This window comes from Capricornis sumatraensis, chromosome 2, assembly GCF_032405125.1.
Source record: "Capricornis sumatraensis isolate serow.1 chromosome 2, serow.2, whole genome shotgun sequence".
NCBI classification, from domain to species: Eukaryota; Metazoa; Chordata; class Mammalia; order Artiodactyla; family Bovidae; genus Capricornis; species Capricornis sumatraensis.
In genome coordinates, this window is record NC_091070.1 from 195,931,431 (window position 1) to 195,983,881 (window position 52,451).

Consider the following 52,451-nt stretch of genomic DNA (forward strand, 5'->3'; position numbering starts at 1 on the left):
AAAATTCTCCAAGCCAGGCTTCAGCAATACATGAACTGTGAACTTCCGGATGTTCAAGCTGGTTTTAGAAAAGGCAGAGGAACCAGAGATCAAATTGCCAACATCCACTGGATCATCGAAAAAGCAAGAGAGTTCCAGAAAAAACAACTATTTCTGCTTTATTGACTATGCCAAAGCCTTTGATTCTGTGGATCAAGACAAACTGTGGAAAATTCTGAAAGAGATGGGAATACCAGACCACCTCACCTGCCTCTTGAGAAACCTATATGCAGGTCAGGAAGCAACAGTTAGAACTGGACGTGGGACAACAGACTTGTTCCAAATAGGAAAAGGAGCACATCAAGGCTGTATATTGTCACCCTGCTTATTTAACTTATATGCAGAATACATCATGAGAAACACTAGGCTGGAAGAAGCACAAGCTGGAATCAAGATTGCCGGGAGAAATATCAATAATCTCACATATGCAGGTGACACCACCCTTATGGCAGAAAGTGAAGAGGAACTAAAAGCCTCTTGATGAAAGTGAAAGTGGAGAGTGAAAAAGTTGGCTTAAAGCTCAACATTCAGAAAACTAAGATCATGGCATCTGGTCTTATCACTTCATGGGAAATAGATGGGGAAACAGTAGAAACAGTGTCAGACTTTATTTTGGGGGGCTCCAAAATCACTGCAGATGGTGATTGCAGCCATGAAATTAAAAGATGCTTACTCCTTGGAAGGAAAGTTATGATCAACCTAGAGAGCACATTAAAAAGTAGAGACATTAGTTTGCCAACAAAGATCCATCTAGTCAAGGCTATGGTTTTTCCAGTAGTCATGTATGGATGTGAGAGTTGGACTGTGAAGACAACTGAGCACCGAAGAATGGATGCTCTTGAACTGTGGTGTTGGAGAAGACTCTTGAGAGTCCCTTGGACTGCAAGGAGATCCAACCAGTCCATCCTAAAGGAGATCAGTCCTGGGTGTTCATTGGAAGGGCTGAAACTTCAATACTTTGGCCACCTCACGCGACGAGTTGACTCATTGGAAAAGACTCTGATGCTGGGAGGGACTGGGGGCAGGAGAAGGGGACGACAGAGGATGAGATGGCTGGATGGCATCACCGACTAGATGGACATGAGTTTGGGTGAACTCTGGGAGTTGGTGATGGACAGGGAGGCCTGGCGTGCTGCGATTCATGGAGTCGCAAAGAGTTGGACACGACTGAGTGACTGAACTGAATTGAACTGAATATGTGTGTAATGGTATGATTTAGGGAGTTTTTGGAGGAAGATTACAAATATGAAGTTCCATTTTATAATATCATATCAAAGTTACATACTACCACCATTACTTAACACTGTTAATGTTGACTTTGACCACCTGACTGAAGTAATGTCAATCAGGCTTCTCCACTGTAAGGATATTCTTTCTTACCTCCTTTCCTTGTTATACTGTTTGGAAGAAATTCTCTATGTGCAGCCCACACTCAAATAGTGGGAACATATTCTTCCCTTCCTTTAGGTTTAAGCATCTACATAATTTATTTGAAATTCTTCTGCATGGGCGATTTATCTGTTCTCCTTCATTTACTAATGTGTCAGTCATTTATTTATATCAATATGGGTTTGTGAATATTTATTTTATACTTTTGGTTATAATCCAATCCTACTTATATGTGAACAGTGCTTAGATTGTTCCGACTCTGACCACTGGAAATTCTTTCAGTTGGCTCCTATGCCCCATTGACATGTCCCACTAATATGTGTATATGTGTTGAACAGTTCCTTACATTCTGATGACAGAAGATGATCCATGCTATATTTGCTCATCTGTATCTATATTAATCAAACATGCTTTCTTACTGCTGTGGCCAACTTGAATCCATTATCACATTTATCACTCTAGTCTCTTTCTCAGACTTTTCTATAACCTCCCAGTCATTAGAGGAAAAGTATGTATGTGTATATAAATATAAACAGAAATATATTTGTTGTTGTTTTATCACTAAGTTATGCCTGATTCTTTTGCAACCCCATGGTCTGTAACTTGCCAGCCTTCTCTGTCCAGGGGATCTTCCCAACTCAGGGATTGAACCTGCATCTCCTGGGTTGTCAGGTGGTTCTTTACCATTGAGCCACCAGGGAAGCCCACATGCATATATACATGTATATATAATCTTATTTATTCCTATGAGATAGCAATTATTATCTCATTTCATAGTTGATAACTGAGTTCAAAGAGGAGATCTTTTTTCCAAAGACACAGTGATTAAGAGATGGAACTATGACTTCTTCTGGGAAAAAAGAGCATTTAAGAGGTAGAAATGAGAAGGTACATGGTTTTCCCAGTAGGCCATCTTGTGAATTGGTAAAACTGATGAAGGCTGTTTTGGCATGACCCTGAAGAAAACATGGATAAATTTGAAATTATACCTCTTCAAGGAGCTAACTTTTCTATGGAAAATGTGTTATTAATCATGTTCAAGTGGGAGGGAATATGAGTAAACCTATGGCTGATTTATGCTGATGTTCGGTAGAGACCAGTACAATACTGTAAAGCAATTATCCTCCAACTAAAAATAAATAAATTAAAAAAGACAAAAAGTTATACATCACTCCATGAATTACCAGAAAAAAATGTTAAATTTTATATCTTCTAAAAGAGATATATCATGTCTCACATCAAAAAAAAATCATTTTATGTTATACATTTTGAGTCAGTTAAAGGAAAATGGGGCTCTGGTGGGGAAATAAATAAGAGTGGATTAGATAGGGAAATTAAATCTCTAACTTTTTAGACTCACTTAAAAATCTAAAACAACAACCATGCCCCAACCCTGCAGCCAAATTATGACCTACTTTAAAATCTTTATCTTTGACTGCTCATTGAAAAGGGAGCTGTGATAGAAGAGCTAAAGACACAGTGAATATATATCAAGATCCTCTTGCAAAAATCATGATTGCTTATTAAAGTAACTGATAAAGCCTGCAACAAAAAATTTTATACAAATTTTAAGCAACTGTTTCCTAAATTTATTTGCCCATAAAATGCTCTTGTCATGTAAAAGCTATTAATACCCATAGATCGATATTTGGAATGTAAATTTTTTATTCATTTTATAAAAGAAGGAATTTGCTTTATTTTTTCTGTTTCCAGAAATTGAAATAGGGCCTGTCACACAAAGGGTCTTCAATTAATGTTTATTTGTTAAATAAGTAGAAAAGAAAATATGTATTAATAACCTGCTATATGTTAGAAACAAGCAATACAGTGTGGCAAAAATAAACATGGTTTTTGCTCTAGGCTTACAGTCTACTGGAGAAGACTGCAAGTAAGCAAGTAAAACATTTAAATATTAGGGAACTCCCTGGTGGTGCTAAAGAAGCAGACAATATTAAGAAGAGGTGGCAAACACAGAAGAACTATACAAAAAAGATCCTAATGACCCAGATAACCACGATGGTGTGATCATGCACCTAGAACCTGACATCCTGGAGTGAGAAGTCAAGTGGGCCTTAGAAAGCATCACTAAGAACAGAGCTAGTGGAGGTGATAGAATTCCAGTTGAGCTATTTCAGATCTTAAAAGATGATGCTGTGAAAGTGCTGCACTCAATATGCCAGCAAATTTGGAAAACTCAGCAGTGGCCACAGAACTGGAAAAGGTCAGTTTTCACTCCAATCCCAAAGAAAGGCAATGCCAAAGTATTTTCAAACTACCACACAATTGCAATTCTCTCACATGCTAGCAAAGGAATGCTCAAAATTCTCCAAGCTAGACTTCAACAGTATGTGAACTGAGAACTTCCAGATGTTCCAGCTGGATTTAGAAAAGGAAAAGGAACCAGAGATCAAATTGCCAACATCTGCTGAATCAGAAAAAAGCAAGAGAGTTCCAGAAAAACATCTACTTCGACTATGCCAAAGCCTTTGATTGTGTGGATCAAGACAAACTGTGGAAAATTCTTAAAGAGATGGGAATACCAGACCACCTTACCTGTCCCCTGAGAAATCTGTTTGCAGGTCAAGAAGCAACAGTTAGATCCAGACATGGAACAACAGACTGCTTCCAAATCAGGAAAGGAGGACAGCAAGGCAGTATATTGTCACCCTGCTTATTTAACTTATATGCCGAGTACATCATGAGAAATGCTGGGTTGAATAAAGCACAAGCTGGAATCAGGATTGCTGGGAGAACTATCAGTAACTTCAGATATGCAAATGACACCATGCTTATGGCAGAAAGTGAAGAGGAACTGAAGACCCTCTTGATGAAAATCAAAGAGGAGAGTGAAAAAGCTGTCTTAAAACTCAACATTCAAAAAACGAAGATCATGGCATCTGGTCCCATCACTTCATGGCAAATAGATGGGGAAACAGTGGAAACAGTGGCTGACTTTATTTTTTTGGCTCCAAAATCACTGCAGATGGTGACTGCAGCCCTAAAATTAAAAGAAGCTTGCTCCTTGGAAGAAAAGCTATGGCCAACCTAGACAGCATATTAAAAAGCAAAGACATCACTTTGCCAACAAAGGCCCATATAGTTAAAGCTAGGGTTTTCTCAGTAGTTATGTACAGACGTGAGAGTTGGACTATAAAGAAAGCTGAGTGCTGAAGAAATGATGCTTTTGATCTCTGGAGAAGATTCTTGAGAGTCCCTTGGAATGCAAGGAGATCCAACCAGTCCATCCTAAAGGAAATCAGTTCTGAATATTCATTTGAAGGATTGATGCTGAAACTGAAACTCCAATATTTTGGCCACCTGATGAGAACTGACTCATTTGAAAAGACCCTAATGCTGGGAAAGACTGAAGATAGGAGGAGAAGGGAATGACAGAGGATGAGATGGTTGGGTGGCATCACCAGCTTGATGGATATGACTTTGAGCAAGCTCTCTGAGTTGGTGAGGAACAAGGAAGCCTGGCTTGCTGCAGTCCATGGGGACGCAAAGAGTCGGATACGACTGAGCGACTTTCACTTTCACTTTCTAATCAGAATCTGAATATTTCTAACATCACCCTTCATTCAGAGTGCATGTTGAAATCATTTATAGCCCTTGCACTAAACGGATGGCATGCTCAGAAGTACATAAATTAAGACAGCATTATAAAGGATATTTATAGGTATGGAACAAAGTTAAGTGAAGAAGAGGATCTCAAGAACCAAAGAGAGTCAGATGTCATTTCAGTTCAGTTCAGTCACTCCGTCGTGTCCGACTCTTTGTGACCCCATGGACTGCAGCAGGCCAGGTCTCCCTGTCCATCATCAACCCCCAGAGTTTGCTCAAACTCATGTCCATTGAGTCACTGATGCCATCTAACCATGTCATCCTCTGTCGTTTCCTTCTCCTCCTACCTTCAATCTTTCCCAGGATCAGGGTCTTTTCCAGTGAGTCAGTTCTTCACATCAGGTGGCCAAAGTGTTGGAGCTTCAGCTTCAGTCCTTCCAATGAATAGTCAGGACTGATTTCCTTCAGGATGGACTGGTTGGATCTCTTTGCAGTCCAAGGGACTCTCAAGAGTCTTCTCCAGCACCACAGTTCCAAAGCATCAATTCTTCAGCACTCAGTTTTCTTTATAGTCCAACTCTCACATCCATACATGACAAATGGAAAAACCATAGTTTTGAATAGATGGGCCTTTGTTGGCAAGGTCATGTCTCTGCTTTTTAGTATGCTATCTAAGTTGGTCATAACTTTTCTTCTAAAGAGCAAGCGTCTTTTAATTTCATGGCTGCAGTCACCATCTGCAGTGATTTTGGAGTCAAAAAAAAAAATATTCTGTCACTGTTTCCATTGTTTCCCCATCTATTTGCCATGAAGTGATGAGATCGGATGCCATGATATTAGTTTTTTGAGAGTTAAGTTTTAAGCCAACTCTTTCACTCTCTTTCACTTTCATCAAGAGGCTCTTTAGTTTTTCTTCCCTTTTATCTGCATATCTGAGGTTATTGATATTTCTCCCGGCAATGTTGATTTCAGCTTGTGCTTCATCCAGCCCAGCATTTCTCATGATGTATTCTGCATAGAAGTTAAATAAGCAGGATGACAATATACAGCCTTGACGTACTCCTTTCCCGATTTGGAACCAATCTGTTGTTTCATGTCCAGTTTTGTGTCAGTTTCTTCCTGACCTGCATACAGATTTCTCAGGAGGCAGGTAAATTGGTCTGGTACTCTCATCTCTTTAAGAATTTTTCAGTTTGTTTTGACCCACACAGTCAAAGGCTTTGGCATAGTCAATAAAGCAGAAGTAGATGTTTTTCTGGAACACTGTTGCTTTTTTGATGATCCATCAGATGTTGACAATTTGATCTCTGGTTCTTCTGCCTTTTCTAAATCCAGCTAGAACATCTGAAAGTTCACGGTTCACGTACTGTTGAAGTCTAGCTTGGAGAATTTTGAGCATTACTTTGCTAGCATATGAGAGGACTGCAATTCTGTGGTAGTTTGAACATTCTTTGTCCTTGCCTTTCTTTGGGATTGTAATCAAAACTGACCTTTTCCAGTCCTATGGCCACTGCTGAGTTTTCCAAATTTGCTGGCATATGGAGTATGGTACTCTCAAGCATCATCTTTTAGGATCTGAAATAGCTCAACTGGAATTTCATCACCTCCACTAGCTCTGTTCTTTGTGATGCTTCCTAAGGCCCATTGGACTTTGCTTCCCAGGATATCTGGCTCTAGGTGAGTGATCACACCATTGTGGCTACCTGGGTCATGAAGATCTCTTTTGTATGGTTCTTCTGTGTATTCTTGCCACCTCTTCTTAATATCTTCTGCTTCTCTTAGGTCCATACCATTTCTGTCCTTTATTGTGTGTATCTTTGCATGAAATGTTCCTTTGGTATCTTTAATTTCCTTGAAGAGCTCTCTGGTCTTTCCCATTCTATCATTTTCCTCTATTTCTTTGCATTGTTCACTTAGGAAGGTTTTCTTATCTTTCCTTGCTATTTTTTGGAACTCTGCATTCAGATGGATATATCTTTCCTTTTCACCTTTGTGTTTTGCATCTCTCTTTTCTCAGCTATTTCTAAGTCCTCCTCAGACAACCATTTTGCCTTTTTGTATTTCTTCTTCTTGGGGATGGTTTTGATCACTGCCTCCTGTATAATGTCATGAACCTCTGTCCACAGTTCTTCAGGGACTCTATCAGATCAAATCCCTTGAATCTATTTGTCACTTCCACTGTATAATCATAAGGGATTTGATTTAGGTCATATTTGAATGGTCTAGTGGTTTTCCCTACTTTCTTCAACTTAAGTCTGAATTTTCCAATAAGGAGTTCATGCCACAGTTAGCTCCTGGTCTTGTTTTGCTGAATGTATAATGCATTATATAGTGATCAATCCACCAAGAACCACAGCAATACTAAATATATATGCACCAAACAGCAGATCTGCAAAACATGAGAAGTAAAAATTGATAGAACTGAAAGAACAATTGACAAATCCATAATTATAGCCAGAGACTTAAAAGCCATGTGTCAACCACTGATAGACTGGATGACAAATTTAAATATAAGAGCTAAATCTATTAGAAGAAGAAAAAAGAAAACATCTTCATGATCATGAATTAAGCAAAGTTTTTGCAGAGAGGATCCTGAAAATCATGACAGAAGAACAATTATAAAAGGGCTTCATCAAAACAAAAATTTCACTTATTGTATGGCTATATCATATTTTGTTTATTCATTCATCAGTTAATGGACATTTGAGTTGTATCCTCTATTTTGGCTACTTTCAGTAATGCTACTATGGCCATTTGTGTACATAATTTTTTGAACATATGTTTCATTTTTTTCTGATATATCTATACACTGAAAACAGAATTTCTGCATCATATGGTACCTGCATGTTTAACAATATGAGAAAGTGTCAAACTGTTTTCTAAAGTGATTCTACTAACTAACATCCTTACCAGCAGTGAATGAGGATTTCAATTTCTCCACATCCTTGTCAACACTTATAGTCTTTTTAGATTGTCCCTGGTGGCTCAGAGGTTAAAGCGTCTGCCTGCAATGCGGGAGACCCGGGCTCGATCCCTGGGTCAGGAAGATCCCCTGGAGAAGGAAATGGCAACCCACTCCAGTACTCTTGCCTGGAGAATCCCATGGAGGGAGGAGCCTTGTAGCTACAGTCCATGGGGTCGCAAAGAGTCAGACACGACTGAGCAACAAACTAACTAACTAACTGTATGTGAAGTGGTATCTCCCTGTGTGTGTTTTTTTCCTTGTTTATCTGCTAATGATTTTGAGCATATTTTCATGGGTTTATTAACCATTAGCATATCTTCTTTAGAGAAATATCTATTAAGATACTTATGCCCATTTTAAAATTAGGTCATTTGTCTTTCTATTATTGAGTTGTAAAAATTCTTTATATATTCTGATACAAGTCCATTATCACATATATGATTGGCATATATTTCCCTAAACTTTATTTTTATAATAAGTTAACTTATGTATAGTGTAAGAGTCAAGATTCATTTATTCCAAATAAATATCATTTGTTAAAAATACTAAACTTACTCCCTTGAATTATCTTGATATGTTGAAAACCCGCTGGACTTCCCTGGTGGTCCAGAGGTAAAGAATCTGCCCTGCAATGCAGGGGACACAGGTTTGATCCCTGGTTGGGGAACTAAGATCCCACATGCCATGGAGCAACCAAGTCTGTGCATGTTCTACAACTAGACAATCAGAGTGTCAACTATGGATCCCAAGTGCCACAGTGGAAGATCCCACTTGCCACAACTAAGACCTGATGCAACCAAATAAAAAATACATAAAATATAAAAAATAAAAATTAATTGAGCATAATTACATGGGAGTATTTCTGCAGATTGTATTATTTCATTGTTTTCTGTATCTGCCCTTACACCAAGATCACAATTTTTTATTAATAAATGTTTACCTTGTTTTCTTATTGTAAAACATATACAACAAAAATTGCCATTTAAACTGTTTGTATACATACAATTTAGTGGAATTAAATTACCTTCACAATGTTGTATAACTATCACCACTATCCATTTCCAGATAGAAACTCTGTACCTATTAAACAATCATTCCTCATCCCCTGCTTCCTCAGCCCCTAGTAACCACTATTCCACATTCTGTCTCTATGAATTTGCCTGTTCTAAGGACCTCATATAATTGGAATAACACAATATTTATCTTTTGGTGTCTGGCTGACTTCACTTAGTATATTGTTTTTGAGGTTCATTCATGTTGCAGCATGTATTAGAATTTCTTTCCTTTTTAAGGCTGAGTAATGTTTCATTATTTAACTTATATGGAGAGTGCATCATGAGAAATGCTGGACTGGAAGAAGCACAAGCTGGAATCAAGATTGCTGGGAGAAATATCAATAACCTCAGATATGCAGATGACACCACCCTTATGGCAGAAAGTGAAGAGGAACTAAAAAGCCTCTTGATGAAAGTGAAAGAGGAGAGTGAAAAAGTTGGCTTAAAGCTCAATATTCAGAAAACGAAGATCATGACATCCAGTCCCATCACTTCATGGGAAATAGATGGGGAAACAGTAGAAACAGTGTCAGACTTTATTTTGGGGGGCTCCAAAATCACTGCAGATGGTGACTGCAGCCATGAAATTAAAAGATGCTTACTCCTTGGAAGAAAAGTTATGATCAACCTAGATAGTACATTAAAAAGCAGAGACATTACTTTGCCGACTAAGGTCCGTCTAGTCAAGGCTGTGGTTTTTCCAGTAGTCATGTATGGATGTGAGAGTTGGACTGTGAAGAAGGCTGAGCGCCGAAGAATTGATGCTTTTAAACTGTGGTGTTGGAGAAGACTCTTGAGAGTCCCTTGGACTGCAAGGAGATCCTACCAGTCCATTCTGAAGGAGATCAGCCCTGGGTGTTCTTTGGAAGAAATGATGCTAAAGCTGAAACTCCAGTACTTTGGCCACCTCATGCGAAGAGTTGACTCATTGGAAAAGACTCTGATGCTGGAAGGGATTGGGGGCAGGAGGAGAAGGGGACGACAGAGGATGAGATGGCTGGATGGCATCAAGGACTCCATGGACGTGAGTCTGAGTGAACTCCGGGAGTTGGTGATGGACAGGGAGGCCTGGCGTGCTGCGATTCATGGGGTCGCAAAGAGTCGGCCATGACTGAGCGACTGAACTGAACTGAATGTTTCATTGTATGTATATGCCACATTTTGTTTATTCATTTATGTGGTGGATTTATATGTCCCATTTATAGATGGGAATTGTTTGTACCTTCAGGCTATTGTGAAGAATGCTACTGTGAGGACTTCCCTGGTGGTCCACTGATTAAGATTCTGTGTTCCCTATTCAGGGGCCCAGGTTCAATCTCTGGTCAGAGAACTAGATCCCATGCACCACAGCTAAAGATCTCAAGTGCTGCAACTAAGATATGGCACAGCCAAAAAAAAAAAAAGCATACTACTCTGATCATGGTACAAATATCTGATTCTTTGCTTTTAATTCTTTTGGGTATATATCTAGCAATAGACTACTAGGTCATCTGGTAATTCTATAATGTTTTGAGGAACAGTGGAAACTGTTTTCCACAGCAACTGTGTCATTTTACATTCCCAACAAAAATGCTCTATGAAATGAAAGCTCTACTTTACTGATGTCATCTTGTCATTTTCATTTAAAAGTAGTAATAATCATCCTGACAAATGTGAAGTGACATCTTGTCATGGTTTTGATTTTAATTTCCCTAACAATCAGTGGTGTTGAGCACCATTTCATTTGCTTATTGACCATTTGTATTTCTTCTTTGGGAAAATGACTACTTAAATCTTGTGCCTATTTTAAAGCTGGATTTTTTTGTTGTTGTTGTTGAGTTGTAAGAGTTCTTTTTATATTCTGGATATTAATCCCTTATCAGTTATATGATTTGGAAATATTTGTCTCCTCTGTAAGTTGTGGTTTCATTCTCCTTACACTGTCCTTTGGTGCACAGAAGTTTTTAATTTTGGTGAAGGTCAATTTATTTTTTCTTTTGTTGCATGTGTTTTTTTATGTTTTATCAAATAAACACTGACAAAATTAATGTCATGAAGCTTTCCCTCTATGTTTTATTTTAGGGGTTTTATGGTTAAATCTCTTATATTTGGGTCTTTGAGTCATTTTGAGTTAATTTTTTATGTGGTGTAAAGTAATATTCTAATTTAATTCTTTTGCATGTGGATGTACAGTTTTCCTAGTAAGTTTTGTTAAAAAACAAAAACCTCTTCTTTCCTTCATTGAATGATCTTGGCAGCAGTATTGAATTCATTCTGACCATTATGTGAGAATATAGTTCTAGGTTCTTTTTCCGGGGGAGAGGGCTTTATTCTAGTCCATTGTGTGGTGTTTGTTGGTGTTGTTCCATTTGTTTTGTTTTTGGCTGCACTGGGTCTTCACTGTTTTGGAGCATGGGGTCAAGGGAAAATGGGCTAAGTAGTTGCAGCTTGCAGGCTCTAGAGGGCGGGCTCAGTAATTGTGGTGCACAGTAGTATTCCATGGCATGTGGAATCTTCCCAGACCAGGGAAAGAACCTGTGTCCCCTGCAATGGCAGGCATATTGGACCATTAGGGAAGTCCATCCATTGATTTTTATGTCTATCCTTATGCCAGTACCACACTGTTTTGATTACTGCAACTTTGTAGTAAGTTTTAAAGTCAAGACGTATGAGTCTTCCAATTTTATTCTCATTTATTGTTTAGATTATTTGGAGTTCCCCAAATTCCATATGGATTTTATAATGAGTTTTTCTATTTATGAAAAAATGTTTGGATTTTGATAGGAACTGCATCAAATTGGTAGAGTACTCTGGGTAGTATTGTCATCTTAATAATATTGTCATCTTAATAATATTGTCATCTTAATAGTATTAAGTCTTATAATTCATAAATATGGGGTGTCTTTTCATTTATTTATGTATTTATTAATTCCTTTTAAAAATTCCTTTCAATAATGTATAACTTGTGAACATATTTTGTTAAGTTCATCAGTAAGTAATTTATGACATTAAAAAGTAACTTCCTTTCTAATGTCTGTGCCTTTTATTTCTTTTTATTGCTTATTTCACTCATTAAGATAACCAACACAACATTGAATAGAAGTGGTGAGAATATACATCCTTGTCATGCTCCTGATCTGATGGAGGAAAACACTGAGTCTAATCATTACAAATGAGGTTAGTCATAATTTTTGCATAGATGCCCTGTTGAGGTTAAAGACGTCCATTTTATTATTACTTTTTATAATGCATGGGTATCTACAAGTGCTTTTTCTACATCAGTTGAGATGATTATATGAGTTTTCTCCTGACTTTTGCTAACATAGTGAATTAAAGTGATTGACCTTTGAATGTTAAACCAACCTTGCATTTCTGTGCTAAACTTTACTTCCTCGGGCTATATTATATATTAGTGAATTTTAATTGTGAATATTTTGAAAGGAAGTGTTTTATCCATGTTTATGAGAGATACTCAATAGCTTTATTTTCTTCTGATGCCCAGTTTTGGTATCAGGGTAATGCTTATGTCATAAAATCAACTGAAAAGTATTTCTACTATTTTCTGAAAGAGTTTGTGCAGGGTTAGCATTATGAAAATTTATGAAGTCCTTAAACTTTATGAAGTCAAATCACTGAGGTCATTTGGAACCAGAGTTACCTTAGCATTAAAGTTTTAAACTAAGAATTTAATTTCCTTAATAGGTAAAACACTATGCAACTCATCAAAGTTATATTTCTTCTTGATTCAATTTTGTTAATTTGTTTATCTGTTATTACCAAGAAGAAATGTGTACTTTTCATTCAGGTTCTTGGATTTATTAAGATAAATTTGTTCATAATTTTTGTTTTATCCTTAAAAAATCTATAGTGGTTAATTTTTGTATTATCTATTTCTCCATCAACCTAGCTAAAAGGTTTATGAATATTTTTTAACCTGTTCAAAGGCCAGCTTTTGGTATCTTCTAGCAAGGATATTCTTGAAAATAATCATATTGCTATTATCTCAGGAAATTTAACATTGATACATTCATATTGTCCAATATACAGTCCACATTAAAAGTTCCCTAGTTGTCCAAAAATGTTCTTTAAAGTTGTCTTTAATTCAATCAAGGATCCAAGACAAGACCATGCATGTTGCTGCATGTATCATCTCTTTAGTCACTGTAAATCTATTTTTTCTTTGATAACACTGATATTTTTAAAGGGTTGAGCCATAGAATATCTCACAATCTGTTTATTGTCTGATTGCCTTTCAAAATTAGACTCTGGTTAAACATTTTGGGCAAGAAATTTCATAAGTAATATTACGTATACAATATGTAAGTATAGCACTGTGCACAAATAACAGAAAAGAAGAGATGTGAAAGGCGAAGGAGAAAAGGAAAGATATACCCATCTGAATACAGAGTCCAGAGAATAGCAAGGAGAGATAAGAAAGCCTTCCTAAGTGAACAATTCAAAGAAATAGAGGAAAACAATAGAATGGGGAAAACTAGAGATCTCTTCAAGAAAATTAGAGATACCAAGGGAACATTTCATACAAAGATGGGCGCAATAAAGGACAAAATGTTATGGACCTAACAGAAGCAGCAGATATTAAGAAGAGGTGGAAAAAATACACAGAAGAGCTATACAAAAAAGCTCCTATTGACCCAGACAAACATGATGGTGTGATCACTCTCCTAAAGCCAGCCATCCTGGAAGGTGAAGTCTAGTAGGTCTTAGGAAGCATCACTATACTAGTGGAGGTGATGGAATTCCAGCTGAGTTATTTCAAATCCTAAAAGATGATGCTGTTCAAGTGTTGCACTCAGTATGCCCCCAAATTTGGAACATGCATCAGTGACAACAGGACTGGAAAAGGTCAGTTTTCACTCCAGTCCCAAAGAAAGGCAAGGACAAAGAATGTTCAAACTATCACAAAACTGCACTCATCTCACATACTAGCAAGGTAATGCTCAAAATTCTCCAAGTGAGGCTTCAACAGTACGTGAATCGAGAACTTCCAGATGTTCAAGCTGGATTTAGAAAAGGCAGAGGAACCAGAGAACAAATTGCCAACATCCGTTCGATCATAGAAAAAGCAAAGGAATTTCAGAAGAATATCTACTTCCACTTCACTGACTATGCTAAAGCCTTTGACGGTGTGGATCACAACAAACTGTGGGAAATTCTTTAAGAAATGAGAATACTAGGTCACCTTACCTCTCTCCGGAGAAATCTGTATGCAGGTAAAGAAGCAACAGTTAGAACAGGAAACAGAACAATGGACTGGTTCAAAATTGGGAAAGGAGTACGTCAAGGCTGTATATTGTCACCGTGCTTATTTAATTTATATGCAGAGTACATCATGAGAAATGCCAGGCTCGATGAAGCACAAGCTGGAATCAAGATTGCAGGGAGAAATATCAACAATCTCATATACGCAGATAATACCACTCTAACGGCAGAAAGTGAAAGGAACTAGACAGTCTCTTGATGAAAGTGAAAGAGGAAAGTGAAAAGCTGGCTTAAAACTCGGCATTCAAAAAACCAAGATCATGGCATCCAGTCTTAGCATTTCACATCAAATAGATGGAGAAAAAGTGTGAACAATGACAGATTTTTATTGGCTCCAAAATCACTGTAGACAGTGACTGCAGCCATGAAATTAAAAGATGCTTGCTCCTTGGGAGAAAAGCTATGACAAACCTAGACAGCATATGAAAAAGCAGAGATATCACTTTGCCGACAAAAGTCCATGTAGTCCAAACTAGGGTTTTCTCAGTAGTCATGTACAGACTGAGAGTTGGACCATAAAGAAGGCTGAGCGCCAAAGAATTGATGCTTTCAAATTGTGGTGCTGGAGAAGACTCTTGAGAGTTCCTTGGACAGCAAGGAGATCAAACCAGTCAATACTAAAGGAAATCAACCCTGAATGTTTATTAGAAAGATTGATGATGAAGCTGATGCTCCAATACTTTGGCCACCTGATGTGAACAATTGACTCATTGGAAAAGACCCTGATGCTGGGAAAGATTGAAGGCAGGAGAAGAAGGGGATGACAGAGGATGAGATGGTTTTATGGCATCATCAACTCAATGGACATGAGTTTGAGCAAGCTCTGGGAGATAATGAAGGACAGGGAAGCCTGGCATGCTGCAGTCCATTGGGTCTCCAAGAGTCGGACACAACTGAGTGAACAACAGTTGTGTTTGTCCCCTGTATCTTATCAGGAGATGCTTTAATATCATTTCATTCCATTAGAGTCATGCCTAGTTTGATCATTCATTAAAGTGATGTTCAAGAGATCTCCGTTATAATTATATGATTCCCTTTTGTGATTAATAAGCAATCTTAAGGGTGATCTTGGAGATCATATAAATGATGCCAGAAACTCGGCCTCTGCACACTTGTGCTGAATCAAATCTTGGAGACAGAGTTTTGGGGTAGCTCAGATGGTAAAGAATCTCCCTGCAATGTGGGAGACCCAGGATCAGTCCCTGGGTTGGAAAGATTCCCCTGGAGAAGGGAATGGCAACTCACACCATTATTCTTACTTGGATAATTCCATGGACAGAGGAGCCTGGCTGGCTAAAGTGCCTGGGTAGCAAAGAGTTGGACACAATTGAGTGATTAACATTTACTTTATAAAAGAATAGCTTTAGTTCGTTGTCAGGCCAAAGAGAATACCGACTCATGCCCTGAAAAACTATGAGTCCCCACCTGGGAGGATTCTGAAGAAGTTTTATAGCAATGGTTCAAGGCCAGGATTGCTGATAAGGATTAGGGTGTGTACAGGGTCTGCACTCCTTTGATATGATTTCAGGTAGTCTCTTGACGAGTTTCTCTACTTCCTTTAATCTTAGGTGTTCTTAGGTGCTCTTCTCTGGAGTGAAGAATTTTCCCTTTGTTGCGAGTTTTTGTCTAGAATCAAGATTGCTGGGAAAGTATCAACAATCTCAGAGATACAGATGATACCATTCTTAGGGCAGAAAGCAAAGAGGAACTAAAGAGCCTCTTGATGAGGGTGAAAGAAGAGAATGAAAAAGCTGGCTTAAAACTCAACATTCATAAAACTAAAATCATGGCATCCAGTCCTATCACTTCATGGCAAATAGAAGTGGAAAAGTGGAAACAGTGGCAGATTTTATATTCTTGGGTTCCAAAATTATTGCTGGCAGTGATTGCAGCCATGAAATTAAAAGACACTTGCTCCTTGGAAGGAAAGTGGTGTTTGATTCTTTATGATCCCATGGACTGCAGCACACCAGGTTTCCTATCCTTCACTATGTCCCAGACTTTGCTTAAACTCATGTCCATTGAGTCAATGATGCCATCCAATCATCTCATCCTCTGTCACCTCCTTCTCCTCCTGCCCTTAGTATTTCCCAGCATCAGGGCCTTTTCCAATGAGTTGGCTCTTTGCATCAAAGTACTGATGATGCTCAAAGTATTTGACCATCAAGGTGGTCAAAGTATTGGAGCTTCAGCTTCAGCATCAGGTCTTCCAATGAATATTCAGGGTTGATTTCCTTTAGGATTGACTGGTTTGATCTCCTTGTTGTCCAAGGGACTCTCTAGAGTCTTCCCCAGCACCATAGTTCGAAAGCATCAATTCTTTGGTGCTCAGCCTTCTTTATGGTCCACCTCTTTCATCCGTACATGACTGTTGGGAACACCATAGCTTGGACTATATGGACTTTTGTCAGCAAGGTGATGTCTCTGCTGTTAACATGCTATCTAGGTTTGTCACAGCTTTTCTCCCAAGAAGCAAGCATCTTTTAACTTCATGGCTGCAGTCACCATCTGCAGTGATTTTGGAGCCCAAGAAAATAAAATCTGTAACTGTTTCCATTTTTTCCCCATCTATTTGCCATGAAGTAATGGGATCATACCTAGGGTCTCCTGCATTGCATGCAGATCCTTTACAGGTGCAAGTGGTTAAGAACCCACTTGCCAATGTAGGAGATATGAGATGTGGGTTTGATCCTTGGATCAGGAAGATTCCCTGGAGAAGGGCATGGCAACCCACTTCAGTATTCATGCCCAGAGAATCCCATGGACAGAGGAGCCTGGCGGGCTACAATTCTTAGGGTTGCAAAGAGTCAGACATGACAAGCGACTTAGCATGTATGCACACACAACCCATCAGGAAGCCCATGACAAACCTAGACAGCATATTAAAAAGCAGAGATATCACTTTTCTGAAAAAGGTCCATATAGTCAAAGCTATGGTTTTTCCAGTAGTCATGTATGGATGTGAGAGCTGGACCATGAAGAAGGCTGAGTGCCGAAGAATTGATGCTTTTGAATTGTCGTGCTGGAGAAGACTCTTAAGAGTCCCTTGCACTGAAAGGAAATTAAACCAGTCAATCCTAAAGGAAATCAACCCTGAATATTCATTGGAAGGCCTGATGCTACAGCTGAAGCTCCAATACTTTGGCCACCTGATGGGAAGTGCCCACTTATTGGAAAAGATCTTAATGCTGGGAAAGATTGAGGGCAGGAGGAGAAGAGGTGACAGAGGATGAGATGGTTGGATGGCCTCACCAACTCAATTATCACGTGTTTGATCAAACTCCTGGAAATAGTGAAGGACAGGGAAATCTGGCATTCTGCAGTCCATTGGGTTTCAAAGAGCCAGACAGGACTTAGCAACTGAACAACAACAAAGATGTCAAAGATATTATATTGTGTATCCCTTGAGGTAGCATCAGGACAACACCCCCAAGGCTGCACTATTACTTCTGCTTCTCCCTTATTTCTGTATCCCTCTCCCTTGTCTAATTAGCAACTGTTCAATCTGCCTTTTGGAACTCAGCAAGGATCATGAAGGCTGGAGTCATTTCTCTAAAAGAAACAGGGAATGTGCCCAGAAGTGGGATTGCTGAGTTGTATAGCAATTCTATTTCCGGTTTTTAAGGAATCTCTACACTGTTCTCGATAATGTCTGTACCAGTTTGCATTCCTACCAACAGTGCGAGAGGGTTCCCTGTTCTCCATACCCTCTCCAGCATTTGTTTGTAGACTTGTTGTTGATGGCCATGCTGACCAGTATGAGATAATGCCTCATTGTCATTTTGATTTGCATTTGATTTTTATTTCTTATTGCAGCACTATTTACAATAGCTAGGACATGAAAGCAACCTAAATGTCCATCAGCAGATGAATGGATAAGGAAGTTGTGGTATATATACACAATGAAATATTGCATGTGCTTTTTGACCAAAGATAAGAAATTACATATTCAAGAAGTTCAATATGTTCCAAGAAGGGTAAATGAATGTCATCCATAGCAAAACACATTATGATTAAGCTGTGCATGTCTAATTACTCAGTCATGTCTGACTCTTTGCAAATCCATGGACTATAGCCTGCCAGGCTCTTCAGCCCATGGGATTTTCCCAGCAAGAATACTGGAGTGGATTGCCATTTCCTCTTCCAGGCGATCTTCCTGATCCAGGAGTCAAACCCCTGTCTACTGGCATCTCCTGCATTCCAGACAGATTCTTTACCAGCTGAGCTACCAGGGAAGCCATGGAATATTACTCAGCTGTAAAAAGGAACACATTTGAGTTAGTTCTAATGAGGTGGATGAACCTGGAGCCTATTACACAGAGTGAAGTAAGTCAGAAAGAGAAAGACAATACTGTATATTAATGCATATGTATGGGATTCAGAAAGATGTACCTATAATCCTACATTCAGGGCAGCAAAGGAGGCACAGTCATAAAGAACAGACTTTTGGAATCAGTGTGAGAAGGTGAGGGTGGGATGATTTGAGAGAGTAACACTGAAACATGTACATTACCATATGTGAAATAGATGACTAGTGGCAGTTTGATGCATGAAGCATAGCACCCAAAGCCAGTGCTCTGGGACAACCCAGAGGGATAGGGAGGGGAGGGAGGCGTGAGCAGGGTTCAGGATGGGGGGAACATATGTATACCTGTGACTGATTCATGTTGATGTATAGCAAAAACCATCACAATATTGTAATTCCTCCAATTAAAATTAATTAATTAATTAAAAAAAAAAAAGAAACAGGGACATAGGAAAGTTTCTGTGCCCAGGAGTCTCACAGGGTCCTGCTTGGTTTCATAAGTATCTTGTTACCCAGCAAACTTTCACATAGTGATTTCTAGCTAAGTACTATTACACTGGTGATTACAAAATAACATTTCTTAACTCTCTCCTTCATTCTTCAATACATATTTACAGGGTGTCTACCATGTTCTAGGCACTATGGTAGGAATTAGGGATAGTGAGGTAACCAAAAGAAATACATTTCCTCATTCACACTGAGAGAAATAAAGAAACAGCCTCTTCTAGCACTTCAAAACTAAAGAACATATACTATTTAGACTCATCATCATCTTTGTATCAAGTAAAGGCACAGACACATTCTGGGTTCTGATTTTGTCTTTTTTGTCTCTTTCTTTTTGAAAAAGATTTTATATATAATACATCCACCATAATATTCACCCTTTTAATAAAATGAATGGTTCAGTGATTTTGGCATTTTTACAAAATTGTGTAGCTATCACCACTATCTAGTTCAAGAACTTTTTTAATCACTCAGATGGTAAAGCGTCTGCCTACAATGCAGGAGACCCGGGTTCGATCCCTGGGTCGGGAAGATCCCCTGGAGAAGGAAATCCCGCTCCAGTACTCTTGCCTGGAAAATCCCATGGACAGAGGATCCTGGTAGGCTACAGTTCATGGGGTTGTGAAGAGTCGGACACGACTGAGCAACTTCACTTCACTTCAAATGGAACTCTATGCCCTTTAACAGTCATTCCCTATTTCCCCCTCCAATTGCCCCTGACAACTTTCTGTGTATATAGCCTATTCTGGACATTTTATATGAATAGAATCATACAATATGTAGTCTTTTATGCCTGGCTTCTTTTCATTTAGCATAATGTTTTCAAGGTTCCTCTATGTTGTACCATATATCAATACTTCATTCCCTTTTGTCTGAAAATATTATATTTTATGAATATATCATATTTTGGTTATCCATTTATTCAAATGCATTTATTATGTGTTGTCAAATTTACTTCAGAGAGGTTGTACCACTATTTTATTCCCACCAATAATGATTTGAGTGCCTATTTTCCCCTAGCCTCACCAACAGAATACACTGTTCCTTTTTTTTACCAAATTAAAAATTTCCTACCAAAGTTATCAATGAGAATTATATTTTCACTTTGCATTCATATAATTTTGAATGAAATTGAATATTTTGTCAAATGTTTAAAAACCATTCTAGACTATCCAACTTTATGTAAACTGATCAAATTGAGAAGAACCCTCTAGTCAATCCACAGAACCATATTAAATAATAAATCTTATTATTTTAAGCATTAAGTTTTTGGGTAGTCAGTTAACCAACAAAAGCTAACAATCCTATCAGCCAACACAAATCATATGACTGAGCCTAAATATAAGGGGCTGGAAAATATAGTCTGCTTCTTTTGAGAGGAATAGCAAATTCACCTGGCAAAGCATATAGATATGGGGAACAATGAGTAATTTGTCATATAACTCAATCTACCACAGTATTTTTCTTTGTTCCTATCTTTATCAAGTATAGCATTTAAAATTTTTCCTTTTTTTATGATGTTGTGGAATAATTTAAGTGAGCTTGTCATTATTTGTGTTTGAGAAGTTGGTAAAATTTGCCCGTAAAACATATAATATTGCTTTTTTGAGAGCTACTTCTTTGATAATTTTTTCTACTTTTTTTCCTGTGGAAATTGGCTTATTTAAGCTTTTTATCTACATTGAGGTCAATCTTAGTAAATTTTATTTACCAGAAATTATGTATTTTTAACCATACTCAATGTGTTTGCATAGAGTTGTGAAAAGTAGTTTTTCATTATTTGTTTTCATATTTTCTGTATTACTGTTTATTTTCTATTTGTCATTTCTTATTTTGCATATGTATACCTTCTGCCACTTGATAGGAAAGCTAGTGATTTTTCTATTTTATTTACATTCCCCAAAGAAAAAGAAGCTTATTTGTTGTACAGTTTCTTTGTGTTTTACCTCAATATTTGCTTTTACATATTATGTCCTCCCTCTGATTTCATTTGATTTTTCTTTTCTAGCTTGTTAAGTTTAAAAACTAATTCATGTGTTTTCATTTTTATTGATATAAGTGTTTAAGGATATTTTCCTCTGACCACTACTTTATTTATGTCACTGAGATTCTGACATCTACCCATTATTATTATTTTTTCAGAAATTTTGGGATTTTTCAATTTTATTTTCCTTTATAGCCAAGAGTTGTTTGTGAGAAATTTATAAAATATGTAGTTGGAAGAAGATTTTGTTTAGATGTGGTACATATATACAATGGAATATTTACTCAGCCAAGATGGGAGGGAGGTTCAAAAGGGAGCGGATATTGGAAAAGACTGATGCTGGGAGGGATTGGGGGCAGGAGGAGAAGGGGACGACCGAGGATGAGATGGCTGGATGGCATCACTGACTTGATGGACGTGAGTCTGAGTGAACTCCGGGAGTTGGTGATGGACAGGGAGGCCTGGCGTGCTGAGATTCATGGGGTCGCAAAGAGTCGGACACGACTGAGTGACTGAACTGAACTGAACTGATGGCTGATTCATGTTGAGGTTTGACAGAAAACAACAAAATTCTGTAAAACAATTATCTTTCAATTAAAAAATGAATAATTTTTTAAAACTGAGGAAAAATAAAGAACTAAGTAAAAGAAAAAGGAAATAATTCTATCTGCAGCAACATGGATGGACCTGGAGATTATCATACTAAGTGAAGTTAAGTCATACAGAGAAAGACAAATATCACATGATATCACTTATATACAGAATCTAAATATATATATATATATACAAATGAACTTATCTACAAAACAGAAACAGACTCACAGACTTAGAGAACAAACTTTTAGTTACCAGGTGGGAAGGATATGGGGAGTAACACACTGGGATTTTGGGGTTGACACACTGTTTTATTTAAAATAAATAACTGGACTTCCCTGGCGGGCCAGTGGTTAAGGCTCCAAGCCTCCACTGCAGGGGTCATGGGTTTGACCTCTGGTCAGGGAATTGAGATCCCACATACTATGTGGCATGGCCAAAATAAAATAAAATATTTAAATAAATGAATATATAAAAATATAGACAACCAATAAAGACCTACTGTATAGCAGAGGGAATTCTGCTCAATATTCTATGATAACCTAAATGGGAAAAAAATTTGAAAAAGATTAGATACATGTATTGTATAACTGAATCACTTTGCTATACAGTTGAAACTAACACAACATTGTTAAACAACTGTACTCCAATGTAAAATAAAAAATTTTTAAAAAGATGACAGTATCTGGCACATAGTTTACAATACATGTTAACTGCCATTATTATTAATGCCACAAGATAGAGGGTCTGAAAAACAAAGAATTGTTGATCATTACTCTATATTTTCTAATGACAAAACAAAATATTTAAGCTACACAGCTACATAAAAGGAGAAGGAAATGGAAACCCACTCCGTATTCTTGCCTGGAGAGTCCCATGGATGGAGGAGCCTGCGGGACTGCAGTCCATGGGGTCGCACCGAGTCGGACATGACTGAAGCGACTAAGTAGCAGCAGCAGCAGCAGCTACATAAAACATTTTCTGGAGACCAAAAAAAAAAAAAAAAAATTGCCATTTATTTTTAGTTTTCTTAAGTGAAATAAGAGAATCTAGTTTGTAATATATTTACCTTTTGTTGAGGTTTATTTTTTTGCTCACTATGTGACAAATTTTCATAAATGCTTCATGTGCACTTGAGAAGCAGGCATATTTTCTATTATCAGAGTGTAAAGTTTGATATATGCATTGGGGCTACCATATTTATTGTGTTGTTTAAGACTTTTTGAGTCTTACACCTTTGGTTAAAATTGACACGTGTTAGATTAAGAATCATATGTTAGTATGTTTCTGTCTATTTTTCCTTGCACCTCGTATAAGTACTAACTAATTTATAATGATAAGTTATTTATGAAGTTGCTGTTATTTGCTTCATATAATTCATAACTTTTATAACTTCTCTGTGTATTGTTGTCTTCAGTAATTATTAAAGTTTCCTCATTTTTCTCATTTAATGTTTTTAGGCCATTCACATTTGTTGATATGGCTGATGTAGTTGATATCAACTGAAATAATACAAAGTATATTTTCTGGCCATAGTACAAACAGCCCGTGGATCAAAGAGAAAGTCACAAGAAAATTAGAAATATTTTTGATTGATTGAAAACAGAGCATATCAGAATTTGTTGAATGTTGGGAAATTTGAGAAGCAACTGATTCTTTTAGAAAATAAGAAATACGTGAAACCAATCATCTAAGCTTCTGCTTTAAGAAAATAAGAGCAAATAATGCAAATGATGCAACCAACAGGAGGTTAATATTTAAAACATACAAACAGCTCATATAACTCAATATCAAAAACAAACAACCAATCAAAAAATGAGCATAAGACCTGAACAGACATTTTTCCAAAGAAGACATACAGATGGCTAGCAAGTGCATGAAAAGATGCTCAACACTGCTAATTATTAGAAAAATGCAAACCAAAACTACAATAAGGGGACTTCCCTGGTGGTCCAATGGTTAAGAATCTGCTTGCCAATGCAGGGGACATGGGTTCAATTCCTGGTCCAGGAAGATCCCACATGCCACGAAGCAAATAAGCCTATGTGTTAGAACTATTGAGCCTGCTCTCTAGAGCCTGCAAGCTGTAACTATTGAGCCCATGTGCCACAACTACTGAAGCCCGCATGCCTAGAGCCTATGCTCTGCAATAAGAGAAGCCACCACAATGAGATCCATGTACCACAACTAGAAAGTAGTCCCTGCTAGCCACAACTAGAGAAAGCCCATGCGCAGCAACAAAAACCCAGCACAGCCAAAAACAAATAAATATTTTTAAATATTAAAAAAAATTAAAAACAAAAACTGCAGTGAGGTATCATAACAGAGTGGTCAAAATGTCTATCATCAAAAAGTCTAGACATAACAAATGTTGGAGAGGATATGGAGAAAAGAGAACCCTCCTTATATACTGTTGGTGGGAATGTAGATTGGTGCAACCACTATGGAGGTTCCTTAAAAAACTAAAAATAGAACTACCATATGACCCAGCAATTCCACTCCTGGGTATATATCAGGAAAAAACAAAGATGCCAGCTTGAAATGATACATGCACCTCTGTGTTTGTAGCAGCATGATCTACAATAGCCAAGACATGGAAACAACTCAAGTACTCATCAACAGATGATTCAGTTAAGATGTAGTACATATACACAATGGAATATTACTCAGCTATAAAAAGGAATCAAATACTTCCATTTGCAGCAATATTGAAGGACCTAGAGAATATTGTGTTTAGCAGAACAAGTTATACAAAGAAAGACAAATAGTGTATGATAATATTTACATGTGGAATCTAAAAAATAACACAGGGACTTCTTTGGCAGTCCAGTAGTTAAAACTCTATGCTTCTAATGCAACGCACATGGATTTGATACCTGGCCAGGGAACAAAATATCCTGCATGCTGCATGGTGCTTCAGCTAAAAGTAAATACATAAAATTTTAAAATAAAACAAATGAAAAAAATAAAATTTAAAAAATAACACAAATTAATCTATATAAAGAACAGAAACAGACTTACAGATAAAGAAAACAAACTCATGATTACCAAAGGGGAGAGGGAAGTGGGGAGGGACAGATTAGGAGTGTGGGACTAACAGATGAAGCTACTATATATAAAATATATAAGCAACAAGGCTATACTATACAGACAGGGAATTATACCCATTATCTTAAAATAACCTATAATGGAATATAATCTGAAAAAATAATAAATCACTATGCTGTCACTTGAAACTAACACAATATTGTAAATCAGCTAAACTTCTATTTAAAAAGGAAAGTAAGAGCAAATTAAACTGAAAGCAAACAGAAAGAAAATAATAAAGGTAAGAGCAGAAATCAGTGAAACTGAAGCAAAAAAAAAAAAAAAAAAGCAATAAAGAAAATCAGTGAAGCCAAAAACTGACTCTGAAAAGTTTGGTATAATGATATCATCAATTGATCAAAATAAATGAATTAAAGAGAGAGAAGCTATTAATTGTCAACATCAGGAATGTAAGAGAGAATATAACTACCTATAGTACAGACATTAAAAAAAAGCAATATTATGACCAATGTATTTTCAATAAATTTAACAACAAAAATAAAATAGACAAATTCCTTTAAAAACACAAACTAACAAATCTTATTAAATAATAAACAGGTTACCTAAATAAGCTTGTATCTATTTTAAATTTTGAATCTGTAGATAAAAATTTTGCCAATTTTCACTAGGGGCTTCACTAGTGAATTCTACCAAACATTCAAGAAAGTTATAATGCCAATTCTATATAAATTATTTCATAAACCAGAAGGGGGAGCGTTTCCCAACTCATTTTATGAGGTCAGCATTATCATACTACCAAAATCAGAGAGGGAGAGAGATGTATCTTATCTTTTCAGGCTGCAAAACACCATAGACTAGGTGGTTTATTAACAACAGATCTGTTTTTTTTTTGGCTGTGCCACACTACTTGTGGAATCTTAGCTCCCTGACCAGGGATGGAACCCAGAACTCATGGGTAAAAGCTTCAGAGTCCTAATCACTGGACTAGCTGGGAATTCTCAACAACAGAAATTTATTTCTCAGAGTTCTAGAGGTGGGGAAGTCCAAGACTAAGACTCTGGTAGGTTCAATGTCTGGTGAAGGTCTGCTTTCTGGTTCATAGGTGATAGTGACTATGGAGCTCTAGGGGGTGCATTCTTTCGTAAGAATTAATCCCATTCATGAAGGGTCTGCCCGCCTGATCTAAGCACTTCCCACAGGCCCTCATCTCCTAATACCATCACATTAAGCATTAGGTTTCAACATATGAATTTGGGCAGGGACACAAATATTCCATCTATATCAAGATGTCAAGAAGAAGCAAAACTATAAGCCAATAACATTCATGAAAATAAACATTAAAATATTTAACAAAATATTAGCATATAAAAACCAGCAATATGTAAGAAGTAAAAAAATAAAAACCAAGTGAGAGTTCTTCTAGGAATGCAAGGTTGACTTAACATCTGAAAACCAATGTAATTTACATCTATGAGAAGCTAAAAAAAAAAATCACCTCAAGAAAAGCAGGAAAAATTTTTACAAATTACATTCATTTATGATTTTTTAAACTGCCAGCAAACTAAGAATAAGAGAAAACATTCTTAAACTGATAAAAAGGCATCTATGAAAAATCTAGAACTAGTATCATGGTTGCCAACATCTGTTGGATCATCGAAAAAACAACAGAGTTCCAGAAAAACATCTACTTCTGCTTTATTGACTAACCCCAAAGCCTTTGACTGTGTGGATCACAACAAACTGTGGAAAATTCTTAAAGAAATGGGAATACCAAACCACCTGACCTGCTTCCTGATAAATCTGTATGCAGGTCAAGAAGCAACAGTTAGAACTGGACATGGAACAAAAGACTGGTTCCAAATCAGGAAAGGAGTACAGCAAGGCTGTATATTGTCACCCTGTTTATTTAATTTATATGCAGAGTACATCACGAGAAATGCTGGGCTGGAGGAAGCACAAGCTGGAATCAAGATTGCTGGGAGAAATATCAATAACTTCAGAAATGCAGATGACACCCTTATGGCAGAAAGTAAGAAGAACTAAAGAGCCTCTGGATGAAAGTGAAAGAGGAGAGTGAAAAGGCTGACTTAAAACTCAACATTCAAAAAACTAAGATCATGGCATCCGGTTCCATCACTTCATGGCAAATAGATGGGGAAACAATGGAAACGGTGAGAGAATTTATTTTCTTGGCCTCCAAAATCACTGCAGATGGTGACTGCAGCCATGAAATTAAAAGACATTTGCTCCTTGGAAGAAAAGCTATGACCAAACTAGACAGCATATTAAAAAGCAGACATTACTTTGCCAACAAAGATCCATCCAGTCAAAGCTATGGTTTTTCCACTAGTCATGTATGGACTGAGTGTTGGACTATTAAGAAAGCTGAGCATCAAAGAATTGATGCTTTTGACCTGTGGTGTTGGAGAAGACTCTTGAGAGTTTCGTGGACTGAAAGGAGATCCCAACCAATCAATCCTAAAGGAAATCAGTCCTGAATATTCATTGAAAGGACTGATGCTGAAGCTGAAACTCCAATACTTTGGCCACCTGATGCGAAGAGCTGACTTACTGGAAAAGACCTCGATGCTGGGAAAGATTGAAGGCAAGAGGAGAAGGGGATGACAGAGGATGAGATGGTTGGATGGCATTACTGACTCGATGGACTTGAGTTTGAGTAAGCTCCAGGAGTTGGTGATGGACAGAGAAGCCTGGCGTGCTGCACTCCATGGGGTCACAAAGAGCCGGACGTGACTGAGCGACTGAATTGAACTGAGTATCATGGTGAAAGACTGAAAGCTTTCTCCTTAAGTTCAGAAATGAAATAAGGGAAGAAAGTGCTCTCTTGCCACTCCTATTCAACACTGTATTGGACGTCATAGGCAGTGCAGTAAGACAAGAAAAAGAAATAAAGGGCATACAGATTGGATAGGGGAAAAAAATGAAACCTGTCTTTATTTATAGACCCATGGTTATCTGTGTTGACAGTCAAAAAGTATCTACCAAAAAAAAGCTAGAATAATTAGTGACTTTAGCAAGGTTATAGGATATAAGGTTAAAGCACAAAAGTCATTGATTTTCTATACGCTAGCAATGAACAATTGCAAATTGAAATGTATACTGCATAAAAATATGAAATAGGAGCAAGTCTGGCAAAATGTATGGAAAATCTATATATGATGAATGGCGCAATATTAATGAAAGAAATATTTAAACCTAAATAATTAGAGAGATATTCATGGTCAAAATCCTCAAAATTGCTGAGATGTCAATTTCCCCCAAATTAATTTTTGGATTCAACATAATCCTAATCAATTTTGAGGATTTGACATGCTAAACCTAAAATTTGAAAACGTATATAGAAATCAAAGGACATGGAACATCAAAATTAAATTTGGAAAAGAACAGTTGGAGAACTCACATTACTTGATTTTGAAACTTACTGTAAAGCTATAGTAAGACTATGATACTTGTACAGGGATGTCCTTGGTGGTCCAATGGTTAGGGCTTAGTGCTTTTGCTGCCCTGGCACAAGTTCAATCCCTGTTCAGGGAACTAAGACCCCACAATCTGTACAGCCTAGCCAAAAAAAGAAAAAAAAATTTTTTTGTATAATGATAGACATATTAGTGGTACAGATTAAAAAGTCAGAATTAGACCTACACATATAGATGGTCAATTGATTTTCCCACAAAGATGTCAAGATAATTCAGTGGTTATGGATAGTATTTCCAACAAATGATCCGAGAGTAACTGGATATACCTATGCAAAAAAAAAAAAACAAAAAACAACAACAACAAAATCAAACACCCCAAAACCTTTAACCCTTTCCTCACACCATGTATAAAAATTTACTTAAAATAGATCACAGATCTAAATGTAAATTCTAAAACCATGACACTTCTAGGAGAAAAACTTTATTTCCCTGGTTTAGGTAAAGATTTCTTGGATCATGCAAAGCATGAACCAGAAAAGAAAAAAATTGATAAATTGTACTTCATTAAACTAGACATCTTTTCAAAAGATATGATTAAACAAAAAGACAGGCCACAGTCTAGGAGACAATATTTACAAAACACGTATCTGATAAAAAAAAAACTTGTATCCAGAATATTCAAAGGACTTTCAAAATTCATAATAAGAAAATAGACAATAAAGTAGGCAAAATATTTTGACATTTAGTTTAACTTTTCCTTGAGTGTATTATCCTGTGGCAGTTCTGGCTTTGTCAAGGGGCCTTCTGTTAGTCTTCCAGGTCACAGTTGCCCTAAGCATTGTCTTTTTTCCTCTCCTTGAGTCTCTTTAAAACTAAAACTTGAGGTTATCAAATGTTATTGGTTGAATTTTGTCCCTCTAACAGATGTCAAACTTTTAACTTCCAGTACCTGTGGATGTGTTCTGGTTTGGAAATAGAGTCTTAACAGATGATCAAGTTAAGATGAGATTATTAGGGTAGGCCCTAATTCATTATGACTGGTATTCTTATAAAAAAGGGAAATTTGAATGCAGAAGTAGACACATACAAAGGGAAGGCTGAGAAAACACGATGAACAGCATTTACTAGCCAAGTTATACCTGAGGCTACAAGAAGCTATGAAAAAGGAATGGAATAGATTTTCCCTCAGCCCTCAGAAGAAACTAACTTGATTTCAGACTTCTCAGCTTTAAAGAGTGAGACAATAAATTTCTGTTGTTTAAGCAACTCAGTTTGTAATACTTCATTACAGCAGCCCCAGGAAAATAACATACTAGAGATCAGTGGATGCCCCCCACAACAGCTGGCATCAAGACTCATTTTCCCTATTTTTGGTCTCTGCAGATTTCCCTTACCTTCTTATCAGTGCAACTCTGAATTCTAAAGTATATTTAAAAAAATATTTTAGCCAGCAGTTTATTTGTTATGTTTTGGGAAGATTTTTAAGGAAATCTAGTCTTCATTTTGTTGGAAATGAAAATCTGCTTGACTCTTCCAGAGTAACTTTCTGAAAATGGAGTTTGGTATCTTAAAGGTACTTATTACTTTCCAAATCTAACTTATTACTTCATTATATCTAATGTCCTACTATATACCATATAAGATATTTTATTTCTCTCATTAACTTTCTAGTTCCTTGAGGGCTGAGATGATGTCTTACCTTTATATTCTCAGCATATGCAAAAGCACTTTACATATAATGGGTTTTTAATAAATGTGGTTATTCAACTGAAAGTACTTATATATGGTCATATGCATAGATACTTGGAGTAATGACTTTAAATTTAAAGTTTTTATTCTTAATCCACAAATGTCTGTGTTACTCAAGGTTGTATTCACAGAAGAGGGATTTTCTTTTCTTTCTGATTAATATAACTAACTCTAAATCTCAGAAAACCTGTTAGTGTATAGCCTTTCAAGCTTCCTATGTTAGAGTATTAAATGACTTATTAATTAAATATTATTCCTAATTATTACAACCTTGTTAAGTAACTGTTGTTATTATTATGCCCATTTTACAAATGAGAAAATGAGGATTAAAAAGGTTAAGTGCTAAGATATATAGTATGTACCAGAGTTAGAAATAAAGTTTATTTATTTTGAATAGTGAATGGTCCTAAAGCCATTCACTCACTATCCTCTACTGCTTATTAGGGATCCCATTATCTAATGATTATGAAACTCCTAGGTATTTCTATTCTCATTTGAATCAGAATATCATAGTCACTTATTCTAAAATAATGTCTTTCATTTATACCTTTCAAAATACCTACTTACACATGTTTTTTATATTTTCTGTCCATGCAGTTGCTTTCCATTGTTCACCCAATATAGTGTTAGATGTAGACACCTCCAGAGTGTACATGCTAGAGAAGTCAATTATTTTGAAGTGGCCTTCCCCTTTTCTTCTCAATAAAGGAAAATTTCCACTACAGGATATTTAAATCTACAGTATCATAAATCTAATAAGATGGTGTAAGCTATACCACATACCACATATCATGTCCTTGCTTATATGTTGCTTGCTTTCTAGTTGTTGTAAGATACCATATACAATAAGATGGCGTAAGCTATACCACATATCACATATCATGTCCTTGCTTATATCTTGCTTGCTTTCTAGTTGTTATATGTGTGCCACATGTAAACTTTATTTATCCAAATAGTTTTTTAAGTTCCTTGGGGTCAAGAATGGGTTTTCTCTTACTTTGTATTCCCTATAATAATAGTTCCTGTTAGTAAAGTCTTGCTGAGTCCCAGGAAATTTATACAAATTTCATTTACAGTAACAACAAATTAGGTATTATTACCCCCATTTTGCAGATGCAGAAAGCTTTGGAGACAATTGGTCTCAAAGCTATAAACCTATTAAGTGACTATAATGATGGATCCTTAATATGTGATTCTTGAGTTGATTGATTTGTTATTTCCCTGAAAGATCTTTTCATCTGGCTATAATGAAGTAACAAAAGACATGGGTTCATATCCTTATGCTATAATTACAAGCCTGTAACATGGGCAAGTTATTCAACATCATTAAATCTGAGTTTCTGGATTTATAAAATTGGGAGAATAAAGCTCAATCCATGAAGGGGCTATGAATATTAAATTAGGTTATACAGAGACTAAATAATGAATATTGACTTATTAACTTGCTTGATTTTGTGTTTTCTTCTCTCTCCTTTTACTGAAATGTAAATTGAATGAATATATTTGTAAATTAAGAAGTACCAAAAAGAAGAGATAATTATTAGAGCATCTCCTACTTTCTTTGTGTACACAATTTAACAGGATGATGACAAATTTCAGTATATTTAGTACTTTTTATGCTAACATGTTCATAACTATATTAAAATAGTTTTAGAAAATCCTCTCAGGTCAATTACCATCACACTTCCTATATAGAGACTCACTTGCTTTTTAGCATGGTCATATCCCTTTTTCTAAATATTTAGGATTTTATTTCCAATAATATTGGATAAGAAATCAGTAATCTTTTAATATAATGGAAAAGGATTTAAATATTTTTTTCCTGTCACGCCTTTTCCCCAAATTAATGGAAGATTTTCAGGTGAGACAATTTTTCTGTTGATTTCACATCATTGTTGTTCTTTAACTTGAATCTTTTATCTGAATTTTATGTTTTGATCTGATTTCTCTTTAATCTGTTCTGTTGCTAAATAAGGAGAAACCTTGCAATGTCTCTACAGAGTTCCATTGTTTAAATTCTACATATTTAAACTCAAAATGATGATATTAAAATATTACCTTACTATAGAAATATTAAATAAACCTTACATTGATCCTAAATATAATCTATTTGTTCATAGAAGATGAAATCTGGTACTGAAAATTCTCAGACCTTTATCTTGATAATTTGAGACAGAACATTTTCCTTAGAAAGCACTTATCTTTACAGTTCTTTTATATGGCTAAGCCTCAAACTTTATGTGCTGATTTTAGGGTATGGTACATTATCTTTTAATAGGATCTGATGAGCTAAAAGGAACTTTGAATAACTTTTTTGAGAAAAATTTAAAAATTAGAATATCAAAAATTAGTATGTGCACTATATTTTATAGATATTATCCATATGTTTGAAGAACTGTACATTAAAATTTTTTAAACATAATAAATAAGCCTTTTTAAAGAAATGAAAGCAATCATTTACGTGCAGCTGTTATTATGTACAGTTTTCTTTTATATTAATATTACATTAATACTTCCCCATGACATTTGTAATGTCCCTATGGATTCAAAAAACATACATATTCCTTCTTTTAACTGTCTTTGTATAAAGCTATTTGCTTTTTCATCAGGTACATGGTATATTTAAAAACTAGGAAATTTATACTGCCTCAAAGCCATTTTGATTACTCTTAAGCAAATTCGCCAGCATTCAGTCAGTTCTGTACTCTCTCCCATGCGGCCCTACTCGGGCTGCACATTAAACAGCTCCTCAGTCTAGTCCAGATGTCCAACTGTATCCATTCACCCTTTCAGATTGGTGTTAAACTTGCTATTTTTGGACAGAATATGTATATGTTGTATTTAAGTAAAACATATATGTAATTTTAAAATACAACCAAATATAGTAAATGGTTACTGTCCAACCGTGTTTTAAAAAACATTATCTAAGTGAAATAGTAGAAAACTTCACTGGAAACTCTAAAATTATCCATACAAGTACATTAATTTGTTTATTTCCCATGGTGGTGTAATGGGAAAAAATTGTTTTTTGGTCTTTGCCCCACTTTTGAATTATTGGGCAAATGTCTTTACTGGTCTTGCTTTGTCCTTGCTTTTGGATTATTTAGCAAATTGCCCATCATGTAATTGATATTAAGCTAATTCAGAGGCATGGCTATCCAAAACACTTGAAAAGTCCATTATTCCTCTTATCTTTACCACAATTCTGTTTCTAATATTTCAAATTTGATTACACTAATTGTGGATGTTAAGTGGCTTTCATATATATTTGCTTCATGATAAGAATTTGAAACAATAACCTAGATAGAACTAAGACCTGCATCAGTGTATCCAGTTCTAAGATTTTAATTTATATCTTTCCCTGGGTCATTAGTGAAAAGGATCTCATGTATATCTAAAAAATTATCAGCTTATATTCCTGAAGCAAATCATAATTTATCATCTTAAAAAACAGCAATAGGAAGTGAATTTGTAGTATTTGTCCAAAATATCTATTTACTCAGTATTGAACATTAGTAAGAAATATCTAAATATACACACACATACATAAAAATGCTCATATATAACAGGACTATAAACTATTATTTGGATTACCTGCATAACCAAACATATGCTTATAGATAAACACAGAGAACTTTGGTCCATCTGCCAAGTGTAAAATTTAATTATAAAACAATAATCACTACAATTAAAGTATATAATTTACCAGGAGGAGTAATTTATTTAAAAAAAGAAAACACTGCCTTGGATTTGATATTATAGTCCTCTCTTCATATTTTCCAAGTATCAACATTCTAACTTTTCACTAGTTAAAACAATTAGCCTTATCTTACTGTGGCAAATTAAAATATATTAAATTATTTTGCAAAGACCAGAAACTAAATTTAATACTTTTAAGATCTTGATTCTAAAATTATAACCTTAGCATATGTCAAATTTTGAATGTATTTTAAGATTCCAACTTATATTCAAAACATAAATATACACTTGCTACAACCTAATGCCCATTTTTTTCACTTAACTTTACTTTAAATAAAATACAGACAATGCTTTTTTCACTCATAGACCTATGATAAATTTTAATTAATGGGAATGATTACTTTTTAGCATCACAAAACAGGGTTTTTAAAACTGAAGTCATGTTTGTGAACAGAGAAGTAGATGACTGAGGCAGCAGGAGTAAAGGAGAACTGGAAACCTTTTTCTACATGCTATTTTTGTTCATCACCTATAATGTAGAGACAAAAAAGTAAGAGAAGTTGGAAAAAAGAGAAAGAAATAAATATGGGGACAGCCAAAAACATAGGTGATAGTGTAGTTAAGTTTTTTTTTAACTAATGTATTTTAATTATGTCTTATGTAACACTGAAAAAGATATTCTGGACTTCAACCCCTTTTATATATCAGAGGAGTATTACATAACTATCTTTCACAGTTAAAAATCATTCCACAATACACACTATCACTTATTTGAATTTGAGATAGGTAATACTGTACTATTAATCAACATCAAATGCTACTTAATAATGTGATCCCATTTATTCTTTTGATATATGAGATTTTTAAAATTTCATCTTTCATCATCACAGTGTAATAACTGATTTGCAAATTAATTATTCTAGGCCTTTCAAATGCTAACGTTCATCCACATCTGTTCTGAACTTGGACAAAAGAAGAAATGCATATTTCTTTTTAAATGTGTATATAAGTCTAGTGTGAAGTTCTTGAATTAACAGAATGGGCATCAGAATCCTGCTACATCATTAAGGACAGTCACTTCTTAGTAAATATATCTGAAGAAGAAAACTTTGGAACAAGAACAATTTGGGCCCAAATGGCTTTTACAATAGTTCCAAAATATAAAAGAAGATACTGTTACATTAGCAATAGTATAGAATAGCCAAATTATAGAATAATCATTCTTAAAGCATAGTGAGTTATTTTTTCCTTTAGGAAATTATGTTTCTAAGGCATACATTTTAAACCCAGGACAGACTTCTTTACCAGCAAGCTGTACAAACTGTACACTTAGAAGAAACAAGGGAGTGAACTGTACTTTAGTATAGTTGTGATAATTTAGTTGCATTTCTAAATTAAACTTTTAACATTAAAGATGTTGGTTTTGCTTTATATGTGAACTTTCACTCTGCTTATAACTAATCTGCAAAACTAAGGTGTATAACTAAAATAAAATTAGAATGATACTGCTTTATATGGTCAAGATAAAGTATCAGTTTTTTTTCTAAGTAACTACTGTACTTAAGAAATATAGAGAGCAGAAGCTCCCATTTCCAAACATTTCAATGCAGTTTTTTTAAGCTTTTCACCTATTAATTCCACAAACTGTCCCATTATTTTAATGTTAAAAGGCAATTAATATCACTTTAATTATATCAATTGAATGCATCTGAGGTCCTGGTAAATTATTTTTTTCTTTCACAGTATAGATTATATGTAGGATTTCTTCTTGGTGCTCAAAGAAATGACGGGTAGTTTGGATAAGGATTGGTGGTTTTTTTACTTCCTCCCCCAAAGAGCTGATGTTTTTGGCTGACTGTTGTGTTTTTTTTTTTTTTTTTGCGGGGGGGTGGAGGGGGAGGGAAGAGAAAAAGTCTGTAAGTTGAATTATTGAATAGGCCTAACACTGAAAATCTTCCTTGACCAATGGTGACTGGAGAGAGGAGAGATGAGATCAAACACACTTAGTATAACAGTATCTGTGTAGTTTTAGAAAATGTACAAACTCGTCCAGCCCCCCGTCCCTCTCCTCCTATGTGCTGGTACCTCTGGACCGTCCTGAAGCCATTTTAGAACTTAGGAAGGAGACACACTTGTGCTTTTGCAGGTGCTGTGGTGGCAAGGATAACCTCTGCTCCTTTGCCGGGTGTGTTACCATGCTGTTATTGAATATCTTTGAGGATTAAAGACAGCACAGAAAATTCCAAACCCACATCATAACACCTGAAGCTCGCACAATGTTTCTATAGCAGATGGCAAAACATTTCACTGGAAACTTGATTTACCAAGTGAATATCCAGATCTGCAGAGTTTTTCATCTTTTCAGGCACCGCTGAAGATCCATACTGGATTTTCGGCTCTATTCCGGGTTGAAAAAACAAGACCACTTCTAGGTGTTTTGCGCACCCCAGCCCCACCCAAAGTCCCGACGGGCCTGCAATTCTCAGTGTTTCAAGCTGAGGGTCTTTCCGAATGAATGTGCATTTTCAGTCCCGGACGTCTAATAATTTGTGGGGGTAAAAGGCAACACCATAGGACTTTTCGGACAGTCGAAGAGGGTGAGAAGCCGGAGAGGCAATTGCCTTCTCGCAGTTGGACGTGAGGCTCGGAGCCCGGCTGTCCTCAGCTGTCACGGGGGGAGGGGGGAGGGAGTGCTGGCATTGGCTTTGGGCATGGAGTTGCTCCAGCCGCCGCGCCCGGTCCCGCCGCCAGCTCACCTCTGCGGAGAGCTAGGCACTCACCGGCCCGCTCGCCCCTGCTCCCAAGTCGCCCTCCGGCCCCAGTCCTCAGGCATAGGTCGCCGGAACCATCCAGAGGGATGGCCGCCGCCTCCTCAGGGGCCGCTGCCTGAGGGCCAGGGCCGGGGAACCCTGGCCGCCCTGGCAGCCCGTAGCACCCGGGGCGCTGTGGCGGTTGCAGTGAGGCACCGGGGCCCTCTCCCCCTCCCGCCCCCGCTCTCGCCTCCTGCCTGCCGCGCCGTGCGCCCGCTTGCCCCAGCCGGCTGGCGCAGCAGCGCACACAACTCACTCCGAGGGCGCCTCCAAGGTTACCCGCGGGGTGGGGGCTGGGGCAGTCTCCGGCCACCGGCCTCCTCCGCTGCCTTCCTATCGCCGCGGCTCTTCAGCCGCTCCAGGGCGACCGGGTTCCAAACCCCAAAGCAGAAGAGACTCCAAAGTCCGGGGAGGGAAGTCTCGAGCTGGGAGCAGACGAGCGTCCGGGCGGGGGGCGGCCTTAGTTGGCTCTGGGTGCTGGGAGAGTCGGGTCAGGCGAGGTCGCGGCAAGAGGGGGCTGTGGCTCCGGCGGCCGCGCTCCGGGCCGCGCTGGCTGGGCCGGGGGGCAGCGCACAGGGGCTGCAGGCAGCACCGAGGCATCCAAGGCGCCCCGGGCCCGCTGGGGGGCAGAGACAAGCGGGCGGCCAAACCTGCCGAGGAAACTAACTAAATAAAAGGAGACTGTTATTTAAGGCGCGGAAATTTGAAATATTTGGACAGGAAGAGAAAAGAAAAGAAACCTTAGCGAGGGAGGGGAAAAAAAAAAACACAACGCGAGCTAACGGTTTTGAAACTCCCCCACCCCCACCCCGGGCTTTTCTGCGCGCCCTGAGGGAGCTCTGGGCTCCAGCTTCCTCGCTAGGGAGCCGGGAGCTGCGGTTGGAGTCTGGAGAATTTCGAAGGAACAGAAAGGATGACTCTGCAGCCCCTCCATAGAGGACTTGGGTTGACGACGGGCAGAGCCTTTTTACCCCGGTTCTTAGGCTGGAAGCTTGTCTCCAGCCTCTCATTAGGTCCCTAACGTCTATCTGATTATTTTGAAATTGTGGTGTAAAAATCAAAGCAGTCTCCATAGCCCAAGACCCGGACTTTTCCCCTCCACCCCCCCCACCCTATCCCCCCACCCCCCCTTTTTGATGAAGGTCGCTTAGGGCAGTCAGGAAGGCTGTGACTACGACCCTTTCTCGCTCCAGCACTGTGCTCTTTCAGCACTTCTGGACGATTACTTCTTCCCCCGGCAAAAGCCGAAAGCACCTTTTTGGGAACTGAGATTTCGAAACCAGTCCGGGGCTACGGCCACAACGTTTGTTTGACCCACATTATCAGGCACATTTACAATATTACTAATTGAAATGCTTTCCCGGGACAGAAATATTTTATCCATTTATTGGTCACCCAGCGTGGTGTGTGTTTGTAGGAGCTCATCACACTATTAGGAGATGTGTATTGTTTATCAGAGAACTATTGATTTACTACCAAAAAATGATAAAATGCAGTTTGCTTGGTGGCTTGGAGACCAGAACGTGGACTGAGGTCCTTTTGGTGTTCTCCCCCACCCTCCCTGCAACCCCTCACCGGCCCTGCTTTGCCCCAGGTATAAGCCGGGGGTTCAATTTACTGAGCAAAAGCTAAGCCTGAATTTCCCGACGTGGATGCAGGCTCAGAGAATGAACTGAGTTTGAGAAACGCATCTCTGCCTACTGCCGCGCCACTCTTTCTCTGTCTTCGTCTCCTGAGGCCCTGGTTACTCCATTGATTAGCACTTGCCTCTCTACTCTGCATCTGAAAAAGCTCAGATCCTTTCCGGTCTCAGCTGGCTGTAAATTAAACCCCCGTTAAACTCTGCAGTACCGTTTCTTCCATCCTATACATTTCGGTATATTTGTCTTACTGAATATTGTCGAGGTTTTTAAGAGATTGAATAATGGCTTTTCATATTTCCTAGAGGGGACCACACAACTCATTTCTAAAATACTTAGATTAGCAAAGCTATTTCCTGCGAAGAACCAAAGAAATGTGGCGATGTTTTAATGTCTAGGCAAGTTTTAGGCTGATGAAGAGAGATAGAGCTCCTTCTCCTCACTTCGTGCTCCGACCATCTGAGACTAAAGCAAGCGCAGAAGGACCGCTCTTTAACTTCAATGAACATCCTATATTCGAAATAGCTAAAGAGCGATTTTAATGCTTATACTTGGTGGATACTGAAAAGTCCATTAAATCAACTTTAAGAAACATTTATCTTTACAGTTGCAACTTGTAAGAAGTATTACTTTTATTTTTAGTAATAGTCTTGTGTTTAGAAAGTATTCAGCTTACTCAAGCAGTGTATTTTGTATATTGATTCTAGTTCTTAAATACAAAATACACCCTTTTCTTTCAAAATCATCTCAATTTCTACTTTCCCCCCAAACTTTAAAATAAGTGTTTTACATTTAATTTCATGTTGCTGTCAAAAATAAATTTATTCAGTAACTTGTGGTTTGAGATGGCAGAAGTTGAAGTCTTGTTGCACTTGACATAGGGAAGGTGAACTTAAAATGCCAAATGAAAAGGATTTTTTTCTTGCATATTCTTTTATACTACTATGAAAAATAAATTATCGAAAACCACTTGTCTGCAACCTTCCAGTCCTTGTTAGGGCAAGCATCAGAACCATGTCCTTCAATAAACCTTCAAGTATTTTGTTCTTTTTGGAGTGAGGGCAGGGAGCTTATGAAACAGGAGGGACCTTTAACATAAAACATTTTTGTTCATGTGGGAGATGATGAATAAAGTATTTATAAATTTATAAGAGGTAACTGCATTGAAATCCTTTGGTGAAATCTTTAAAATGACAGTAAGTAGTAGATACTGGAAAATTCTCTTGGAAATTTGAGATTTCCATTTCATTCAAAAAAACTTTTAACTAGATGTATTATTAAGAGTTTTATATGTCTTTACTAAAAAGTTTTGAGGGAATCAAGTACTATGTGTAGGAGTGGCCTATTTATTTACTGTAAAAGTTTCTATATTTATTATACTGTAACCCCTAAATAATGACACATGTAATATATATATATATATATATATATATATATATATATATATATGCTCTTGCTAAGCTTTTTATCACCTCAATATTGGTATTTGCAGTGCATTTTAATACTTAAACTTATATAATTTTACACTTCTGGTATTTTAGGGAGAAAAAGCCATTGTTACACTTAGCATACTTATGGTATACTTTTGGGAAATATACTATTTAACCAATTATTTCATTTTGTGATTTAAAAAAATCAACAAATGGGAAGCACTTTTTAATGGCAATTTCTTTTTGAAGTGGCTTTTAGGGCTAACATATATTTGATTCCAGATTGTTACTTCTGAAACCTGTTTTTCAACGACTTAACTTTGAGAAAAAAGGAAGATCAAATATTAGGATAAGTCTACACTGAGGTAATTTCAGGTTTGATTTCCAAAAAAATGTTGTTCTTACTCTATTTTAAAGCAGACATATTAGGCATCAAGTAAAATTTTTGCTGGGAGGCATGAGGAGAGAAAGAAAAGCATTTAACTGGATCATCAATAGAATATGTCTAGTTCTAATGTCAAGACTTAAAACACCATGATCTTTCAGTTTACTTCTCCTTAGCAAGAAGCATATCACGTGTGGATTATAAGAGGAGTGGAAATCACAGAAAACATTGTCCTCTTTTGAAAATGTGTTTTAATCAGGCAAAAGAAGCATCAGGACAAACCATTTTAAAAACAAAGTCTCCAAGTTGGGTACTGAGACTGGCAAAGGGAGAGGCAAGGAGAAAAGTCAGGGAAAGATAAAATATTCAGAAGAAAGCCAAAGCTTTTGCAATTACATGTTAGAATTCAGGGTTTTGCAGGTGAAAGAGATGTTGCTTAAATATATTCATAAAGCTGTAGCAAGATTTCCACTTAGCAGTTTCAGAGGCTTTAACTAACTGCTTAAAATATGACAAAACTGAATTTTAACAAATGATATTAAAATAGGACAGCCAATCAATTAACTGACAAAACAGAAGGCAGCGTGGGAGAGCCCTCCCCACATTCATTGCAGATTCGCAGCTCCCTCCGCCCGGTTGCCCTCCATGAGGCTAACGACCTCGTTTCTCCGGTAGAGCCTGGCCAAGTCGCAGGCGGTGTCCCCCTGATGGTTCCGATGCCCCACTTTGCAGGCCGTATGCTTCACAAGGAACTCCACCACGGGGAGGTGGCCTTCTTTGGCAGCCAAGTGCAAGGGCAGGTTCCCTTCATTATCCTCGATGTTAACATCAGCTTGAAACTCCAGCAAAGTCTGTAAAGTGTCCAGGAAACCTGCTCTGGCCGCATCGTGAATGACAGCGAAACCAGTTCGGTCTTTCAAATCGGGATTAGCACCTCTAAGTAGTAGTCTCCTGGCAATCTCCGGATTTCCAAGTTTCATAACCTAGAAAAGGAGAAAAAACGGTAGAATCCTTCAAGCGCTCCTACTACAAGACTATTTTAGAATATCCATCTTTCTATTTATGTAACTTTTTTGGTGAAGGAGTGCTTTGGGAGGACCCATGTGATGGAGTTTGAAGGGCTCAGTTGCAGCAGATGAGTACTATGAGGTAAAAGTAGAAGAAAACTTCTAAAAATTGAGCTTCTATGATGGAATATCTTAAATGAGCCACCAAGTAGGATATATTGATTAATAAAAATAGAATGAGTACTATTTGTACAAAATTCGCTGACAACGAAGCTCCCTGTCTCCCATAAAGAGTTGTGTAATTTCATGAATTTATTAAAATAAAAAATGGAACTTGAGATTTAAGTAAGTCTTCTGTTTGGTTCGTCATGTTCATAAAATGTGCCTGGGGTATTGATTCTGTAAAATTAAATGTGGGTAAAATTTTTCTTAATAGCTAAAAAGAAGGAGAATGAGCTTCTTTAAATCCTCAAAGAAATGCTTCCACACACCAGACTCCATCTAGGCTGATTTTACTAGTGTAAAAATGATCTCTTAAAAATCCAAACCTGGTATTTTCTTAAATTATTAATTTTCACACATTCTCTCCAAACAGATAAGCCCCAAGTTTCCAAGTAATTAAATTTTTTTTCTTTGCAGTTATTTCATGTGGGTTACTAGGTGTATTTAGTGCTTAGAATCCTCCACTTGAAAATTTAAAATGTTATTGAATATTAAAGTGTTTTTTTTTAAAAAGCAAGTGTTTTTTACATTGCCAATGATACTGATTTATCTAAAACATAACATATTAATGATGTGCCTGTATTAGATAGGAAAAGACTGTATGGCAACTGTTCTTAAAAGGAATGGAACAGTCATTCTACCATTTTACTGTCTCCGAAAAAGTTTGAGGTAGCTTCCTAATTTCAATTCAGCAAAAGAAGAGAAAGTAAGATATTTAACGTATATTTTGGGACATAGAAAGCTTTGTCTGTGGTTTCAGCCTGTTTGTTCATCAACTGGTGACCTCATCTTATTTCCTTTAGCAGTTATTATCAGGCATTTAGGAATAGTTATTTGTAAACTGGCAATATTTTAAAAGCCAGAATTTGATACTAAAATTTACTATCAACATACAACTAATTTACATGATAAAGACTTATGTACTGGTGTTTGAATATATTTCACTCTAATAAGAGGTCTCTATTAGGCTCTCATAATTATAAAGTATTTTGTACAGAAGCATGAAATTATACAATACATATAGTCTAGTTGTGAAAAAATATAGTCTCATTAACATGCAAGGAAATTTCAGCATTTTAATTGTTTTATTCCTAGGTATATTCATAATAACCTAAATTTATAGTAAACAGATTGCATAGTAGACACTCGAAATTAAATACATCCTGGAAAAACATACAAAGCTGATCTCTTTAGAATGTTTGTTTTAAAAATCACAAATTAAGTAATATAAAATATATTTAGAATGAATAATATTTTATAAATTCAAACTATATAGATGACCAAGATGTTAAGCTTCCCTGTTGATAAAACTCTGCTGACTTTTGGCCCTTCCTTTGAGGCAGTGGTTAAAAATGATACATAATTTATTTTTTAAGAACTTAGATGAAATACACTTTTGGTTATTAAAAATTAACACAATCTAATTTTTACCACAATTGCCTCTAAATATTTAGTTACATTTAAAGACCTGAACTGGGAAAAATAGGAGACAGACACCTTGGATCTTTGTAAAGCAAATGTACGATCAGGGCCTTTGATATTATCCTGATTGAGAGGCTAACACTAGGAAGAGGGAAAAATCTTTTGTAATTCAGTTAAATAAACATTACTGTAGGAGAAATTTTGCCATATTCCACAGAAAATAATAGCAATGCTGGAAACTGTTTTGAAAGAAAGTTCTTTCTTGAGTTATGATACAACTTCAGAGTCGGGATTATACATACTGAAAACAAGCTTTGAGACTCCTGTTTGTGTGTGTTTCATTATATGTACTAGGACTAAGCCACAATAAGTGGGTGTTAATATCTTGAGAAGTATGTTTAATATAAACAAGACCGCAGAGTTGTATTAAAAATGTTTGTCAAAACTTTTGTTTTGCAGTATTAATCTCCTAGTCTTCCTGCTCGTCACAAGTCCTGCAAGATCCTATTCTTACAGGGTTAAGTGGCTCATTCTTTGTGAGATTTATATAATATTTTGAATGTTCAATAGGAAAAATTTCAATATGTTAAATTTGTGACATTGCTATCATCACAATACCTGTTAAAAACTACAAGGTGGAAAAAGAAAAAAATCCTTTCCCCACTTAATATACCTGAAATAACAAGATAAATAATTTAGTATCTATAAGCTTCCTTAATACTGAAATTTTTGCAAAGTCAGTGTATTCTGATTTAAAATATACAGGGTGTATGGACTTCGTCTGTTAGTAGTACATCTCCTGTCACTTAAATTTCTCATTCTTGCAATTAAAAACAAAGCACTCTAAAAACCCTCTCCCCAGTGGATTTTCAAAAACAGCTTTTAAGTGTTGCATTTCAAATACGAACTGCTTTTAAGAATATCATCAGAACCCAGATAAAGCAACTGTTTGAGACTACTTTGCCATTTTTCTGTTTCTAAGCCTTTCAACCAAGTTACATGATAACGTTCAGAGGAGGAAAAAAGTTATTAGGTACAATACTTGGCAGCTGGACATGTTTCATTTGTTGCTTGTAAATCTAATTACTAAAAATTAGGACATACCACGGTAAGACCGCAGAGACAAAAACACTATAAACTGAGCTCTGATTAGAAAATTCAACTTTTTAGTCCTCCTCAATCCTGAATGGGTGGATGGTATTATATTAACTGTGAAATGTACATCCTGTGCCTGTGCCCAGGCCACCCATTCCAAACGAGGAAAGGTCGTTTGTCAAAATTTGAAGCATTTGAAGGAAAAAATACCCTCGCCAGTAGTCAAGAAAATTAACGTTAAAGTCAATTATTGGAGCAAAGTACGGAAACCACTAATAGCAGTGTATTTACTTCAAATAATAATCATAATAACGTGTTTACAGAACTGTCTAAAAAAAAAAAAACCAAAAAACTCGGCGCTGCTACGACTGGTACACAATCCCCACAGTCACAAAAACATTCCAAAAATTAAGACCAAACCTGGAACCGACTTGATATAGAGGATGTTACTGGATTTGACGAGTTTGTTCAAAGTACGTCATTTTGGGGAGTTGGATCCACTTAAAGATATAAAATATGGCAACCAACTAGTTTTAAAAACAGTGAAATTTAGTACCCCTGAAAGCTTGAAAGCTATTATTCTAGAAACCCGGGTCACGTAGGCAACATTGTTGACCTGTTTTCCCCACCTCTCTGGATACCAACCTGCAGCGCAGTCCTTCCAAATCCATTTTGTGCATTGACGTTTACATTATTTTGCAACAAACTAGTAAGTTGCTCTAGGTCCCCCCTGGCAGCTGCGGACGCCAACTCGTTCCCCCAAGGCTCGGCCATTCTTTAGGGTCCTGACGATCGGGAAAAGATGAATTAGTTGTTTTTCTTTTTCCCCTTTACTTCGCTCCTAACCAGGCTGCATGATGGCATCGGAGACTGACAGAAGGACTGGGATGGTTAATCTGGAGTAGAGCTTGGTAGTAAATACTAGTAAGATCTGCCTGCCAAAAGCCCGCCCCTCGATTCACACGTGATTATTCAGCAAAACTGAGCCATTGGAGAGGGGCTCCGCTCCTCGCTTTTTAGCTTAACCCCTATGAAGAATTCTGGTGATTAAACTGAGAGATATACAGACACACATATATTCCTGGTAAATTACTCTGGAAGTAAAATGTAGGCAGAGCTGGCACGTACCTACACTACAGATCTCCAGGAGGAATGTATGCGGAGATTTAAGGGACTACGTTAGGGCAGAAAATACCGTGGAAAAAGAGACATTTAGGGGGAAGAAAAGGTATTAACCCACCCTTGTTCACAGTAGTGACTTGAGCCGCGCGAGCCAGTACCGCAGGGGCAGGTCCTCGGAAGGGCTCGGTCTCCATCCGTCTCGGCGAAGGGGTAGTTCTGAGTCCACCGCTGCAGGGAGAGCGCCTCGGTGGCTGGATGCTGATGTGCTCCGGGGGTTAAAGATGATCACCAAAATCAAACGAGAGTAGCAGTTCCGTGGCCCTCAAGTTATAGGTCGTAAGGACTCCTCCGTGGCCTTCGATTCTCCGGATGAGTCTTAATCCGCGTCCAGGCCGAGCTGCGGGCTAATGCTGTGCGGGAGGGCTCCGGAGCCCGCCCGCCGGGCTACCGCAGCCCTGCCGAGCCTGAGAGGCCGTGGGAGCCAGGCTCGGCGCGCGTCTCCGGAGACGGCCGGGCGCGCGGCGGGCCCCCGGCAAGCCGGTCATGCCGGCCCCACCGGGTCCTGGGACGCCCAGCAGCGTGAGGAAGGGGGAGAGAGATGCGGGAAGTGTCTATGGAGCCCCGGCTGCTGAGGCAGCGCGCTGCAGCATCGCGGCTGCACGGGGCAGCCCACCGGTAACTTCCCGCCTACAACCGAGCCAGTTCAGACTTCCTAATGTAGAAGCTCATTGAACGACCGCCGCTTCTTTTCTTTCCTTTCTCGGTTTTCTGAGGGCTCCAGAGATCGGGAGGGTCCTAGGAAGTCTCAGGCCAAGCTCTGAGTATTGCGAGTCGCCACAATTCCAGGGCGCAGCCAGTTCCGCCCTCGGCGAGAGCTCAACGGCGCCCTGTGCCACTTCGCCAACCTCTCGCAGTCCCCTGGCCTGTGCCCCCAGCCTGTGCCGCCGATAGGGCAGCGGCCGCCAGCCAGCTGTGCCCGGGAGCCTAGCCGGGTAGCACCGCTTCCTCCCGAGCCGCAGCGCTCCCAGTGACAGTTTCTTTTGTAGCTGGTCCCCCCCAAATCACTGGTCCCTGCTCCCTTCACCCCTACAGACACTTGTGCGTCGTGCCCCTTTCTGGTCTTTTCCTTCCCTCCCTCGCTTCTTTTTTCGCTCAAACAATTGCTGCTTCTGTTGCCGCTGCAGAGACGGTGCCGGTTTCTTCTCCCTTTTTTCCGACCTCATCAGCTTTTTTTGAAAAGAAAAAAATTGAGCGCTTTTTGAGTTGAAAAACCCGCCCCCATTTTAACGGCAGAGTTTTAAGGAGGCTCGGCGGAGTTACAGCACCGCGGGAGCGGGAAGGCCGGGCGCCGCCCACGCCCCGCCCTCCGCCCTGGTGGCGCTCGAGCTCTCAGCCCGGTTCGCCCCGCCCCCTGCCCCGCGCCCTTTCTCCCGCCTCCCGGCTCTCCGCTTCCCCCGCTGTCTCCTGCGCTGGCTCCCACCCGCCAGCCCAGCGGCCAGGCCCGGGCGGGAGCGGCTTTCGGCCCGGCAAAGCCGGGTTTGGCCTCCTTGGCTGGCGGGCGGAATGGAGGGTGCGACGTGAAACCTCGAGCTGTCCTGAGGCCGGCGGGGCCGGAGGTGGGGAAAGGAGGCTTGTTAATTAAGGGTGCGGAGAGCCGCAGGGCCTCGGAGGCTCGGCGGCTCTGACTGTTGGAAGGCAGAGAGGAGGCTGGCGCGGAGCTAGTCTTTCCCGGGCCTTGGCGGGGCAGGCCGCCCGCCTCAGCGCTCCCCGGCCATGCTCTCGAAGTTCCGGAGGCCAGGCCTATCGCTGCCGCCACCACCTCCGTGGCGCGCTCTGTGCAAACTCGGCCTCCTTTTCTCAGTCCAGCGCTTCGGCCTCGCACCTGCCAGATCAACGCTCAGGGCCGCGGTGGGCCGAGGTGGCCGCGGGGGGCCGAGGTGGCCGCGGGGATGGAGGGAGAGACCTGACTGACAGCAAAAAACTGTGCTCAGAAAAAGCAAAAGTCTTTTCTAGACTGATTGTTACGAAAACTAAAGGCATGGTGTAGGTAAGAAATCACGACGAACTCAAGCCTTAATGTTCCAGGGACTTGAAACGGAAATATTCCATTTCTTTGGGGAAAGGGAGAAAAGCAATTAACTTTAAAGCCAAAAAAATCTTTTAAAGTAGGTCTTGGGAAGGGTTTTCTAAGAAGGGCCTTTGTTTTTGTCAAAGTTCTCTCTGACTACTTTAGATGGGACTTGTTGGGGGTGGGGGAGGGGTGTTTAAATGTAAAGGAATAGTATTTTCCCTAATGTTTATTTCAGTCGTCCGAGGCACCAGTTCTCTGTACTTTTACTTCCTTTTTTAGCTATGTAAGATTAATTAATTACTGCTTTCTATATTTTTTGCTCTTAAAAATATCCAACACGGTTGCATGATGCACCCAGTGGGCAAAATGAAACCAAACAAAAAGTGACAGGTGGTCTAATTATTACCGGTCTCTAGCAAGCATGTTTTCAAGCAACATCTATACCGAGCTCCTTGAGGTACACTGTAGGTATTAATAACGAAACACACCAGCAACATCTGGATAGTCATTAGCAACAGATTGCCTGGTAGGTAGAGGGAGAGTTCGAACTTTGAACAATCTGGTGGTGTTTCCTTTAACGGAATTGTTAACAGAAAAGTAACCAGATCTATTTTCTTAGGTAACTAAACTTGAAATGTGAATCAAACATGAACTACAACACAAGAAATTAACTCCTCTTGATTCTTACGTGTATTTAGACATTTCAAATAGAACTTTTAGGATTCCATATATACCAGTAAATACCGTAAATAATATAATTTACTTCTGATTATTCTGGGAAATTAGTATGTAATCCTTCAGTACAGCTGGAGGGTGTGATGCTATAGTAGTATTGTTGGCTGATAAGAGATAACTGGCATTAATCCAATTTATGAGAGTTGCTGTCTAGCATTATGGTTTCTAAGAGAAGACAGTGTAATAAGGAAGATTCTTAAATTGTACTCATGTGAAGTATAGGTATACATGGGTTATAATTTTCATGAAATAAAATTCTTTTTGCTGAATAACAATAAATAAAACAGGGTAATTTAAGATGCCTACAGAGCTGGATTAAGATTTTTGGAGATCCTAAGCACTGAAAAGATTTTGATGTCCCACCAATTCACCTAATGTGTAAATAAAAATAATACAAGACCAAAACAAAAATGTGAAGAAGTCCAACAAGGTTCTGACTTTTTCCGTCTTGACTACTTTAGTGATTTTGCTGAAATATTAAACAATTTAAGGAAGTTGTGTGTGTGTGTCTTTTCACTTTGGCTTTGCTGGTGTTCTAAAGCATATGCTTTGTTTACTTATTGTATAACCCAGAACTGGCAGTCCAGAGGCACAGAAGTTACAATCTTAGTTCAGAAAGCATAAGTAAGACTACAGAGGACCCTCAATGAAAATTTCATATTGATTGCTAGTTCACTGAAATAATTTCAAAGGTGAGTATCTCTGCGGTCAACAAGCTTAAATTCTAACATGGTATACAAGAAAGATTTACAGTTAAGAATCTACTATATTGAAAATAGTAGTTTGTCTTTTAACACAGTAATGGCACATCTCTCAAACACTGAAACAGAGCCTTTTAGTTGGGTATAAAATACAAATAGTCATGGAAATCTTTTTCTTTTCAGCAATTCATACTTATTTTAAAGGACTTATAGAAAGACTATAATCAAATTATTTTGTGCTTTCCCCCCTTTGACTTAAGTATACATAGTTTCTGAATGAGTAACTTATGGTTATGTGTATATGGTATTTACAATTTATTTACATAGTTTCAAAATCTTCCTTTTGTTATATTTATAGACCCAAGGGAGGTAGGAAACAGGTTGGTACACTCAGGGGAACTTTTTGTCATTTCATTACTGTGGCATAATGAAATGGCATTTGGCATTTTATTTCTGAGATTCAGTAGGCTTTTTCATATGGGTTCTCATACCACTTATGGAAGTCTTTTTGTAAAGTGAGAAAAAAATGTACAGTAAGCAACTCAAAAGTTTATAATAGCAATGATTAATATTTGTGTAGTTTCCTGGTTATAACATACGATGCATACATTATTTAATCTTTGCAACATCTCTGGGAGGTAAATATAACTATCCCCTCATTCTTTTCAGGTGAAGGAATTGAGACTTATAGAAATTGTGACTAAGGCCAGTAAGTAGTGGATATAAGATTTGAACTCAGATCTTGGGTTCCCAAATATTAGGCCTTTTCCACTACTTCAGAGTCCAGGACCCTGGAAAGCAAGATTTTTCTCTAAATGTTTCTTCCATTGGCTGGTTTTGGCCTGTATCCTTTCCCCTTTCTCTGTAATAAGTTGTAATCATACATTAAAAAAAAAAGAAAAGACAGGATCAGGCACTAGTGCCCTAAGGAACATTATATCATATATCATTATATATTATATGTTTTTGATTACTTGAGTGTGGATCTAACTGTAGTAGCATTAATCTCATGACTTACCATAGAGTAGCAGTTTAAAAACTTGGTTAACTTAATCGAAAGATCAAGGTTAACACCCCCCAAAATAAGTCATGTTGATATCATGTGTCCCTGATATGATGTGATGAGGACATACCATGTTTGTGGTCTCCCCTGAATCTATAAACTCAGCATAATTATGAGAAGACATTATAAGACAAACCCAAACTGAGGGGCATTCTATAAAGTTCCTGACCACTATTCTTCAAAACTCAAGACTGAGTAATTGTCAACAATTGGAAGAGGCTAAGGAAACAGACCATTAAATGTAGTGTGGACTTCTGGTTTGGACCCCGGAACAGAAAGAGTACATTAATGTAAAAATCCAAACAGAGTCTCTGAAACATAACAGTATTATGCCAATGTCAATGTCTTAGTTTTGATAGCAGTACCATGGTTGTGTAAGATGGTAACATTAGAGGAAGCTGGCTTAAAAGAGCATTCTGTACAATGTTTGCAAGTATTAGATTAATTGAAAATTATTACAACTAAAAATTTAGCAAAATATCTACAAGTAGCTTATATATATTTGAAAAATATGAAATAAAACTTCCTTTCAAAAGAAGAATGGTAAGATCAAAGAACATGGAGATTCTAGAGAAAGATCTATATTTGAATTAGACTGTGCTCCATGAGTTAATGCAGTAGAACAACTAAGAGGATGGATATATTAAAACCATTTTTCTTTGCTTGTGCTTATGGACAGAGAATCTCTATACATTTTTATTCTCTTAGTTTGTGACACTGCAGTGAAATTGTTTAAGGAAGGAATTCTGGTGAAATGAATTTTCTCTTAACTCAGTATTTATTTTTGTAGTAGAAAATTAGTCTGGATATCCAACCATGAATAGTTAGGTCATAGAAAAGAATCAATCGCCTCACTATACACTATGGAGGGTAAAATGCGGAGAAGCAACAGGGTAAGTGGAAAGAGCACTAGTTTTGACCTAGCCTCACTGTATAGCATGACTTTGGGCACATTTTTAACCTCAGAGCATTTTTTTTATTCTGTTTATTCCATTGTAAGCATTAAATGAGATAAGATGTGTAAAATACCTGTATATTCTAGACATCCAGTAAAAATAAATTCAAAAGCTTTGGTTATATACCCAAGACCTTGCCATGAATGAACTATGGCAAATATAAAAACATGGAATGAAACGGCTTATAATCTCAAGGAACGTTCAGACTTTGAGGAGAGATTAAAACATGCATAGGGGCTTCCCTGGTGGTCTGGTGGTTAAGATTACGAGCTCCCAATGCAGGGGTCTGGTTTGATTCCTGGTCGAGAACTACATCCCACATGCTGCAACTTAGACTTGGAGGAGCCAAATAAATAAAAATAAATATTAAAAAAACATGTGTAGATGAAACAGACAAAAAAATTACAGAGTTTAATTACAAGAGTATTAAATTGTGTTGTAAAGATCGTAGAGCAGTGATTAGAAAGGAAGAGAATCCTTGTTGGCTTAAGTTTTATGAAAGAGATTAACCTGAGAACAGCATTTAGGAACTGGTGTACAAGTAATACTGGAGGAGGGCATAGCAACCATTCCAGTATTCTTGCCTGCAGGAGTCTGGTGGGCTGCAGTCCATGGGGTTGCAAAGAGTCAGACATGACTGAAGCAACTTAGCACATATGCATACATAACAAGTAATAGCAACTAATATGTTTGGACAGCTTTAAGGTTTCTGAAAAGCATTATACACTCTATTCACAATCACCTTATGAAGTAAGTTTTATGAGCCCTAGTTTAGAAATAAATTGAGACTCAGAGAAGTTTTTTGTTTTTGTCAAGGGGCAGAACTAGAACGAAAGCCTAGTAATGCTATGCAGTCTATGCTTGTTTTGTAAAAATATTTTATGCTTCCATGCATTTTCATAATTGTTTTCTCATCACCTGAAATAGTCATGTCAGAAGCTGAAGTCAGAGAATCTAAGTGACCCATCCACTTTCACCTAACTAATTAGTTGGGAAAGCAGTACTAGAAACCATATCCCTGAATGTTTAGTGTTCTCTTCACTGGTTTCTACATTGCCACATTCTTTTAATTTCCAGATGGAGAGAAGGGAGGGAGAAGGGGTGCAGTACTGGATTTGAATTGGCTCAGAAACACATACATTTCATCACAGAGAAAAATCTCAACTTTGCAGGATTTGCTCACTTGCCTTGTGCTGAGAACGACATATATGAATGGGACAAGTGAATTGCCACACTTAAATTGCTGGTAGTATGTTTCACCTCATGATTCACATTCATGCTTTATTTTGGAATTACTTCCCTGGGGGGGCAGCAATTAACCAGGAAACCCTTCAAGTCATATGACTATGGAGGGTTCTATTCCTTATCTAGCTAATTCTGGGCTCAATACAGATTATTACTTGAGAATTGTAGGCCAGACTATTTTCATTTAAAGAAAAAAAAGCCCACAATAAACCTAGATCGTTGGAACACCACAGTGCTCTTCGTGTTCAGGGAATACAAAGATCTAGGCCTTGATTCTGGAGAAGGAAATGGCAACCCACTCCAGTGTTCTTGCCTGGAGAATCCCAGGGAGGAGGGAGCCTGGTGGGCTGCTGTCTATGGGGTCGCATAGAGTTGGACACGACTGAAGCGACTTAGCAGCAGCAGGCCTTGATTCTATATGGTGATTTCACTATTATCTATTTCAACTCTACAGCACAAAATTATCAATCTTACTTTACACTTTCAGGATTTTGTATACTTTCCAAGGCAAATACAAGCTCTAGTTCAATCCAGAAGATGATATCTTCCCAAGTCAAAGTTGAACAAATTCGATTGTCACTCTTCCTCCAGCGACAATTACAAACCATCACACTTCACTGTACATAGTCTTTGTCTATTTTTGGCTCAAAGCCTGATCATCTTTGTCTTGGGATGGATATTCTCACCTTTCTCAGCTTCCATGTTTGCCCCATAACTACCGTGGGAATCTGGTTCTTTCTTACTTCTTGTTAATTATGTCTGAGGATGCAAGGCGTCATCCTTTATACATTATGTCTGAAGATGTAAGCGTCAGGGCTTGGGATCGAGTGTGACAGAGTGTAAGTGGGTTTTGACAGGTTGACGTAAAAGACTGTATATGAAGTTGTATTTTGGTGAAACTTTGTTAGAGAAAATGTACATTTATGAAATGCTGTTAGACGGGTTGTGACTGTGC

General features: G+C 37.9%; 1 protein-coding gene and 1 long non-coding RNA gene across 2 annotated transcripts; both read right to left on the reverse strand.

The window, feature by feature from the left end:
* Positions 1–18,297: 18,297 nt before the first annotated feature.
* Positions 18,298–36,785, reverse strand: LOC138069473 (uncharacterized). The gene is made up of 5 exons (XR_011144082.1): positions 36,659–36,785; positions 35,917–35,990; positions 22,511–22,640; positions 22,162–22,201; positions 18,298–18,526 (listed from the first exon to the last, which is right to left on the reverse strand). It is a non-coding gene; the product is annotated as an uncharacterized lncRNA (long non-coding RNA).
* Positions 36,786–40,179: 3,394 nt separating this feature from the next.
* CDKN2C (cyclin dependent kinase inhibitor 2C) lies at positions 40,180–45,095 on the reverse strand. Its single transcript, XM_068966087.1, has 3 exons — positions 44,844–45,095; positions 44,249–44,388; positions 40,180–40,840 (listed from the first exon to the last, which is right to left on the reverse strand). Exons 2-3 carry the CDS (start codon positions 44,375–44,377, stop codon positions 40,463–40,465), a joined length of 507 nt encoding a protein of 168 aa, XP_068822188.1. The 5' UTR covers positions 44,378–44,388; positions 44,844–45,095; the 3' UTR covers positions 40,180–40,462.
* Positions 45,096–52,451: the final 7,356 nt, after the last annotated feature.

What these genes read in the sequence shown, in the direction of transcription:
- CDKN2C (XM_068966087.1), bottom strand. Translation starts at nt 44,377, where the DNA reads ATGGCCGAGCCTTGGGGGAACGAGTTGGCGTCCGCAGCTGCCAGGGGG. An exon ending in TTGGAAGGACTGCGCTGCAG is followed by an intron (nt 40,841 to 44,248) that starts GTTGGTATCCAG and finishes CTCCTTTTCTAG; the next exon opens with GTTATGAAACTTGGAAATCC.